This window comes from Diadema setosum, chromosome 20, assembly GCF_964275005.1.
Source record: "Diadema setosum chromosome 20, eeDiaSeto1, whole genome shotgun sequence".
In the NCBI taxonomy this organism is placed as follows: Eukaryota; Metazoa; Echinodermata; class Echinoidea; order Diadematoida; family Diadematidae; genus Diadema; species Diadema setosum.
In genome coordinates this window covers 31188851-31260939 of record NC_092704.1, presented here as the reverse complement: position 1 = coordinate 31260939, position 72089 = coordinate 31188851, and the positions used below count along the sequence as shown (strand labels likewise).

Genomic DNA, 72089 nt, shown 5'->3' with positions numbered 1-72089 from the left:
AGTAGGTCAAATTCCACAAAAACCCCATGATTATGTATGTACATTAGCATATTCATTTATCTTACCCGTACATGTTACATTTAGTTGCCCTGCCAGCCTCTGACGGCATGGGCCAGACAATCACTTGTCCTATCTTGACAAACTGTATATAGGGAAAGTAGGGCAAGTTAGTTTGGGGTGGCCCATGGGGTTTTCGGGGGTGAAACTCGCCAAAATACCCCTAAGGTCATAATTATTGTATGTATTTCAGCATATTCATGTTAATCACTCTTGTTATACGTTTACTTCCCCTGACAGGCCTCTGACGCCATGGGCCACTAGAAACCACTTATCTTTTCTTGACAAACTGAATTTAGGGAATGGAAGGCAGGTTAGTTTTGGGTGGCCCATGGGGTTCTAGTAGGTCAAATTCGACAAAATACCCCTACGATTACTTATGTATTTTAGCATATTAATTTATCTTACCCGTATCCATGACAAACGTTGATGAACCCCCCCCCCCCCCCCCCCCGATGGCGAATATCAAACGAGAAAACAGACGCAGTGATGATTCGCCGTGCGTCCTAGGAATAGGCCCCTAGTACCCCGATCAGACGCCGTGCGAAGCGGAGTCCCCGTCCGACGCGACAGCGACACGGTAGCGTATACAGTAACATGCACGAATAAGTAACTAACTTCAGATAGGGTGTACACTGTAGCGAATATCGAACGAGAAATAAGTGACTAACTTCAGGTGGCGAATATCGAACGAGGAATGAGTAACTAACTTCAGGTGGCGAATATCGAACGAGGAACAAGTAACTAACTTCAGGCCGGTCATCACAACGGTACCGAGAAGCTACACCACCAGTGTTCCCTCGCGAGATCGAGGCCTCTGTCCCATGCCCGGCCCTCCCGACTAGCCCCTGGCCTGCCTCGCGATGTACCGGTGAGCCGTAACCACAGCACAGGGGCTCGTCTGATTGATTATCTATGACTATGAGGGACTAGGAACTTCATGTCCACTGACTGCTGACTGTCTGCCGAAGTTGCAGTTGTATGTATGCCAAAGAAGTCTTTCTCTTGAGTCTACCTTAGAACTTGTCAGTTTACAGATTAGATCTTGGCATTCTCTGCCTAACTTGCCGAAAGATCGGGCTGTCTGGTCGTTGCTGACGTTGGGGTATGTATGGGGATATGTTCAGGGATTAGAGTTCCATGTGTACCCCCCACTGCAAGTGGGAAAAAAGAGTGATCATCAAAGTAATGATTAAATTTAGGTGGCTTTAGGGTTGAATAGGGTTAGAGTTTCGGGTTAGGATTAGGTTAGGGTATCACTAGAAACTCTATGACTTTAATAGCATAGACAAAAAGATCCGTCTATCCGGAGGAGTCTTTTTTTTTTTTTTTTTTAACGTTATGCTCTTTCGTTACGATCTTTCGGTCAAGGTATGACTTTGACCGAAAGATCGGAGCAGAGCGATAACATCAAAAAAAAAAAGACTCCTCTGAACAGACGGATCTTTCTGTAAAGCGTTACGTATGACTGTGCTGAAGTTTGAAGCCTAAAAAGCCCTAACGTATGTTAAGTGAAATAATTTAGCCCCTAATTACCCAGGATTGCTAAATTGATTACCAGTACTAGAACTCTACAAGACTAATACCTGTAAAAGAGCTTAAATCTATTAAACACATGGAGGGTGTGTGCACTATTCAACATTGTGTGTAGGCGAGATCTATCATTACGAGTATTAGATGACACTAATGCATGAATGGGCAGGTACGTATAGCATAAAGTGTCTTCAGAGTGACGCCATTTGTTTTTTTTTGTGTGTGTGTGCTTGATATCCAGATATATTAAATTAGATTTGTTTAATATAATTTCATCCCAGAACTTTGTGTGTTGCATGGCCATGAATGCAGTACCAGGAGCAATGATTTCGCAGAAGATCCCTTCGCTCATGGAAGAGGGGGAGGACGACAACGATGAGGATGGCGCAGACGAGGAGGAGGATGTCTTCTTCACTGAAGCAGACTATGAGATGTACTCTTGGCGGCGAACCCTCGACATCACAGCCATTGTGAGGTGCAAGAGGCATGCAAACAAACCACTGGCAATGACGCAACAGTGAGTGGAATCACATGATTTTGATATCAAATAATGTTTAAAGGGATTGTATAGTTTTGGTAGAGAGCTAACTTCAAGTTTCTGAAACATTTTTGGTGAGATAATGAGAAACCTATGAAATGTGAAAGAGCATGTAATTCCAAGAGGAATTCAATGTTTATTTGATAAGGTAATGGTTTTGAAATGGCTGAGATATCCAAAACAGAGCAATCCTAATGAAAAAGTGGGATTCTCCTTTTAATTGCTTTGTTTTACTTTGTTTTTGGATGTCTCAGGCATTCCAAAACCGATTTTCATCAAATAAACTTCGAATTCCTCTCAGAATGGTATGTTCGGTACTACTGCGTATTTCATAAGTGGTTTCGTGGTATCTCATAAGTTAAAAGCCCAATCCTCACCTCAACCAATACTACAGTTGTATGCCATCCCTTTATAAGTCGTTCGTTCACTGTCATTGTGTCCGTTGCTGATGCAATCAAATTTTCACCCATTACTTTTATCCTTTATTTTATAAGATCCACCTTTGTTTAAATGCAGTATCTCTGAAGGGAGCAATCCCCATGGCATTCATGGCAATGAATATGATGAGTATGTAATAAGGATATTGGTTTCATGTTCTCTTTGCAGACAAGGCATTCATGTGTATTTTCTTAGAAACCGGTACTGTACATACTTAGTAGACCTACTACATTGATACAATAGCAGTTTGTAGCACCACTTCAATATACTGGTACTAGTGGTAGATGATGTTATTAATTTGATGCATGAGGGAAAAAAGGTTTGATTTAATTTACTTAATTTGTCATGACTTTTCTTTAAGAATACCCAGTTCATTTCAACAATAATCCATTATTGTCATAGTGCAAATGTTAAGTTTTGCAGGTTGCACTACAAAATGCGGAAATTTAGTTCATACAGATCAGATGCCACAAGGTCAGAAGTAAAGCTTTGTTTGAGTCTGTCTACTCTCTGAGTGTGTTTTTCTGTTCATGTACATTTTAATAGGAGGGAGAAAATTTCTATGAAAAGCCAAAATGCCCCAAATGTCTCTGTGGAGCAATGGCAACCGGTCAAAGCCACCATCAGCAAGATACCTTCCATAGTCCAAACGGTCAGTCTGAGTTCCCCATTCCCTGACCTGGAGTACCCTGACTTCTCTCGGCTGACCGTTGGCCAGCATCGCAAGTTTCTGGAACTCCAGACCAAGTTTGGAACGAAGGGCATCCGGGTCACAACCTCGCAGGACTCCTTCGAGCATCAACAGTGGCGGGTAAGTCTTGGGTGTCTTCCTTCGTGTTCATTGAAAGCGTTCATGGTGTGACAAGAAGATATCAAATATAAGGATCTGGTCAATTATTGAATTCATCAAGCCCATCATTTCAATGAAATCTCTATCTTTGTTGAAAGCTAGTAACAACATCAGAAAAAGTGAAACACTATTGAACAATGTGATGGCTCAATTTCAGAGATTTTGAACTTAGCAGACTGAGCTATGTAATGATAATGTAAAAAAACACACCAGTATACAAAAGTTTTGTGCATTATGCTATTACTGTCAAGTGATCTTTGAACAAATATTGCCAGCGTGTGCTTATGAAACCATTTCCTGAATGGTTCATTGTAACACTGCTGTCTGTGGAAAGTATTGAGCATGGCAAATCTTGTCAATCACAGAATTAATTTTTGATCATTTTACATTCATTGTTCACTCATATTTTTTTCATACCTTCGTATATGATATTATGTTAGAAACTCTGGCAGTGTGTAAAACCATGCAACACAGATATTTCAAATATTGAACATTGTCAGACAAAACTTTAATGTGAATATGCGCTACATTTAAGATCTCACAATTGAAGAACCAATCATGTAGATCAGAAGTAGGTCATGAGCAGTTTTGAAGTATTTTGTTTGATAATTGCACTCTCCCTTTTTCATGTATAGCAACTTGGAGCCCAGATCTACCAAGATCAGCAGGACTTCAACACATTTGCTGAATTTGCCTCTAGACGGTTTCCTGGAAATTATTTGGTCGTATCTGCAGCAGCTGTGCAGTACATGAGAGTGAGATCGATTGAATTGTTCATCAGCTTATAATTCTTAAATACTTGTAGTTCCATTATGGAAGTTTAGAGAGCTCTGCTAGTTGTAAAAGTGACATCAGACATAATATCTGGAGTAAAAGGATTAAAAAAAAAAGGAGAGAAAAAAAACAGTCACGATCACAAATCACAGATTTAATGTCTCATCAAACCCTATCCACTGTAGACCTCTTATATTTGTGTCTGCTGAGATATACTGTAAAAGTGGACATTTTCGCGGTGTTGAAATTTGTGCGCATTTCGCGCAACCAGAAACTAGCGCGAAAATAAAAGCATGTGAGTATTTTTGCTTGCCATAAGTTCCTGTGCATGATGTCTTGATTCCGCGGAATTAAAAACACGCGAAACTCTTCTTACGCGGCCAAGCGCGAAAAATTAGTCGCACGGAAATAGTCCCACGAAAATATCCACTTTTACAGTATGTAATTGAGGGGCATTCTCTTCTGGGGAATGGGCTTCTGATAACATAATTATTCAGACAGACTACATTTTGTAGTCCCTGTCCTTGAGCTTCAGACTCGATCAATTGTGTTCTGATTCAGGAGATTGAGTTGATCTTCATAAATTGTTCATAGCATTATTTCATAGATATTGAATTTTACACCAAACTTAGAACCCTAACTGTCAGGTTTACCTGTGCAGACTTTATATGATGGAAGCATCTATAGTAGTAGTCCATGCATGTACAATGTACAATCTTCATCGAAGTTGTCTTCCAATATTAGGGAGCTTTAGATTTTGACGCGCGGACGTTTGAGCCGACGCTTGCGCTGGACGTTCTCCTCTCCCTGCGTCGTGTGGAAAAGTAGCTTTAGATTACTAATAGTACGCTGGGACGCAACGTATAAAAAACAAAATCGCGCCCCCATATGATCAGTGCATGAAGAAGCTCTCTCTACGTCGCAAACTGTGCGGACGTGAAAATAGCCCAGTATGCGTAGTGAAAAACTCAGGTGACGCAAGCTAAAAATAGATTAACTTTACGCGCGCTACTGCGCACGCTCAGAACATGTTTTTTTCCTTTGAACGTCCGCGTGTCTAAAATCTAAAGCTCCCTATTATGAAGCTTAAAGGAGACTTCCATATGATTGACAGACTTTTACATTTGAACATCTATGAATTGGCTATACTGTGTACAGAGTTTCAGAACTTAAAGTGATTGGGATAAGGAATAAGAATGTTTTCAAAATTCATAACAAATCACAATGAACAAGGATGATATCATAGCAGCTTCACATAAAAATGCATGATTTGGGGCTCAAGGAAGCAGAACAGAAGAAAGCATGCATAAATTCTACACAGGTGAAGTTGCTAAGCAAGTGGTATTGTATTGGAATATGTGAGCCAGCTATGTCATCATCCTTGTTCAGTGCATTGTGTTTTGGGTTTTTCAGAGTATTGGTTTCTCTGCTCAAGGACCACAATAGATTCCACATATCTATATATTAAGCTGGTGATTTATGTACCACATAATATGAAATTGTATGTTTGAATTATCTGGAATATTTTTTTAAAGCCTTTTATTGACCTTTGACCTTCTTTCATCATGGCTGCAGTATTTCAAAATCAACCTGTAGAACTGTCAAAGCACAATATATCCTATTGCCCAAGTTTGATTGAACACTGCTAAATGCTTCTCAAGTTGGCATGTGAAGTTGGTAGTCATGAATACTGTGGTCTTGGCCACAGATGACATGTTTAATTGTTTATTAATGTACAGATTGTCAATGCTTGTTTAAATCAGCCCAGTGATTGCAGATTGCATTATTCTTGCACTCTTCTGTGGTCAGGAACGCCTGAGGGCTAACCTAGCCCGAGTGGAATCACTCCCCCGGCACTACACCGTACTGCAGACAGCAACGCTTAACCCAGGTGTGCCCCTGCCTTCTGACGCAACGCTGCAGAGAATCGGGGCACCAGTCATCACGGTAAGAAGACCTTGTTATGTCCCATGAAATCTAAAGAGAATGGTGGAAAGGTCTATGTAATACATCAAATCGTCGCCAGTCACACGAACCGACGAATCACTCGATTTTGGGTCAAATTTTCGATTTTGAGATTTTCAATCATTTCGATAGTAGACATTCCATACTACATATTCTGAAATTCTCAGTGTGTAATTCGGTGTAATTTTTACGTAGTTATCACTTTTGTAGAAGTATGTCATTCCATTTGTGAAAATTATTTGTTTTCCCCATAGACGCGTGTGTTAAACAATCAGGCGATTCGACGGTTCGGTGACCGCGCGTACTACATTTGTAGTACGCGCGGTCACCGAACCGACGAATCAGTGCGCATTGACTTGCATGTAGTTTTTGAGATTTAACAGTTCATTGACCGCGCGCACAGTGCGCGTACTATGTAATACATGTGTTGACAATGACAACGCTCAATGTACATGTACATATGGACACACATGGAAAATGACAACGTTCTTTGCAGACCGAAAATACATGCATGCAGCTCTTTGACGATTTCCTGCTTATTTGTTAACAATACAATTCGATAAAAACTTCACAAGTTAGGGCAAGAATTGAAGTCTGATGTACTACAAAAATAACTGGAAATTATAGACATGAAAGTGTAGCAACCATGAGTCAAAAATGGGTTAACTTCAAACGCGATTTTCTCGAATTGTCATTCTTACGCAAACCTGAGGGATTCGTCGGTTCGTGTGACCGGCGACGAAATGTGTGGTTGATAGTGCCTCGTGCAATGTATGCCAACATCATAGCAAGGGGCAGTTTACAGCAGTATGAGAGTAAAAATACACCAAGGGCTATTTGCAGCTACATAGTTACAGTAAGGAAGCAAGGGTAATTATACAAAAGAGTAAGAAGCAATGTACATATGAGTTTATGGTACTGTAAGACCAAGTTGGATTTTGGGTGAGTAGGATGGAGGAGTTGGTGTTTTTCCAAATTTTTGTAGCAGAAAGGTTGTAAATATCTATTTTATTCTCCCATTTTTATGCTCATAAGATTTTTGTCCTTCTGAAGAACAGACACCATCACTCTTAGTTTTTTTCTTCAAAAATCGGTTCCCAAATTTTGTGTATAAAGTATATTCATTGTGAAGGAATCTTGTTAGGTTTTTTTTTTTTTTCTTCTTCTTCTTCTTCTGTCTCATAGGGCAAGGTCCCCAAAGTGACTGTTCCAGAACTGAGTGAGAGCAAGATGTTCTTGAGGAAGACTCTCCCCTCAGGACAGGAGATGGTAAACACTTCAAAGAGTGCTCAGGAGGTAAGTACCTTGAGTCTTGTGATGATTTCAGCATCCCTCCCTCCTCATAGTCCAGAGAGGCATTTCATGAAGCATTTTGTCAGATATTTTTTCTGACAAACTGTTATAAGCTATGGAAATCCTGATATCTGATTGGCTGAGAGCAAATTTGTTTGACAAATTTATCAGACAATGCCCCCTAGATGGCATAGATTTGTGAAGAAACTTCATGAGATGAAATCAGGATGTGTTCTGGAGAGAAAGTAATGGCAACCAGAGCCCTGTTGCACAAAAAGATGCAACCAAACACTAGTCAGAAAATCAAATGCAAGCAAGGTATCAGCCAATTGGAATTACATATTCAGAGACTGATGTTTGATTTTATGACTTCTGTCTTGATCGCAACGTTCATGCAACTATACCCTGGACTGTAGACTGTAGGCCCTATGATGCTGACTTAATCTTGTATGATGATTTTAGCTGTTACTCAGTAAATGGCAGCTTGATATTTGAGCAGTTGCTCTCTGTTTACAACAGACTGGGTAATACTTCTGTCTGGGTTTGCTAGCTTATGTAGCAGGCAGTAGTTTTATTAGGAACCAAAGAAGAGGTGTGAAATGCAAGTTATGCATACTTTTGCCAACATATCTTTGACACTGCATGATAACCTGCCTAAGTTTTTGTTTAGAATGTGTAAGATGAGGTAAAAGATTTCTCTCACATTTTTCTCGAGCAGCAAATAATTCTTGTATGGTAGCCCCATTGAAAACATTTACCTCTTCTCACCACAAATGAGTGGGGATATATTCTCCAGAGCCTTCGGATTCACTGTATTTACCTTGGCTGTATGAGCAATGATTCATATTGTGCGTACATGTGAAGGTCAATATTCATATGTCTTTGCTGTTACATCTTTTGTTGCACACAGGCAACTGAGGAGGATAATGCTCAAAGATTAGCAGAATTCCACGGAGTCGACATCGTCCTGTCGGGGAGCGGTCTTCTCAGCCTCGTTGACAATCACGCGCCCCACTACGAGCAGCAGTGGGAGATTCCTGTGGAGGTCAAAGGTGAATGTGCAAATTGTATGTGCCAGCCTGACTTTGTAGGATTTCTCTGCCGTGTGTCTTATATGACTCCTAAATAGCATATTTTTTCCTCTTAGTTTTGACATGTATTCATGAGGTTACGATATATCAAACAACGGCTGAACAGTGAGTTAAGTTACACAGTGTAAGCATTTTTGTCATCTCCATAACTGGAAAAACAAGCAGACTGAGAATGGGCCAATGAAACATCACAGTTATGTCTCTGTTTAAATATCTTTGAATATATACAATGATGCAGCTTTTACCCCCCCCCCCCCCCAAAAAAAAAAAAAAAAAAAACAACAACAAAAAACAACAACAACAACAACAACACTTTCTTATACATTTGATAATAGTGGAGCTTATACAGAGGGAGACCTATGCATGCATGTTTCTTTTAAGAAAGAAATGGGATAGACTGAACTACTGTTGTACTGCTGGTCATCTTGTACCCTGAATCATGCGTTGATTTTATGTGCAGAACATGTTTGTGTGTATGTGCAAGGCATGTGTGCATATACGAACTCCAAATTATAAATCATGGCTCATACATTAAGTAAATGTAAAGCTTGCGTGCATCATTTCCATTCCAATAATTACTTTGAAAGGAAAGACTTTCCAAGTTCACAGGTTAAGATACTTTCTCTTCTTGTGTATACAGGTGGCTCCCATTATAACAAAGTCCTGGGGACTAGCAGTTTTCTTTTATTATACCAAAATTTTTGTTGCACTTGAACAAGTATTAAGGAAAGAATATAAAGAAATATAAATGATAATTTGGGGACCTGAATTTTTACTTCATTATAGCACAATTTTGTCACAACTGTGTCTGTTATAATGGGAGTGCACTTTATATCATTTCTATTTTGTCCTACAGCTAATGCAGAGTCAACGGCAAAGCAGAAAGTTGTATTTCTTAAGAAGCCGCTGATGAAGCATGCCTACTACCCACATGAAGCTAATGCCATCTACCACAAATTTGCACTGAAGCGGATCTTGGTGAGTGAGACACGGGACAGGTATGGTCGGACATCAGACGGGAGGGGCGAGCAGGAGGACGATTCTGCCGCGACGCACGGTGACGACGAGTTTGGGGACTCGTCCCTGTGGGACCTAGAGACGTTTGGAACTGACGTCCAAACCACCAAGATGGAGGATAGAAGTGAAGAGGAAGCAGATGAGCTTGTGGTGGACCAACCAGCGGACAGAGAGCTTTGTAGTGATCCTCTTGTGTCTGTTAGTGAAGACTACGTCAAGGGTGAAGTGAAAGCTGTCAGTCCCAGTCTTGATAATGTGCCTAATCCTTCCGATGTGACTAACGTCACTGTGTGTGATGCCGAGTCAGATGCTGGCATACCCGTTAAGATCCAGAGTGGTGTACAGGATGAAGAACTGAGGACAACTAGTGAGAAAACAGATGCTGTTGGAGATGAGAGATCATCACCACCATTGGAAGCACTTGATGCCAAAGGCAGCAACGGATTCAGTCAAAAAGGAATTGAGCCAAACCCAGGGATGGACTCTGGTTGTGCAGGGGATGTACTGGACATCGCCAGACCTCTTGAAGCCATTGCACACGATTGTGACTCCAAAGTAATGGATGATGTTGTCGTGGATAATGTCGCCATGGATACCAACCAAGGTGAGCTGGAGCAAGGGAATGAGGACCAGGTATTGGCTACACCCACTCCAGGAAGGAAGACTGTGGCTAGAACGCACACTTTGAGTGAGTGCAGTAGTGATGATGAGAATAGACTGTGCATCGTGACTGATGATGACAGACACGTGAGTGATGCGGACGTGGTAGGGAAGAGAGAAATCAAGGAAACAGCAGAGAAGTGCCCTTCAGAGGATGAACAGATGGCGAGTACACCAACAAAACCAATTGAACAAACTGTTCTAGAGCACAACAGTGACGATCATGCAAATATCGAAGGTACAGATCTTAAAGAATCTGATCTTGACACAGTGGGAGACGAGGATGTCACAGATGAAAAAACTGGCATGGATGATGGTGGGGAAAGAGAGGAGAAAAAGGAGGAACATCCGGCTGGAAGGATGGCAACGAGAAGGAGTGCTCGCATCAGAAACCAGAGCTCAAGTGAAGAGAAGTCTAATGCTGACCCTCCTGAACCAGCAACAAAGAAGCGACTTAGAAAAAAGATGCTTCCGAAGGAAGATGTTGAGATGAAGGATGATGAGGGATCTCGTGGTCCCAGGAAGAGAGGAAGACGGAGAAAGGTTAGGGATAATGATGAAGATGAGATGAAGGATGAAAAGACAGAAAGCAAAGAATCAAAAAAGGATGTGTCTTCAGATGGACATACAGATGAAGGTAATGTGAACCAGAAGGCTGGGAATGCCAAATCTGCGGGACATGGTGAGGAAGGAACAAAAGAAGCCAACTCAAGTGTTGCAAGTGCAAAGACTGAAATGACAGTTGCACAAAGCGGTGACAGTGATAGAAGCAAAAATCCTGATTTAGGAGCAGACGAGGGTGCACCGGTGCCCCCAACTGGGAACGGCCAGAAAGAGCGTTCTCAGAGATTACAGGCAAAGCGTGCAAGATTGCTGACAAAGACCGGTCCAACCAAGACTTCCCCTCCCGAAAAACAGACTAAGAAGCGGCCCATTGCCACCAGAGGGAGTGGTCCCATGGAGTCCACCATCGACGAAATCATGCGACTCCAGGAGAAGATGCTGACTAGCAAGCAGTCTGCCACGCCCGCTCAATCTCACGTCGAGGACCCACATCATGGGGATGGTCCGGCTCAAGGCCAGAGCAGTTGTGGCCAGGGGGGAAGTGGCCCGCAGATACCGTTGACAGGTTCGCAGGTGGCTGGGATAGAGCTGCGAGAACCGGCAGAGGGGAACTGCGCGTACAGCTTGTGGAAGTTTGGCAGACTGAGGCTGCTGATCAAGAACAGGGTCCATGGACTGGTGACCACCGGACTTGAGACTGAGAACAAGGTTAGGGAATGGATTTGCATACTCCTGTCGTCATCTTTGTGCATTTTATTATTCATGTACAAATCTTGAATAAAGGAATAGTTCAGAATTGTCTTTAGGAAAAAGAAGATTAGGCATTCTCAGATCTCATTGCAGAAGAGAGGGCAGTTTGATGTGCTGTATACGCTGTTATTTTCACATATAGATACTTTTGCAAATGAGGAGGTCTCTGACATTTTGCGAGATATTGCTTTCGTGAATTGAAACCGAGGCTATCGTAAGTTTACTACTTCCCTAGTGCATGGCAACATTTTTGCGTGTTGTTAAATTCGCAGTCCAACAGTGATTTGAGAAATTCACAAAAATCAAACCCTCGCAAAAAAATAACAGCTTATACAGCATATTCTCATACCTACCTTTCTATTATTGAACTTGACTGTTAAAGATCCAGTAGAATAAGGAGGACTTCTGTCGTAGGACTACTGTTTCACTGGCGATTTCATTGATATTGGAGCAGTTTTTTAAACGCTTGGCATTCAAATTTTACAGGCAGTTGCAACATATAACTACACCTTATTTTCTATTTTCTATTTTATTTTCTATTTTTTAAATCAGTTTGTTAGCTTTAATTTCAAGATTTAGGGTTGCGTGCATTACTGTAGTAAGCTGTACTTCTCGTTTTTCTTAGGTTTTATTTACTAGAGCAGATGTCTTTGAGGAAACGATATTTAGCTGGTATCCCAGATATTTGGTTGCTTGCAATACTTTTTACTAGTTTTGTTTGGATGTTTGGTCTCTGGTAGGAGCAGGTGACGAGCGTGGTCTCCAAGATGGAGCGCCAGGCAGAGTTGGGCTTTGAGATGCAGACCGCCAGTGACCTGACCCGCATCTGGCTGAACATGTACCTTCACCCGGGTTCAAAGGTCATCAGAGGTCAGTTATGGGCTGGTTGGGGGGGGGGGGGGGGTGGGGGGAGATGTCATTTTAATAGGTCATACAAATTGAAATGAAATCGAAAACACAAATTTCAAGGTGAAAAGCTTGTGTCACAGGGTGAAGGGAAACATTGAAGGGGTGATAGCAGAGTGAAGATTTTGTTTGTGGTTTCAGACAAATGGTGAGAGTAAACAAGTATGTGTTAGTTTTAGAAAGGGAGTCGGCAGTCTCTGACAACTGCAGCGTTGGAATGGTGAAATGAATATTTCTGATTATGTTGTGCCTTTGCTATATTGTTTCAAACTTTGTTTGCATAAGATCACTCTACTAATTAAAGCCAGCAGGGCCATTGTCACAAAGATGTTTTTTTTTAAGTTTTTAGTTTTTAATTTTGAACATTAAAATTGCATGAGACAGTAAAAACTAAAAGAAAAAATGTTTGACACTTATATTATTCAGAGGGCTATAAACAGAAATGCAACATTAAAATTAAACTTTATGATCCTAATTTATTTTATTGATAACATATATTTACTTGGGTGATTTGATGATTTTGCAGCAAGTGGTTGCATTTCAAGACAATCATCTAAGGACTCATTGGTTTATTTGATATGGAAAAATAAACCTTATAGAAAATGTTCAAGAGTAACTCTTATTGGTGACCATGCTATCAATATTTAAAATCATTCTGTTATACGCTTAGATTACTCAAATATAGGTAAACCACTCTGAAAAAAAGAGAAAATTCAGAAAAAGAGCACATACTGTGCAAACTACTAGCAAAAGCAATGTGTGACAATTGATGAGTAAAGTTTTGGTCTATGTTAAAGTTTGTACGTAAGAAGATGCTTCCTCTATGATTGTTGTGCAGCCAAGGGAAACCTGTGTCATGATTCCCACTATAATTTTTCCAACAAATGGGGATAAATAGAATGAAAAACTGATGAAAAAAAAAAGAGAAAAAAAGCAACCCATTATTGATCCGTACTTGTTTTGTTTCCATTGGACTTTCCAGGCAGGATCGATGCCAAGACCTCTCAGATCCTCAGCTGGGAATCATTGGACAGTGCGGCTGTCATCAACTCACAACAAACCATCACGTGAGGAAGCATATTTAAATTTGGATGATTTCTAAAGGTTTTCTTTGAATGCATCCTTTAAAGGTAATGTGTTTTCATCATGGGATCATTTTTTTTTTCTTAACTTTGTATTCAGAGAGTCAAATTGCCAGACAGGGAGCTTTTGTTGTTTATGTCAATGAAGGACAATTTGTCAATTTGTTGTAATATGTGAAATTATTGAATTTTTTGAATGGTCACTCCCATGTCTCCAGTCCCAGTATGTGTCTGAAGATGTTGTACCACGTGCTGCTGAAGCTGGCAGCTTTACCTCCCGGGAGGTACCTCCTGCGGCACAGACCGGGTGACGCCCACGTCTGCATCTACCAGTGCATGGAGCAAGCCGCCAAAAATGTCAGGTGAGCCCCAGCAAAGGCCCATCTTAACATCAGGCAAAATCCAGCCATAACTGGACATGCTTGAGAAACATAATAAACTCAATAATCAACGATAACTCAACAATAATAAACAACTCAAAATAATATGATGTGAACCTTAGGACTTGTTGAATTGTGAAGTCGGAACATGAGCCAAAAGTATTCTGCCAGGTAATACAGTTCGACCTCGATTATCCAGCCATGTCGGGACCGGGGCTCATCCGGATAAGTGAATTGGCCGGATATGGGAGACACAATGTTAATGTATATAGCTGCCATCCAAGCTGCCGTCCCAGTGCACTGGCATCTAGGCAGGTAGCGTACCCCGCAATGGTGGTGTAATCTATGCTACCCTGCGCAAAATAGTAGTCCCTTACTTTTATGATGATAATGTGGTGTGAATTTATGTTAGTTCTGTTGGGAATATTGTAGGTAAATCGTGTGAGTTTCGTAGAAATTTTAATTGAGTTAAAGTCACTGTTTTTTCTCAATTTTTGGATGAAAAAAAAAAAGTCCTTCACTGCGTGAACGCGTCCGGATAATAGAGATTTCCGGATAAAAGGAGGCCGGAAAATCGAGGTCGAACTGTAGTTAGCCTGCTGTATTCATTAGAGGGCAAAAATAACCCCAAACTGAAAAAGGAAAAAAAAAAGAAATTCATAGATAAATGCATACATCAATGTCTTTATCTTTATCACTATTAATCTGCACTTAGAAGTATCAACAAAAATTATCCAGTTCAAAGGATTTTTCTGTCATAACAGTGATTTATGATGTGTGAGATCTTAGGCATTTATGTTCCAATCTGCAAGCTTTGTTGATAAAAGTTTACATGTCATTGTTGTGCTGCTCTTTTCTTTGTTTCCCCCAGATCATCTTACGACCTTCTCGCTGCACACCAAGCCAGTAAACTGTTGGAAGCACCACCTCCCACCCTTCCCTGGGTCCCGCTGGACTGCAATGCACCCTACCCGGCCAGCAGGTGGAGGGGCCGTGTGCCCCTCACTTTCCCTCCGCGTCCCCCTGCCTTGAAAAAACGTATGTTGCAATAGTCAGTGCGTGGCCACTTCTTAGTCATATTCTTATTGTGCAGTCTGCTCAGTCCCCAAACATTTGGGTCATCCTAGTATCCAAATTTTCCTAAAGAATTAATTTGACCATGTCTTAGCGCTGTTATGCCTTGAGTGTATGCTATGCTTTTGAAGGTGTTGTGGCCGAGTGGATAAGAGCACTCATCTCCGAATCACATGAGCGTGGTTTGGGTTTGTGGGTTCGAGCCCATGCAAAGCCAGACACATTTGCCCTTCAGCAAGGCACTTTGTTCACATTGCTGCTCTCCACCCAGGAGTACTATGTATAATGGGTACCCGGTCAGTTGAGAATGCTTACGTTGGTTGATCAGCATGTGTGCACCTGTAAAATGATGACTGGCTGGAATGCTCCCCAGGGAGTGGAGAGTGAGCACTGCCAGTGCTGGTTGGAAATAATGTATCCAGTGACTGGGGTAATAGTAGTCTGTAAAGCACACTGAACTTCGTAAGTCTGAAATGTGCTATGTAAAACAAGCTATAATTAGTATTATTACCCACTTTCGTGTCATGGCATTCAATGGTTTCTGTATGTTTCAAATGTTCATTGTTTCTGTGCAGAACCCACACAGCAGGGAGGAAAGCACAAGAAGAAGAAGAAGAAGAAGAAGAAGGCTACCCCAGCAAACGGCTGACACGGAGGGGATCAAAGAGTGCAGGACCAGACATTGAAACACAGTCTGACCACCCGTCCCCACAGAAACGAAGACCTCCAGAGCCCATTGTACTAGGAACGACTGGCTTCTACGGAAACAGAACAACTCGTCCTCTCAAGAGACTTTTGTAGGAGTCTGCATTTGTGGTTCATGTCATATTGCTGTATAAAATCTGTTTATTGTATAAGTTATACAAATTCCCAAGAACCTTTTCGTGATTGCATTTGCATGAAAATGATCTTGTTTCCCCAAGTAATGTAAAACTTAGAAGAAGCTTTGATACTTCTAAGAATCTGAGTGCAACATGTGGCTGCAATGGAATTGGCCCTTCTCTGAGGAAAGTATGCTCATAGAATGTGTGGTGCTCAAAGGGTTAAGATTGTCAGTCTGTCAAGATAGATGGCATTACAGTTAAATATCATGGACAGTCTGCAGACTGATTTATTTTATTTATTTATTAATTTTTTTTTTTTTTTTTTTTTGGGGGGGGGGGGGGCAGATTTGAACGAAACTTCCCTTATCACTTCATTGGGTGTGTTGCATTATGCATTGTACATAATGCAGTAGTCAAATATGATGCACGTGTAGAACACTGATGGACCAAGCTTGTTCCAGAGGAAACGTTTGCAAAATTTCCTGCATGATAATGATGGAGATGGGGTTCATATATGCCAGGAGGATAATTCATTGTAGGCATAAGATGAACTGATATGAACAACTTTCTGTGCTGGAAGTTCAGTTCACTGCTCCTGAAATCTTTATTTATTTATTAATTTGTCTATTTTTAATTCTTCTGGTATATTTGCAATAGTGCATTATGAAAGGATTATTTCATTGAAGTATGTGTAAAGCAACTTCAATTGTCCCTGGCCCAGGGACATGTCCCAGGGACATGCAGTATATGTGACATTAATAATGGTCTATCGTAGCAAAATGTCAAAGGAGCAATGTTCTGTGTTTTTATGCACCGTGATTGAGAATAATTTGAATAAGTGACAAAAATATCTCTTACAAATTTTCAAGATTAACATCATATGAAAGAGAAGTATATTGCTTTTTATGTGAGAAATAAACTGAATATTTTGCAGTTTTTATTTTGGCAAATTATGCAAGTCAGGCGCCATTTGTGAATGTAAAAACACACAAAAACATTAACTGTGATCCCTATATGATTGTCACGTGTCATGCATACATACATAATTCTCCATTCTGTACTGTACTCTACACGTGAATTTAAACACTTGTGAAATTGTCAGGAAGTCCCGTTTCATGAAAAATTAGACTTGCTAAATATATGGCGCATACAGTATTACCAAGCATACTTGTGTTCATGATAGATTACAGTAACATTCTGTGCTGCAAGTTTCTGTAATGGCTGACAGAGTACTGTTTATAGAATATCGCAGTTCATAAATAATAGAATAAAGTTCACTGACTCTGTGTAAGATTGTTGCATGCCACAAAAGTTCCTCTATATCTAACCATAATGAAAATCTGTCAAGAAACAGAAAAATGTAATTTAATTTCACCATTGGGTAGATGTATCAGAGGGTTTGAAATTAGTATCCCTAACTTTATGTAAATATTGCAATCTGCATGCAGTGTGCAATTGACTAGGATGCAAGTACCATCTTTTGTCCTAAATATGGCACAGTTAAACTAGAACAAACATACCGGCTGTATTTGCAAAGAGGACACTTTCCCACATCAGTCTCATCCATTGGAACCAACCATGTTTGGACTGGACTTTTCCACGCTATAGCTGAAAAAGGACCGTCTTTAGCTCAATTTCAGTGACCCTTTGCCTCAAGGAATTTTCTAAATTTTTAATCAGTACATCTATGCCTCATGTAGCTAACATTGGCAAAGTGATAAGCTCCACAATCCACGTTGGCTTTCAGTTTTTAAAATCATGTTAACAAGATCTGTAGTGTCCGACTTGAACATAAGATTATGCATCGGGCAACGTCTAAGTTGGAGGCATGATACAATCTATCAAGAAATGATGATGAATTAATAAGAAATGTTCAATCTCGTGTGGTTTATATATCATCAATTAATAAATGGTCTCACTTCTTTAACTCTTGATGAGTGGTGATCTGTTTTTCATGTTGCTTCACTAAATATCACTCTATTTTACCACAACTTTGTTTACTACAAACAAAACAGTGACACTCTAAACTCTCATGATAACAAAACAGTGACACTCCAAACTCTCATGATATACATGATCGATTTATTTCACATTCGTTACAAAATAATAAATAGAGGCAACATCTTTTAAGAAATTGCAAATGCTGTTTGAGACAAAATACATACTTTTTTGAAAGAATTGTTACTAGATTTACCACCACATCTGAAATTTATACACACACTTACAATCGCGTTGGGACTGGAAATGAATAGATCATACTGGTGGGAAGTACTATGGGGTGTCGAGCAAAACTCGGGCTGTCGTAACTGTCCACTGTCATTCAAATTGACCAATCAGAATGGACTACACACAAACATGTGATTGAATTTTATATTGACAGAATGCTAAGGTTAAATTAAACACCAATCGGAAGGCCCATGGCAAACATAATGAGGATAAGTTTAATGTACAACTGTAGTTTGATCATCAGAATGGGACTAAAGTAAAATATTATAGTTATGTTTAGTAAGGTAAGATTATGTACGTTATGGGATAATCTATGATGGTATATGTAAAGCACTTAGAAACTCTGTAGTAAGCGTGGTAAAAATGTTTTTTTATTATTAATATTATCATTACTATTACACATTCACATTCATGAAATTCTTCCATCGAGAGGTTTTCATTGCAACTGACTGACAAATTGCCCTGCATCGACGTAAATGAGCACCGAATTGATCAGTGTTTCAGTAGTAGCCATGATAAAAACCCAACACCAAAACCAACACTTGCTGTCAGGTGGAAGCTCAGTGGTCTAGTGGAGATGACGCCTGTCCGGTGATCAGGAGGTCGTAGGTTCGAATCCTGCTCGAGTATGTATGTCAATGATTTTTTATCATGGCTACTACTAAAACACTGATCAATTCAGTCTTATTTATGTCGATGTAGGGCAATTTGTCAATCAGTTGCTATTATACACATGTTCTCTTCTTCTTCCTTTTTTTTTCTTTTAACACACTATATATTGCACACAAATTCATAGTGTTTAGATGACGCTCCCACTGTCGTGGAAATGCTAGACTTGGTAGCCAGCCCCTTGTTCACCTGAGGGCTAAATGACCAAAACGGTGATTGGCCAACTCCAATAGTGTGGTCCTGTTTCCGCAAGAAATAGTATTGCCACACAGCAAGCATGATGACCTTTGAACCTGTCAGTCTCTCTGTCTTTATGTACCTGTCTTATAACTCATAATTTTAAAGGAAAGATACATCATTTATCAGTGCCCATGAAACCTTCATTTGTATAGTGTCATGTGGTTTCGGACACACAATTAAGGCAGAACCTCTCTGCCGCATCATATGAGTATGGCGTTTTCTTCAAAACAAACACACAAGACATCTTAATTGTGACCTTTTGTACATTGACAAACTGCTGAAACTGTAATTTTATCTCATTTTCAATTTCCCCGCATCAACTTAATCTGGTTCTATGTTCAAGGACGGTTCAAGTTTCCTGGCTCTGAACTTTAATATGAATTTTTACTCCCTTGGACTACACAGTAGGTGTAAATTCTATGTATTACACAGCCATACGAGGCCTATAAAATGACCACTACTTGAAGGGGCGAATTATGGCCCATAGTTGGTCCACTTTTGTGGTCCTCTACATTTAATGGTCACATTGCACTTCAAGTGTAAGACATCCAGTACACATGTAACATATTTTTAGGATCCATATTTTATGAATACTTATCCCTTCCACCTAAGACAAAGTAGAAGAGTCAGTGAAAAAATATATATATATTTACAGGGCATACTTATGCAATATACAACACCACACACAATGCGGGGGCAAATGCTTTTGTGCGGGCAATGCTTTTTTTGCAACCAACTCGGTTAGAGAAAGGATTTGAACCCTGATAAAACACCAGCATTTTCAATCACATGGAGCAAGAAAAATACAAACTGAAATGCACTGAAAATGACTACAAAATAATACAGAAAGAGATGCTTTTTCACATAACTAGCTCCTGCTGGACAAAAAAGGTTCTTGAGACTCCACCAGTTTGACTGGTAGTGAATACAGCTAATAACAAACCCATTACCCATGAATAATTCTCGGAGAACAAAATAGCTTAAATACATATAGATGGGTGTTGAGTCATATACAGTAAGCACACTTCACCCCCAGGAGTGGGATATATCACACACAGGCCAGGCAGAGACAAGAAATTATACATGTACCTTGTAGAGGAAATGAAGTATGCAACAAGTCAAAAATAATCATATATAGTTCTATACACATTGCAGGCATAATTTCCCCAAAACAACCAGCACAACAGTACGTCTCTAAATAAAGTAATCACATTTGCTTTCTCTGGTGGTTCACATGAGGTATTTCAGAGACAAAAGCTCAACAAAAACATGCTCACAAATGGAAAGAAATAACCGCAATGCAATTCCATCCTATGGAACAATGCACTAACAACAACGAAGCAAAAATGATAAAGAAAGCCAAACACGGCTGGGAAGCAGGTGTGGGGGGAACAAGGTTTGTGCAAATGATACATTGGGTGAGCGAGGTATAATTCATCATTAGCACCCCCCACTGAAGGTGTACATTGCACCCTTCTTCCTCTCCACTGGGGGTGGGGGGATGGCATAGCTTCTCATTCCATTGCTACAACTACAACTCCTCAGTCCTGACTAGAAAAGCCCCATTCTCTTTCTGTAACATTTCTGCTAAGATTTCTGTCAAAAATCGACTTGAGACTTGATTTCTGTTTGATTTCATATTTTCCCCATTTGGCATGGCAAAACGATGTCAAAATCTTTTGAGTTGCATTGTCAGAGGTGACCTTAATTTCCCCATTTTTTCTTGCCTATTGAATCATATTGGGTGCAAACCAGAACACTGCCTCCTCTGTCACAAGTCATCGCGTTTGCTGGGCTAGTTATCATCTTCTCCTCGTCTCGGGTAAATAAAACCAAAAATCCTCTTCAAGAATCTTGTAAAGAGGAGGTGTGGACTTCCTGCTACATGATACTGTATACGCCATATACAGTCAACCTCGCGTAAGTCGACATAATCGGGACTGAGCAAAACACGTCGACTTACGCGAATGTCGACTTACGCGTAAGTCGACATTTTGTCGACTTATAAATGAAAATTAATTTCCTCTGTACAGAGTAAGATTTGGATCACGATGCGGATCGCTACCCATATCTTACTCCTTTTGCCGCCAAAACATGCCTAGAACATGAGTAACAATAATGTTTTAGTTCATGCATAAATCTTGCGCGGGTTAGTAACAACGCACAATTCCCAAATCTCTAGAGAGATTTTGAGAGAGCGGGATCGGAAACCTAGGCCCGTTTCTAGACACTTAACGTTTTAAACTTGATTTGAAATATCAAAGGCAAATTCCCCAAAATTGCATTAAACTTTGTGATTTAAATTCAAGTGCGTTGCTGGGAAGATATGCGTGTGATTTCGCATGATTCTGTCGAGATTATTTTTCAGTGCCGACTGAGTTGAAATAATGGGATGTGTGATTTTCCTTCCCTAAGTCGCCATATTTGTTCTGCTTAAATTTGTATTGCCATACTCTGAAAATGAATTGTTCTCGCGCTCCGATTCGCAACATTACCGCTCTGTACGGGGGCCTGTCTGAAATAAAAAGAAGAAGAAAAGTTTGTTCATCCGAAAACGACATTTTTCGGACTACTATAACCTTCGTAAAAACAAACCTCTTACCATTGTCGGACTAATTTAACTTTGGACTGAGATTTAAAACTTCGGCATAGCGAACTTTAACACTAATTCGTTATCATTGTTTTCATTGACATTTTGTGAAGCAGCATGCGTTTTGGTAGTTTGAAACGTGTAAATGTTGCGATGTCTTTCCCCTGCAAGTGCAGACTAAGTTCGGTCACGGCGAAAGTTCCGTTACGAAATAAAAAATAATGCGAGCCTTTTCAACAATAAGCACTTCCGTACATTTTTATGCGTTTAAACGCAGTTTCTAGTTTCGGACAAGAACCGCAAGTCTTTTCTGCAACGCTCTTGCGTTTTAAAAACAGCGTTGCTTGTGAATTGACGGACTTGCATTTGATTTTTAGAGTTGCGTTTAAACGCAATTGAGTTTAGATTTCATACAATTTTCTAGTTTTGTGTTATTATCAAACGCAAGTCTTTTCAGCGTGCCATGTGATTTGATGGACTTGTATTTGATTTTCAGAATTGCGTTTAATTTTTAATTTTGCTTACGATAAGTCTTTTAAACAATAACACACTTCCGTAGATGTTTAGAGATGCGTTTAAACGAAATTTCTTATAGTTTCGTACAAAAACCGCAAGTCTTCTCTGCAACGCTCTTACGTTTGAATACAGCGTTACGTGATTTGATGGACTTGCATTAGATTTTTAGAGTTGCGTTTAATTTGTAATTTTGTTTACGAAATTTGTAAAAATGATGCAAGTCTTTTAAACAATAACACACTTCCGTAGATGTTTAGAGATGCGTTTAAACAGTTTCTTATTGTTTCGTACAAAAACCGCAAGTCTTCTCTGCAACGCACTTGCGTTTAAATACAGCGTTACGTGTGATATGATGGACTTGCATTTGATTTTTAGAGTTGCGTTTAAACGCAATTGTTTTAAAAAAAGTTTCCTACAATTTTCTAGTTTCGTACGATTATCAAACGCAAGTCTTTCAGCGTTCCGTGCGATTTGATGGACTTGCATATGATTTTTAGTGTTGCGTTTAAATGCAATTGAGTTTAAGTTTCCAACAATTTTCTAGTTTCGTGTGATTATCAAACGTAAGTCTTTTCAGCGTGCCAGGTGATTTGATGGACTTGCATTTGATTTTCAGAGTTGCGTTTAATTTTTGATTTTGCTGACGAAATGAAAAAAGTAATGCAATGCAAGTCTTTTCAACAATAACGCACTTCCGTAGATATAGAGATTTATTTAAACGCAGTTTCTTGTTTCGTATACAAAAACCGCAAGTCTTCTCTGCAACGCTCTTGCGTTTAAATACAATAGTTGCGTGTGATTTGATGGACTTGCATTTGATTTTTAGAGTTGCGTTTAAACGCAATTGAGTTTCAGGTTCGCAACAATTATTTTCTAGTTTCATACGATTATCAAACGCAAGTCTTTTCAGCAACGCACTTGCGTTTAAATGCAAAAGTTGCGTGTGATTTAATACACCTGCATTTGATTTTTTGAGTTGCATTATTCAATTAGTCGCATTGTAATAAATCTTTTTAGAAAGGGCCCTGGTTTTAATACCGCTTCGGAATAATCAACGTTAGAGTATTCATGCTTACAAAAACACCTATTTCATATTAGGATAATGAATACCTACTGGGACATAATGGTGTACAAAATTGTGCGTTTTGAGAAAAACGAGAGGGAGAAAAGGGGTAAAGTGAACTGTCTTGGGTACTACATGTAATGCTCCAGTGTAAATGAGTGTATGTCCTTTCTATATTCTGGCATACAAGACAATGGACGCATGGCGCGAACGCTACCGCGCTGTACACTAGCGAATTACCGAGTAGAAACGCAGCGAATCGGAGCAGGAAAACAATTCTTTTTCAGAGAATGGCGATAATTTTGAGCAAAAAATTATGTCGACTTAGACGAGGGAATTAACACGTACTTCAGCTCAGTTGGCACTGAAAAATCAGGTCGACTTACGCGAGTTGTCGACTTATAAATGTCGACTAAGACAAGGAAATTTTTAAGGAATAACAAAGGCAAAAATCGGGACTTTTTTATTGTGTCGACTTAAGCGAGTTGTCGACTTATGCGATGTCGACTTAGGCGAGGTCTACTGTATTTAGCATGTCTAAATTTTCGCGAACTGGGACTTCCTGCCGATTTCGGCGAGTGGTTAAATTCCCGACCATGGAGTCCTGTACTGTCCTGTACGAGTCCGTCACATTCATATCAGGGATCAAAGTCATTATTTTCGCTTGTCTTTAATTTCATGAATAGCACCTGACTCGCGGAATTCACAGAAAAAAAAAACTCGCAAAATATTCGGCGTATACAGGATTGGCATTGGTAGCACTCTTATCACAACCTTAGAAGTGATATGGAGTTGACCTTGAAAAACTGAACGTCATGAGACCGAGGAGAAAAAAAGAGCTTTCAATCAAGCAATGTTTTTAAGCATCCTCAAAAGAGGCTCTGAATCATCCTCGAGAAAGGTTGCCCGAGATGCTCTACTGTAAAAGTGGAAATCCTTGTAAGAATAAGTTTTCAAGTTCATTCGGGTAAAATGAATTTTGCATTTTTCGTTGAATTCCATACAACCAAAGAGATAAGATATTATTATATAGTACAAGCAAAAATATTTGCTAACTTTCATTTTTGCGCTAGTTTCATGCTACTTGGAGTGTGCAAAAATTTCCGCTTTTACAGTATCTCAAAATACAGAGCTGAATGTGTATGCACTTTAATTCATGCATAAAGCCTAACAGCAACAGACTCTTATGATTCATTGCACCACTCAATACCCACCTAGCTGTGACCTGCACAGCCTTTTCATTGTCACTCTGGTTGTTTCGTTTAAGAAATGGTCATGAACATAATCTCATGAAAGGACGGCACCACAACGGGCAAAGGCAACTATGATAAAATATGGATAGAAGTGGTCAACAGTTCGTCTTAAGATGTCTGCATCGAGTGACGACACATTAAACGTCACACAGCTAGCACACTCTGGACATCATTCAAAGTATGTATGGTTTGACAATGGTTGCAATAAATTGGTTTTAAATACCAGGATCGTGATGAATTAATACTGATTCATATAAAAATCTCCCAAAGGATAGCTTCAATGGGCACTCTGCCGAGTCAAATTCCTGAATGGCTGACAAAGTCCCTGGGGATGGATTTACTGCTGAAATGGGTTGAAGACTAGTCCCGAGTATACTCGGGCAGGAGCCTATGGGAAATGCACGTTGTAGCAAAATCAGTCCGTCCTCAACGGGTTAATGACTACACACAAGCACACTTGGCTGAAGACAAGGCAAAACTTCACAAATGTAATGCGAATGTCAAAAATACTTAAAATGGATGTGTCCCTGTTGCTTTGTACTGGACTATCAATCAAATATTAAGGATTTTATTTCAACCTTTCAAGGAAAGTCTATACACAACTTTCCCTCACTCTTTTTGTGTTGGGTATTTAACGGCAATCGCTCTTCATGTCCAAATTGACCAAACTGAAAAGAGCAATGCTAAACGAATGGAACAGTGAAAATTTCATTCAATTAAGGCGAAGAGTAAAAACATAGCATTGTCATGCTTTTGTTTCTCGAGTTGGGTTTGCACCAGAATTGCTACATATTTCTGAAATGGACGTAACAGATGGTCAAATGTGAAATAACTGAGAGAGACATCTTCAACTGTCTCCGATTCCAATGAAATTCATTTTTCTAGTGCTTTAAATGACCCAAATTTGAGCAGCAATCAAGGCGCCTAAACCGATGAGATATAAGCCGTTAAATTCATGCAATCTTGAACGACTCCGACATGTCACATAATCTTTATGTCAGCCACAACTGCACTGCAATCAGTTGCAAGTGGCTGCCATCACTGTTTCACAAGCGTGCTGGCATAAAAATCGTCACTTCCATTTTTGAAATGGATTCAGATGGAATGAATAATGTCCTCTGCATCACACAAACAAAGTATTAAAATAGTTAAGCCAATTTTATTTTTGATAGGGAAGCTTTGATTGCTGAATCTTTGAATCTCTTACCACCTTTTTTTTCCCCCTCATGATTTTCAAAAAAAAAAAAAACACCTTAATAGGAGATTCGTGGGATGACACCATAGTTTCCCTCATCATCATAGCACAAAATATTCTGATTAAATATATTCTTTTCTTTTTTTCTGTAGAAAACATGTAAACTTGCAACTACATCTGACACTTATGAGAAATTGTCCGATTTTTCATAGAAACTTTCACTGAAATAACTCCACTTTTTAGAGCCAATTTGGAGATGGCTTGGATTTCCCTTTAAACCCTTTCTGTGCTTTGAATGCTGCATGGCACAGAAATCCCCATAGCATTGTACACACTGTCCAAAGTCCCCAGTAGAGAAAGGGTTAGCCACCATATAGAAAATCACTTAGTGAAGAGATATTGGAAGGCGCATCAAGATTTTGAGTTCACTACTGCGGGAGATTCCTCTTCCTCCTCCTCCTCTTCGTCTTTCTCCATGATAACATTCCGCTTGCTGCTACCACCACATGCCCCGCCCCCCTCCTCCTCCTCGTCCAGCAGGAAGCGGTAGAAGAGCCCGCTGTCATGGAAGTGGTGCTCCTGGTGGGTGTGTTCCAGCAGCTGGCCCAGCAGGAGGCGGGTCCCGTACGCCGTGGCCTCGCTCCGCCCCTCCGCCAGCCCCACCTCCAGCAGCCAGTCCACCAGGTCGGAGCCCCGAAAGACGTTCCTGTACGTCCTCAGGTGGTATCTGTTCATATAAGAGTGAATACAGAATGGAACATAATATACACAACATCTGAAAAGCATAGACGGTGTATGTGCACAAAAACCTACTTCAGTGGAATCTCATCATGATGTCAGATATAACAAAATCCTCTAATACAACAAGGTGATTCTGCAGGATTCAACTCTAAATATTTATTAATCATTTATCATGTATCTATTTCACATTCATCTATTCTATATTGATCTATTTAGCTTTTATCTATTCATATAGAGAGAGAAACCTTGTAATTATGGTTTGAAGGTCCTCATTATAATGTGGCTTCCTAGAAGCAGAATGTGCTTGTAGCTTTTTGATATGATACACAAGCAGCACAAAAGCTGATCTGAAGAAACACTTTAATGGAAGAAGTTTGAAACATATGACGACTGGTACATCTTTGGTCTTTTATAAAGAAGCACAAGTGTGAAGTTATATTCTGAGCGCTGAATCTTGTTCAGTAAAGTTCATCCTTTACAAGAATCATCAGCCATTTTTGCATGGTGTAAACTGAAGTATTTATGCTCTTATCAGCAAGGAAAAATAGCCTACATTGATAAAATGACACACAGACAGATAAAAAACATAATACCAAAGTCTTTTAAATGATAGTTCTGCCTGACACAAAATGCCCGTGAAGATATGACTCATGATGTTCTTTGGCAGCTACTTTATACGGTCCACTCTCATTATAATTTCATCTATTCCCACTTTTGCTCTATTATGACTATTATTGACTATCATTGACTATTATTGACTATTATGACTTGCCTACCAGTTAAAATATATATGTATTTTTTTAATGCTAATTTCTTTTTGTGCATCTGCACTCATTTTTAAACTGTCCATCTGTAATAAGTTCGGCACTTACTTTAAGTCTGTCACTATAGCATCTTGGCACCGTGCCATGTGATGGGTCTTGAACTGTTCACACGTCATCATGACCTCTGGGCTGAGGTCGTTGCGTCGGGGCAACCGCACTTTCTCCGTGCCGTAGATGACCCTTCTGAACCTGGCGCAGAATGATAATTTGAGGAAAGAGAAGGGTTAGAGTTTGCATGTGTGGTAATCTGCATACTGCAGGGCATATTTGTACTAACCGCTTGAAACAGAACACAGAGCCACACCGCCACAAATTCTTTGCAGTCTTTCCATGGAATGACAATTTTCTTGGTGTGTGCAGTGTAAGGCACTTTCAGCATGCAGAAACACAGTGTGCTGTCATTACACTGTGGCATCACAGTAACACTGGGAGAATCTGTACACAGTGTGACAAGCTCACCACACTGTGGCCATGCAAGACACGAACAAGCAAACTTTTGACATGCCAATCACACATATGAAGTTTGAATTTTGACACAAAACTGTGTAATAGTGCAAACACTGTTTTCATGTAGTGCTACACGGTGTAACACACACACACACTACAGCAACAGATCTAATCACAGTGTGTGTGTGTGTGTTTGCATGACACTAAGGAGCTTTCTATTGCAGGACAGTAGGGCATACTGGATGAAGAGTTAACCCACCATCTCTTTCTCGCTCCGCCCTGATTTGTTGGCTGTTTTGATTTCTAAGGACAGGGATACATGCATCCACCGTATTGTGTAAGCGCCTAGCTGCCACACGTACATGTGCTGTACCCGAAGATACTTAAGCGACCCTGTCTACAGACCAAACCCTATTTCCACTCAAAACAGTCCTGCAAATTATCCAGAGAGAGCTATATTTGGCTTTGTTCATGTGTGCTAACTACCATTCCCTTTCCCTACCATTCTAAAATCAAAAGCTCACTTTTGTTCAAACTGGGAGAAGTAAACTAGTGTAACAAGACAATTACAGTGTAAACACTTCATTTTCCATGCAATTTCTAAAGTATGGTGTATTGCCTTTTCTTTGGTCAACTGCTTTAATAAAGCCAACCCTGCTAACTACGAAAGAAAAACATAAAAATTAAATATATACATCCTTTTTGGTCTACACTAACTGCTTATCAAGTTAGTGCAATATTGCTGGATTCATTTCACTTCATATTCTAAATGGAAAAATCAGAACATGAAATATTGTGCAGTCAAAAGCAATGGCAAAAACGAATTGAAATATCAATGTGGCATGTAACATTTTTTTTTTTCAAATCTGTTTACGCAGAACTGAAAACTTCTTCATACAAGAATGCAGCAGAAAACTCAATTGAATCCTCAACTGTTTAACAATGTTTCTGACTAAAATAAAAATCTAAGATGAATGGTTCTACTTGCTACCTGCATCTCTGATATTGTGGGAATATGAGCTATGGGAAAAAAAGGAGGAAAATGTTGTGGCTGACAATAATCCATTGATGTCCTCAGATGGCCAGACTCTGTGAATAATAGGATGTACCTACTGAATCTTTCACATAAAAGTGTTAGCAAAAGCCATTTTAGAACTGTTTAGTAGCCCTACCATATTTGTTCCTAGATAGCTTAATGGTGATAGCAACAATTCCATGTTCAACTGTTTGTTTGTTTGTTTGTTTGTTTGTTTGTTTTTGGTCTGTTAATTTGAATATGATTACATAGACCAGTCAGCAAGTTTCACATTTTTATTCATTTTCTTATTTATTCATTTGTTTTTTTACTCTACAAACATACGTTTGTCAGGGTTTCTTTAATATCAAACTCATACATATAGACTCGCTGCTTTATTTCACACAAATAAAGGCTTCTACTGGTAAATCATTTGATTATACTTTTACACAGTTCTGTTCCCATTCTGCATGCTGCTGGACACCACACAAATCAGAACATGATAAGGTATGATACTAACAAAGTCATCCCCATTCTCAATTCACGATGCACAAACCAAAAATCCCCTCAAACAAAGTGAAATAAAACATAACCCAAGACAAATTAAAGAAATCCCATGGTGACATATGTTGTAGCAACCTTTGCACACAAGGCCAATTCAGGTTTTGCAGGGACGCGACATTCATAGGTCTAGGGTAATTACCCCTAGGCAATTACCCTGGACCCTTCCCCTGGCTCTAATCCTAATCCTAATCCTGAACCTAATCCTAACCCTAACCCAAACTCTAAACCCTAATCCTAAACAGCTATAAAATGAGTCCTCATTCCACTGGCAAAATTACAGAGGCTGCATGATGCAGTTATCTGTAAAAGTGGAAATTTTCGCACATTTTGCGCAACCAGATGCTCGCTCGAAAATAAAAACACCCGTATACTTTTGCATGTCAAATGTTCCAGTAGTTATGTTGTGCTTTCTACAGAATTAAAAAAACACACAAAATTCATCTTAACCAGCAAGCGCGAAAAATTACTCACACGAAAGTGTCCCCTTTTACAGTACCACTTTAATGTCACTGTCACAAGGTATAAAACAGTTGTATTTATCGGTATATAGGTGTATCATACTTTGTCGCACGGTACTATGAAATAGCAATATATAAACTTTCTAATCTACAGATAGGCCTGTGCATTGTACATGGATGGTGCTTTAAAAAAAAAATAGCAAAAAAAAAAGATAATAATACAAATAATCTTTTAAAAGTCCTTGATTACAGTGATTGCCACAGGCAAGCTGGGATACAGTGTATTGAAGAGTTTGACATAGTACTGGTTATACAAAGTGTCACACAGAGTATTGTAAATACTTCAGGCAATTTTCAGCAGTCCACAAAAGTAAGTGCACAGAGAAGCATAATGATTATATATACATAAATTTAAAAAAACAAAACAAAAAGAAACATTGCAAGCAGCAAAGCAAGCCAATTCAGGGTAATATGGAGGACAATTCAAGCAACACTGCATTCATCACAGCCAGGCATAGCTTTTTAACAGTTAGTTCGACTTGGATGTAGAGGCAACAATTATACAGACAGAGGGCTTGGTTTTCTTTCAACCAAGAAACAGCCTTGTGTCTTCATTGGCACAGCACAGCTCTGTGCTCACTCATAACTGATGAAAAGCACAAAGGCATGACTTCGACTGGGCAAAGTTCAGGCAGAAATTGATGGGACACTGATCTAAGGAATTTGGTTACCAGGAAGAGGGATTCTTATTCATTTCTCTCTCTAGCCGCTGAAATAAGCCTGATGTTCCATTTGTGTGCATGTGTGTGTGTGTGTGTGTGTGGGGGGGGGGGGGGATAGTGTGTACAAAAATGAGTGTGTACCTCTGCCTGGCTCATATCATCCCTATAACCACCCTACTGCACAATCCAATCACCATCAATTCAGAAAGTTATTTTGTCTGAAATTGTGTCAAATTCACTGCTTCCTTCAATGACCCGAGGTCAACGTTATGCAAAGTTCTTGGTGCTTAGGGGTCAGACACCATTTGCAAAGAGAAATTGTGGAAATCCTTGGTTTGTTATGCCCCTCATATTAACAGGTGTACACACACTAACGGAAAGACTGTGACTGTAGGAAATGCATGGCAACTTGCTTACCACTGCTTCTCGTCATTTCAAAAAGTATTCATAATAGCTGTCAAGAAAGGGGTCTGGTTTTGCAGACACCCATCTTATGTGCATACACACTTACAGGTTTGTGGAACCATGACGATATTGTACATGTGTAAAGTTGTATCTAATACGGAGTTGGGGAACACGCACACGCATCCTGTGAAGTTTCTTGGAGCAGCACGGTGTGGTTTTTCCAGTTCACACAAGCCATTAGCAGGTAGGTTTTTGTTGTTTTTGTTGTTTTTGGTTGTTGTTGTTGTTTGTTTTTTTAATGATGAACTGGGATAGTACAGTGCTATTGCAAAAAAAAAAAAATTTCACATATGAGGTATTTATTGGCATGTACAAGTATGAGACGTACAGCATCACCTAGTGTTTGTTAAAGGGCTTTGCTTCGACTGGGTGGTGTAAATCCAGTATCATTTAAAATACTGGAATGTAACAATACAGCCAATAAATGCTTGTGAGTATGTAATACATGTTGATAATTCAACTGTATGATGCTATCTACCCGTTTCAAGACATGATTGCCGCTCTCTTTTGCTCTTGCCATTACAAATTATCTTTGATGTCAATGTAAGCTAAAAATGATGCAGAAGCAGTAAGCATGATATCATTCTAGTGATGCTTTGCAGATAAGTCTTTCCAAACGAACACAAAAAGCAAATAATAATTGAAATAATGACCATATAAAAAGCAAAATAAATGTAACCACAGCTATATAAAATGTATATTTGTATGATCTTCCAATTGGCCACATAAAAAAAAAATAATAACATTAAATGATGGCTCGCAGAGAATGTCAAATTCTGGTAAATGCAGTATAGCGATTTGAGGCAATACCTTTTTTTACACGGTTTTTTACAAAGTCTGGCCCTATCTCCCGAAGAAGGGATAGTTGTGATGAGAGAAAAGAGATAAAATTAGCCAATCACAAATGCATAAGACACAGGAAGAAAAAGTGTTAGTAAAATCAAAACAAACACAACCATCTTAATAAGAAAAGAAATGCATAAATTTTAGGAGCTTATAATTCATATACAGTTGAACCTCTCTTATCCGGCCTCCCTTTATCCGGATCTCTCTATTATACGGATGCAATCTCGCCGTGATTTTTTTTTTTTTTTTTAATAATTACGGGAGGAAAGGGGGATTTCCAACTCCTTGAGAACTCCTACACAAACACACATGAATTACATATTACTTCCAACATTAACATACACCTCTATTTTGGGGTCTGTTACCGAGTGTAACAATGAAAAGGTTGCAGTATACACATTACTACATGTGGTACTACAATGGGCTACATCAGTACATGTGTATGTATATGTACATGTATAAAGCATTGAGTCTCCCGTATCCGGCCAAATCCCTTATCCGGATGAGCCCCGGTCCCGACTTGTCCGGATACGAGAGGTTCAACTGTATCATATTATGATACTGTACGTGTTATCTGTTACATCATGCTGTACTAGTCACAGTAAATTCAAGGTCAGAATCTACAAAAGTTTGTTCTGGTAGGCACATGCCTCATGTTGCCAGTAGTGGAAAGAACATTCCAAATAACATTATGTAATTTTAAGGCTTTTAAGGAAATAAAGAAAAAGAAGCACATCACAACTCAAACTTGAGACAGTGCATCACTGCTCATTATACAATATCTGAAATACGTGCAAATATAACACTGTGCAGATACTTAAATGACACTCTCAAAAGGAAATAAAAATGGTTAAAAAGTTGTTATCAAATTCTTTGGGACCAGAAGGATGCTGGCAACATCCGTCTTTCCCCTTCTTTATCAGACCATTGATTGAAATATTCTATCGTCCCTGGGGTGAAAATGAAGAAATATTGTTTTAGCATTACATTTAGAATTCTAATGTTTTAAAACTCACATCAGTATTTTTGATAGTCAAAATGAGTTACTGTAAAAGTGGAAATTTTCACGCATTTCGGGCATCCACAAGCTAGCGCGAAAATAAGAGCACGCGAATATTTTTGCATGACATATGTTCTAGAAGTTAGTGTCCTTATTCTGTGGGATTAAAAACACGCAAAATTCATCTTACCCGTCCGAGCACAAAAAAATTACTCACGTGAAAACATCCACTTTTACAGTGCAAGGTTTTGGAACATATGCCAATTGAGATATGAGGTCTTGTCACGCAAAGGATGATGCACTGCTTGTCTACCATGCTCATTACGGAGTTTTAAGAAAGGGAAGAATCTCAAGAGACGTTGCACTTACATTCTGACGACGGGCATGATGACGTTCTCCGTGTCGAAACCGAAGACGGCGAGGGCAAAGAATCCCTGACCGAAGTTGAGGATGCAGTCCAGGAAGGAGAGTTCCAAGAAGATCCCTGACTGGGTGGACCCTAGGAGCTTCCAAAGGCACAGGGACAAGGCCTGTAGGGACACGGATCAATGCAACAAGATTCAGGGTCACTGCACTGGTGTCATAAACACTTTCTGTGCCAGGGACTTTGGACAGTGTGTACGACATTACAGGGTTTTCTGTGTGAATCGGCACTCAAAACATACTGAGGGTTAAAGGGGCAGAGGAGTATGAATGAAGTATATTGATCCCATATCTAGAGAAAGGCTTATAAGTAGGCATCCTCACAAAGAATCATCCTCAGTTTGCACTTTATATTGTAATCAGTTCCCTATGGGAACCTGGTGGCCATTGTATTAAGTCTATGGGGATTGGGGAATTCAGCATGGAATGGGTTAAGCCCCTCTTGCAGCAAGTACGCTAAACTCTGGATAACAAAACATACATAAACTGTTGGGAAGAGCTTATCTGAACTTCTATATTATTGTAGATATTTGGATGCAAAATCTAGAATACAGACACATAGAGTTACATAACACATTATTTAAAAAAAAAATCATATGAGGGGAAAGCTTTTACAAATTTCTTTGATGATTTCAGAAGAGTTCTCTTGTACTTTGGGTAAAAAATACTTGAACCCTAAACCTTGACGAGATAATTCTCTAAAGCAGCTCTTTCCACACTAAACTGGGATGGGATGTGCTGTAACAGCAGGTGATGGTGCAGTTAACAAGGGAGAGTTCATATTAACAATACTATAAACAATATCTGCCCCTTTAATGAATATTTTGACTCACCACAATCATGGAGAGAACCATGAGATAGAGGAGGACGAGATGGCGTCCCAGCTGGTGATTCTTGGCTTCATCCAGGGCCACCACATCCTCCTCTTCCTGCTGGCTGATCTCCTGCAGGTTGCGGTGCAGCAGCATGCGCCGGCACTCGTTGGACCGGTAGTGGGAGCAGTTGAAGCGGGCAGGGCACATCTGCCGCCGGATGGCCACGTTCAGGTTGGGCAGGTCCTCGATGTCGGTCAGCGGGGAGGACGAGGAGGGGGTGTCCGACGACGTGGAGGAACCCTCGCCGAAATCCCCACCGCGCAAAGAATCTGTTAGAGATGGGGACATTGAATATGGAGATGGGTCATTACCTCTGCAAAGGGGGTTATGATTTTGATGTCATTGGTTTGTTTGTTGTCTGAATGTTTGCAAAATAAGTAAAAAGTTTTAAACGGATTTGAATGGAATTTTCAGGATAAGCTGATAATGACACAAGGAATAGATGACTAAACTTTGGTAGTGATCCACATCATTGTCTGGATCCAGGAATTTTCTTGAATTTTTTGAAGGATTATCACTGGGAACACGGGCCAACAAAAAAAGGAATTCAAGCTGCATGTATTTGAGGCACATATACGAGCACTGAGCGCACACTTTGGGCACAGCGAGAAGCTCATGTAGAGACCATGAAAGGATTCTGTATCATTGTGTGTCGAGAAATAGACCCATTTTTAGCATATTATGTGCATATGGGTGGTAATGAGCTGCTTGGCAGAGAGAGGTCTGCACTCTCCAAGTGCTTCTCGAGCATCTAAATATGACAGCTAGCGAGGCTCTCACATGATGCTTTGCTCTCTGGATCATGAAATAAAAGAAAGCGAGTCCATTTCATGGACCAAGTGATTCCACACATCAGTCCATAAAGTATTTTCTGTTTGCTCTCTTGCAAGAATATTTTTTGCCTGCTGCAAGTCTTCAGGCATCCTAGCACATCATCATTCTACCAGGCTCTACTCATGAGGAAATGACAGCATTGTAGACATTCAGTCATTTTGTGTCTTGTTGACTGCACTCTGGCCCCTTAAGCCACTAATCAAGTAAATCAAACTACAACCCACCCCCTGCGATGAACTACATCTGCCATGGATGCCTTTTTTTTTTCTTCCCTTCCATGCTAATCATTTCGGTATAGCAAAATAAGGGTTACTTGAGTGTGTCCAATTTATCTCTCACTCACCTTTTTCGCCTTTTTCAATGAGATTCTTTTCAAGGCTGACACTGGTGTGGCCCTCCGGCTCGCTGTCTGCCGAGTCGTACCCCGGGATGGACTGATACTCTTCCCGTCGGAAGCGGTCTCGACGTTGCAGCGCGAAGAGGAACACGACGGTCAGGGCGACGTTGAGACTCAAGACCACAACACTGGCAATCAACTGCGGTCAGTGGGAGGAAGAACAGGAGGAGACAAGGTTAAAGAATGCATCCTTTTTGGCTTTTTGCAACCACCATAGAAAGTGGATTGCCCTCTCACATGCTTGCTTCTCTCATGCATCATAATGGGTGTGGTGTAGTCAAGAGGATTGCCCATTCCACACTCAATATCAAAGGTCCACAGTTCAAGCCCTTCCTCTATGCTTGTTTACTTGAGCAAGACAACTTATTCACAACACACTTCTATATGTTGGTGTAAAAAGGGATATCCAATAAGGAATTTATAGGAATAGGAAATATCACTGCCTACCACACTATAATCTATTTGCCGTAACATACAACACCTTGAGTATCAGTGTATCTATTTTTCTTCACATAATACACGTAAGCAGTCTTTTATACATATCATATAGAATCTGTCCCGAGAATGGTGGTCATATTCTTGAGATGGCAAAGAGAACACACAACTTTAACTCTGGACCTTGGTAAACTTCAGGCTGCAACCTATCCATGTTTTAGAGAGGAGAAAGCAGGTCATGCTGAAAAATTACTGACATTCTTGACAGGATATTTACTGGAGCAACTGACAAGTACATGTCAATACTATTGGAAAGCAACTCTACAGGAATTCCGTTTGTGCTTCTATTGCTAGTACACTTTTCAGGATGAATGGGGAATCAGCATTAGTAACCTCTCAGAGTGAAATAAGATGGTTTTTCCCAAAGCCCTGTTTTATCACCAAAGCCATATTTTGGGGGGTGAAGGTAAAAGAGAGAAAAGTTCCTGAGATCTACCCAGTCTTTAATTCTGCAAGCATTTGGGGGATTGTCTCACAAAACTGAAAAGTCGCACTAACCTGAGGCTTCTCAATCTCATACAAGACGTCCACATCATCATGGTGCAGTGGGATGACGGTCAATAGGATCCCTGTGATGACAAGAGGGGCACTGTAAGGAGAGGAACAGCAAATCAGATATATTAATTAACCCTTGATGTGTCACACTAATTTTCTGTCCATAGGCAATGTGTGTGAAATTTGTGTGCTTTTGAGTTGTTGGCACAGAGAGGGTTTAATAATTCTTGCATCAAGTTTTTTTTTTTGTTTTGTTTTTGGGGGGTATTTTTTTTTTTGTTTTGTTTTTGGGGGGTATTTTTTTTTTTTTTTTTTTTTAATTGCAACTGATTGACATATTGGGATTCATCATCATAAATAAACACCTATTATTCAGCATTTCAGTAGCGGCCATAGTAAGAAATCATGATTAACACAGTACCTCCTGCCATAAGGGATCAAAACCATCACTGTCTATCGGGCGGAAGCTTAGTTATTTAGTGGATATGACACCTGTCTATCATTGTTTAAAGGTTGTGAATTTGTATCACACTCAAGTATGCACGCCCATAATTTCTTTTTTTTTTTTTATCATGGCTACTAAATCAAACACTGAATAATTGGTGTTTATTTACATCAATGAAAGGCGATCTGTCAATTGGTTGCGATAAACCAGATACAATTAGCCATCAACTGTTCCACTTTGCACATGAGCAGAAAAGGGTCATTTGTGTAAATAGGCAGGTTGGTTTTTAAATTCACTACGTTAAGCATCAGTGCTGTAATGATTATTAGGGGCGAGGCGGAAGCTTACCCCCATCCGTAGATGTAGAAGAAGAATCTGTTGCGGACGACAAAGCAGGTGCTGCGATAGCGCAGCAGAAAGAGCGCCAGCGCCACCATGGATGTCCAGCAGCGGGACCCAAAGATCCCCACCATGAGAAAGATGAAGTGCACGACCCGCCCCCAGTAGGCTGTGATGTGGACGGAGTGACAGATGATCACACTGAGAGCTCCAACGCCCTGCGGATTGGACACAAAGACAGTCTTCTATTTAATGTAGAACTTGAACACATTTCTTGCACATTCACTGAATATCATGTGTGTGTGGGGGGGGGGGATGGGAGTTTGGGAGGGGGTAGTTTTAACCGTATCAGGGTAATTACCCCCTGATTAAATACTGGTTAGTGATAAGGTTAGAGTAAAGGTTAGAGGTTAGGGTTAGGTTTAGGGTTAGAATTTGGGTTAGGGTTAGGTTATAGGTTCAGGATTTAGGATCTTGGTTAGGGTAAGGGGAAGGGTCTGGGATAATTGCGGTAATTGCCTGGGGGTAAATTGCCCTACATCTAGTTTTAACATGTGGTCTGAATGTAGCATGCAAGCGATCAATATCACATATGACATGAATACTGAATCTAAATTTTGTGAAATGAGACCTGTGCCAGTCTCATTCGAGTGGTTAACTTTGCAATCGAAAGAACACAGACACTGAATGGAAATGAGTATTATCCCTGTCCAAGGATCAAATTTAGCATAACCCTGTCCTTCAGAAAATTTTCACTACATTTGTGTTACAAGAGGTAATAAATTGGCACGTTATCAATACTGCATATATTAGTCAACTCACAAAGTTCTTGTATCATTTGTGATGTCATTGGTTTAGAGAACCAGAAAGGTGTTGGCAATACACGGAGTCTATGCAGTTTATACCCTTCTGGCTATAAACTGAGGATGTCATCACTAAGAATGGGATACGAAACTTGTGACTCATACCTCACTCATGCTTATTTATCACATGTATACACAACCATCTGACTCTCTATTCTGAAGATCTTACAGTCCCTGTACACAGTGCCCCAAGAAAATGACCTGAAGAATAGCAACTGAGAGTAACAATTGAAGGCATGGAAATAGCCTGCCACAGAGTAGTAAGTGTAAGTGGGTGAAGAAATTCTCACCTGAGCAATGATGAGGTTGGTTGTGAACTGGTGGGGTAGGTGGGACAGTTTCTTCCTCAGCACAAATATGATGAACACCCAAACCTGCCAATGCAACAAAGACATTGAACGCATTAGTCTGGAGCAATACTCAAGATCAATATCAATGTGAAATGTGTAAAGCAAAGCACAGTTTGTATTAAACTGATGTTGAGCACAACTAACAGGACATGACATACGGCAGTTTATGATTTGACAGTTTCAATGTACAGCACCCGAGTAAAATAATGCTTTTTTAGGCATTTATATCAAGTATTTGACACTGATGAAGCTAATGGAAAAGTTTGCAGTCTCAGAGAAATGCCACTAATACCACTCATTCAATGGCAATTCCGAAATGTACCGGTATTGAATTTTTATCATCCTGTCTCAGATCATGCTTCAATCATTATCTTTGCAAGCTTTGATGGAGAAGTTTGTGATGCATAGGGGAAGGGATCATTTGTTTTGTAAAAGCAAAGGTATTGAAGTTGTTCTCCAAACATCTACACACTACTGCTATTGATAAGAATAAAAGATCAGGGGCTGAACATATCGATGTTTCTAAAATCTGTCGTCTAAGCTGAGTTGAATTTGAGTTTATCATGTGACTGCTAAAGAAGCCCACAGAGTGCATGCAATCAAATTACCCAGAGAACAATGACTGTACATCCCTTCCAAAGGAATGGGCAATGAGGACAGCATCCTTTGGTACTACTGCTATTGCTCAGGGACTTGAACCAGGGACCTCTGGTTTAAGAGTCTCATCTACTGAACCACCACAGCTCCTCTGTAGGAATTGACAAGGATCAATGCTTGCAATGAACACTTTAACCCTATTCTAACTGGGGGGGGGGGGGGGGGGGGGTCAAATTGACCCTCCCCTCAACGTTTCGCGCCACGATTTCGCAACGCGCACAGATTTTGCCGCGTCGTTTCACGACTTTTTTCATTGAAGTCTCCCGTATATTTTGAGACCAAATTTGCGACGTCCGGGTACACCGTTTTGAAGTTACGTAATGTTTTGCATATGCATGTCAACCAAAAAACAGCTCAAATTCATGATATCGTGTGCAAATCCAATGCAAATTGCGTTTTTTGGTTAACCCTAAAAAGACTGGGCTATTTTGGTAGCTCGAAAGACTGGGGGGGGGGGGGGGGGGCCTAAAGGGCCCCCCCTGAAGATCTCGGCCGTGGATCGCGCGATCGCCGCGGAAATTTGCACAATGGTAGTGTGCGATGTAATCTACAAGATCGTATATCTAAATTTTCCAAAATAGTCTTCTTTTGTTTTATTTTGATTAATTATGCTAATTTATGCGAGAAATCAGACTTTTTTATCTAAATCAGTAAATAAAGCTCCAAAAGTGCTCATTTTTGGTCTAGATATTCTTTGTAGCACTCTTAGCAAATGTACTTGAAAAAAAATTCGGTATCAAAATTAATTTCTTATTTATTTTATTGTTTTATGAATTTCTTATGTATTTCTTTGTTTTTTTGACCTTTTGTTTTTGTTGTTTTTTTCAGCAAAATTTGTGGCAGACCCTTTTTGAAGCATAATACTACTAAAACAATTTTGATTTTAGCCATTGAGAGTAAAAATAAGCATATTTATATGAACCATGTGATAAAACTCAATTTGTATTGACTTTGTACACAAAATCGCATTTTTGAGCCATTTTCGGTCTCACGTGCATGTACAAAAAGTTATGTAACTTCAGAACTGTACCCCCGGGCGTCACAAATTTGGTGTCAAAATGTGCGGGAAACTCGAAAGAAAAAAGTCACAGAGCATCGCGGCGAGAGCATTGCGTGTTGCTGAGTAATCGCGCGAAATGTCGAGAGGGGGGCCTTTTAGGCCCCCCCCCAGTCTTTTTAGGGTTAAATTGATATAAATTAGATTATTTCAACTTTTAACCATTGAAATTAATCAATTCTAGTGTAGATAAGCCTGAAAAAGTGCCTGCAACAAATTTTGGCAAAAAAACAATAGAAAACAAAAGGTCGAAAAAACAATAAAATACATAAGAAATTAACAAAACAATAAAAAACAAAAGAAATTGATTTCGATTGTGCTAATTTTTTTCAAGAAAATTGTTTGATGTGTCTTGAGGAATTCTGACACAAAAATTTAGCAATCCTCCAGTCTTTTTAATGGAGTTATAGGTGAAAATATGATTTCATGCACAAATTTGCATAATCAATTTATTAAAAATAGAAAGGCAATATTTTTCTATTGTATGACCATGTTATGTTGTAGTTTACATCCAGCTCTATCTTCAGGCAAAATTTCGCGGCGATTGCACGATCGGCGGCCGAGATCTGAAGGGGGGGTCAAATTGACCCCCCCTCAGTAAAAACTTGGTCTCAAATAGCCCAGTTAGAATAGGGTTAAGTTGCCAATTTGAGGATGGAAGAAGATCTTGGATATGGGGATGACTATCACTGCATTTGATTCCTCACAGGAGGAGGAGATCAGTTAAACAGAGTAAGGGCTGACTTACAGCTGACGCTAGACCGATACAGCTGACGTTGAATGCCCCATTGTCCAGGGCGTCGTGATACTGGTTCTCTGTTGCCATGGGGATCATCACCATGGTAGCAGTGATGAACATGAAGGGGGCGGAGACAAAGGTGCAGTAAACCATGGTGGGGGCAATCTAACAAAAAGAAAGTAATAAGAGGAAAATTCATACAGGAGGTACAAGGAATAAGAATCAGAAGTTCCTCACAAGAAAGTGGCAGATCCAATATGATTTATTTGGTATGCAACGTATTGTAGCATGAACAAATATCAATACTTGTAGCCGTTCTGTGATACCAAAATCAAATTTGAGAGGCTTAATCTGCTTGCATAACATCACTAGCAAACTCTATTCACCACAAGGATGGACTTTTTCGAAAAAAATCTCACAGCATGGCTGTATATTTTGGTTGCATAAAACTATGTGAAATATGTTACTGACCGGTATAAAGTCAATCTTATATCTGGGCTTATGCAGAATACTACAATGGACCTAGAGCACTTTGCTGCCAGTATAATAGCAAGTTTTGAATCCAACACGTATCAATTACATACATGCTTTGACATTTCTGAAATCTGGAGTTTCCTAAATCTATTGGACAGATTTATTCACAAATCTTTTATTCTGAGCCTTTTATGGCTAAATCAAAAAAAGAAAAAAGAAAAAAGAATCAAACACAAGCTATAATTTGCACAAGAAAGAGAGAAAAAAAAAGAAGATTTTCATCCTTTTACAAAGATGTCTACCAGAAAATACATGATTTGAAACTCCACCTAAATGTGCGATTAAATGAAGTTTTGCGACTGATTGACAAATTGCCCTACATCAACATGAATAAGCACTGAATTGATCAGTGTTTTTTAGTAGTAGCCATGATAAAAATCATGGGTGAACATACTCAAGCAGGATTCAAACCTATGACCTCTTTGTCTTTGAAGCTTTCTATTGCAAAAAAAAAAAAGAATTTGCAAGACAATCTTCCCATGGTTATAGCTCCCCTACTCACCATTTGGAGGGATTCCTGGTAGTGGGTGGCGTACAGGAAAACAGTGGGGGCGGTGGGGAGGGAGCCATACAAGAAACCGAACGAGGCATAGGTCTCCGTCAGTGTCTCATTGCCCTGCCCTGGGTCAATCACGTACACCAGCTGGTTGACTACCAGTGGTAACAGCAACCTGTGGAATGTCACGATAAAAGAGTCACTTTGTCACTGCACTTTGCGGTCTGAATATCAAAAAAACAAAAACAAAAACAAAAAACAAAAAAAAAACAACAAAAAGAACATGACAAAAAACACAAAAGAAAATTCATACATTAACAAAATTTAAAAGCAGCAGATAATCATATGCTACAAATGAATCACTACCAAAACCATAATTACCCTATCTGCACTACAGATTGTAAATGTCAATATTTTTAGAGTGATCAATTTTTTGCCCTGAGCAGCTAATAAACATATTCATACGTTCTTGGTTTCGCTCTGCTCCAGTGTTTACCTGACTGATTTCTTCCAATTCACACACACAAAAAAGTGATGTGATATGGCATTTCCTGGTGTAGAAATTGATTTGCTGCCCGATCAATTCGAATGTGCAGTCTGCACGGAAACTGCTGCAGACACAAAAATTGCTCAAACGAATACTACTAATAGTACCTGGGCACACATACGCACACACACACACACACACACACACTCGTAATACAAGGGGAGGCATCACTGACATAGCACATGATTCTAACTGTGCAGATAAAAACAGCAGGATATTTTTGCAAGTTATAGAATTCTCGCTATTGCCAATGACGTAAAAAGTACCCGGATATTGACTTAAGCGTCATTTACGGTGCATTATGGGATAGTTCGGAAGCCAAGTCACTTCCGTTCGTACATGTGCGATACGCGAATGCTCTTTACATACATACAGGTCATAGCTATATAGCCGGCCGACTGTATTCTTGCATGTACTTACTGTTTCCTCGACTTGAATTTTAGCGTTTATATGATTTGAAATTTCTCCATTCTAGAAGAATTGTTGTAAATACGACTATGGGTCATTACTGCGAAGCTGCCATGTGTTGGTTGCACAACAATAAACAAACAAATCTACAGAAATATCCCTGGCTCGGGTACTGGTGCCTACTAGTATCCGTGGCCGGCGCGGCGCTATGTAGGTACACGTACGCGCACGCTAGCACTTTGCAAAATATGCCCCGCACCGGAAGTGCCCGAGTCCCAGAAATGCACTAAATCTTGACGAAAAAGCTACATCCGGGTACTTTTTTGCGTATTGGTGATAGTGAGAATTCACGCCTGCCATACGCAGCATGAAATACGTAGAAATTAATGAAGTGCAAAATTTTTACATGTTTACAGTACAGATGCTTACAGTTTGGAGGCAATGAGCAGGGCCGGTGGAAGGAGGGCCATACCGCTCTGCTGGCGCACCTTCCCCACCATGTTAATACCAAGGAGAAAGAGGGCCGTGGCACCGAATGAACTCTCCAGGGTGGTGAGGATGCCCTCCAGGAACACCGGCAGCCGCTGCGAGAGGGCAAAGTTGAAGATGATGCCGATCGGCACGGTGATAAAGATGGGGTTGGTGAGGAGACCCTTCAGGATAACCCTGCGGGAGAATAAAGAGATAAAATTTTTTTCTTTCTCATGTGACAATCATAAATGAGATACAGGTATATATTAAAAACAAGCATACTTTAGTTCTGACTTTGTACAAATCTTTTGATCTTTCTTTCATAAGCATAATTGAATTTTTAATCTCTAAGGAACCATTCCATTGTATTTCACTAATACATACAAAATCATATCTATGCCATTTACCTCAGAAGATGGTAGAAACCGAATCAAATGTAAGTAAATATGCAAAGCTAATCCTCCCCCTAAAGCAAAATAAAAAATAATCATAATCATAAGGCATGAGTTTTTAATACCATCACATGAATTCCTTATCTGTCCATATATGATTATGCACTACAAGCATCACACGCAGCGTGGCAGTTATATAAATCATAAATCCTGTCATATGAAATCAGTTCAGACTTTGGAGTCAGCAGTTCAGTAGTCCTCCTCAGTAAATGGGTATCAGGCAACACAAATCAAACAATAGAAGCTTGTACTGATAACCTGATAAGTTGTTACAGTCTTTCATAGAATTCACTTCATGAGCAAAATACATTGAGAAATTTCATATTACTACCTAAATGTAAAGAGTCTTACACTTTCAAATGCAGATTTGATTCGATTGCAGAACAAAGTCAATCACAGGATTTCATTTTCTTGGGGGGGGGGGGGGGCCGGCAAGTGAATAATTTGTAGATGAACTCTACAGAGGGCCCTCTTCACTGTGTATCTAAAAAGCGTATCAGGGAAATGACCCCCCGAGGGCTATTATCCCCTGGCTAAATACTTGTTAGTGGTAGGTCAGAGCAAAGATTAGGGTTAGAGTTAGGTTTAGGGTTAGGGTTAGGATTAGGTTCAGGATTAGGATTACGGCCAGGGGAAGGTTCTGGGGTACCTGCCCAGGAGGTAATCGCCCTAGACCCCTAAAAAGAGGTATGGCCACTCACCAGGCGATGTAGGCCTTGTGCCTCCTGTGCTCACTGCTGGTAGACTTGTTGGCCTCCAGTGAAAGAAACCCCCAGGGGTTGATGAACATGAGGTTGACAGGAGCAAGGATGTAGATATACTGCATGATCTGGGGATAGCTGTTCTCATACAGTGCCTTGACTATGGGAGGAGGAGATAAAGATATGGACATACAATTTATACAGCTGTACATTTCATCACACATTGTGGCATACCATCTTGCTTTCTTCATATTGGAATTGGACTCCGCAGATGAATCGTAGAGAATATAAAAATTGAAAACAGTTTATCAAAAGGTAATGATGCTCGAATGAACTGTATTGTGCATTCTACAACTATAAAAACAGTCTCCTACAATACTAAGTGAGATATGCTGACCATTGCGGTAGAAACAAACCATCTACACGTTAGAAGTCAAGCATATTTTGCAACAACATCTTAGATGCAATGATTATGTTCATTAAAAACCCACTGAGGATGAGCTGGTTTTAATTGAACATGCATTTCCCATAGACAACTGCCCGAGTACACTTGGGACTCTAGTCTTCAATGGGTTAAACACTATTCCTAATAACACAATCACCATTGTCAATGTCTGTATACTCAAATGGAGAATAAGGTAGTCACTTACAAAACATGTATACCATACAGTTCATCATGTATGACTGTTGCAATTGAAAGACAAGTGAGCACACAAGACAGAATTGGGGATCTGTCTGAGGTTTGTATCTTACAGTATGTAGGTCTTTGAATTATATCTATTTTTGCTACCAGCATTTGGTAGCAAAACTTGCATCTAGTCAGCACACCTTTAGTCCAAAAAACTTATATAATACAGTGTACATTTATTCATATGATGGGCCAACATCACGTTTCCATTGGTCAAATGTCTACCTACAAATTATTCAGTAGGACTCTTGAGCCTGTTAGAAGCTCTTCCGGCTTATGAATAATTATCGTATTTGCAGATTTCAAAAGTTCCTAACACTGTCATGCTTCTCAGCTGCAGCTCTATTTGCTTGCAACTGTCTGTACTAGCAATAGTGTGAGTGCCTTGAAAAGAAAACTAAAAAAACTAACATGACTAATAGTGAACTTGGAATGGACCAACATTAACCCGCGGAGGATGGGCTGATTTTGCTACAACACGCATTTCCCATAGACATCTGCCCGAATATACTCGGGATTTGTTCTCAACAGGTTAATCATTCTTGCTAAACACTCACCAATTGGATATCCCAGTGCGAAGTCGTTGCTCTGCGTGGCGAAAATACCAAAGAGCCCCGCCTTTCCAAGACCGGCCCATCCACTCACCAACAGCGTCCCCACATACACCACAACAAACACTATGGCCTTGCCTATGAGGACACTGGACCAGAACAGCCAGTTCACCTATGCAAATAATGCAACAACAATAAAAGGATCATTTTACAGCTGACAGAACTTGTAACATTGTTGTGTTGGAAAGGGCCAAAAGAAAACAACATTAGGTAGATCAGAGGAAATCAACTGCTGTGCACAGTAGACTGTGATGCCTCTGCCTCCTAAACTCAAATTTTTCAGAATGCTTCATGATTTCCCCAGCATGAATTTCACTTTCATTCATTCATTTTTTTTTTTGTTGTTGTTGCTATTTTAGTACTGTCACCTCTAATCTTTACTCAAAATAAACTGAGTGCTTTTTCCATCTTTGTGGAGCAATACACATTGTATGAATGTACCAAATGTGCCAAATTTCATCAAGGCATCCCAAGACTTACACTAGACTTCCTATACATAAGCAGCACAAAAAATTATCATCATTTGACAATCAACATGGAAACAGACAAGTAAACTTTAATCTGAATAATGATAATGCCTTTAATGCACTTGAAATGGAGGCACACAACGTTTTCAAATGTGTATCATTCTAGGCAATATGAAACTTAGGAAACTGCACTTCCTATAGTTTCCTCACTGACATCCGTTAATTGTACAGGCAAACAAATCTCCTCAGGTATTACTGATACCGGAAAAGAGGAAATAACCCACCCCACCAGCATGCTGATTGCAACTTGATATCAGATATAGCTTAATCGGTTTAACAAGGAAAGAAAGAAAACACCTCAATTCCCTCCACCACACCTCATTTTCCTAGGTAAATACTTTCATAAAATGCAGACTGGCCTTGATGTTACAATAGCTAGCAGACAGATAGGGCTGGCGAGTGTATCATAATGTAAAATACAAAACAAGGTCCTACGAAGGGCGACACACAATATTAATAACAGCTGGCTTCCCCCCAAGAATATAATGCTAGGCCCAGGCATGGATATATGGAAATTATTCTTACATCAGTGCACATTTTTGCATAATAAGTGATAATATAATTCCTTGAAAGGATGACCTCTTGCAATCCCCATGATGCATAGTTTGAGATCAGGTAAAAATAAATACAAGGGACTTCAAATCAAAACAGAAGTATTGAGGAAAGGACCATTATACTTTTTTACATCTTGAAAACACATCTAAGAAAACGAAAGAACAATATTGAAAGTACCCACAGTAGACGATGAAAAACATGCCGCATGCAACATGCTTTACTAGGTCTTACGTGAATGTCCAAGGTAAACCAAAGGTCATTGTTTTGGTTACATTGTAAAATGTATGGTATTTGGTCAATACTGGTACATGTATTAGACACTTGCTCCATTTGTCCTAGTTTGTACAAATATATTGTGGTGTGTATTGGTCATTTCTTTACCCACCAGAAAGATACTCAGCTAACAGCAAAATCTCCCCGCAATTTCATAACTCCAAAGACAAACAGAGAAAATATTATTGTGATGTTACACTAAAATCAATGTAAAGACAGCCAACTCCTACATTTTCATGAGGTTGGACAATAGATCATATTCAGGGTACTAATCCCTTAGTCAACATGACAATTTCAATATACATTGTAAAGCCAATATGGAACAGGTTAACTGTAAACTTGATTTTTTATGGCACAGAGATATATCAGATGTGCTATTTCACATAGATTTGGGTCACCGGTCTAGACAAATTTTGCAAGATTTAGAAGTCTATCTGAAGTGTCTGTGCATATGAATTCATATGACCTGTGGTGTGACATGGTTTGCAATAATCCTTTGGGTCTCTCAGCTGAGAAACATAGAGCTTACGCTGATTCTTCTAGGTGGAACTACACATGGAATAATCGCATGGCCCCTCTAGCTCCTTTCAATGTGCGTACATACAGTACAACTATGTATGTGCATCTTGTGAGTTGACCACAGTCAGCAGCCATGCCTTGTCAAACCTACCTCACTGAAGTCCAGGATGACCAAGGATTTGAAGAGCATCGCCGGAAGGGCGAAGTAGGTAACATAGTGACCCAGCCCCTTGGACTGCGAGGGGCAGACGATCCCGCTGCGGCCAGCGACGTACCCCAGCAGGATGATGGCGAAACATTCTACGAGGGCGGGAATGAGGTTGTGGAATGCGGCCACCGTAGAGTTCTGCGATCCCGAGATGTCACTATCGTTTGCCGAGACGTCCACATTTGACACAGTCACTCCAGGATTTGGGAGAGCAGCAGATAAATCTATCCCTGACATTCTGCTGTCCTTTAATCAGGTTTCTTTGAAATTAAAAGAGATGCTGACTTCTGCGTGGTTGGTAAATCAATTCCATATGTTGGCCTGCAATAGAGGAGGAAAAAAACAAACAAACAAAGAAACCCAACATGAGACACATTATAAACTAGATGGAGCTCAATTTAGGTATCAATTATGTCACACATAAATCCCTAAATACATACACCAATCTACATGATTCAACACAATCAAATTGAATAGACTGACCTCACTGAAATTAAACAGGGTGAAAACTTACACGGCTGAATTGCAAATTTGTAAAAACAGCAAACTATAATGCAAATAAGACACAGCACAAACAATAAACTGCACAAATCATGAAATGAGAAAGGAACAAAACTCTCACATCGGACTTCACAAGCAGTACAGTAATTCCTATACTGCAAGAGTGGCATTTAACGTGTGCACAGCAGGAGTGGTCAGCGAGAAGTTCAGAACACCCTCTAACTCAATTCATCTACTCACACCTTTCCTCTGCAACTATACTCTACAGTTGTAAGCCAGAGCTAATCACTGGAGTAGAACCACATTACATAATACTATCGCGAGACACATGTACCTCCACGCTTTGGCTCAAAGTCAACAGAGATTTTACACAACAGAACCAAATCACTCCACGCTACACTCATTGCTAAACCACTGAAAAAAAACAACAAAAAACTGTAAAGTAAACAAAGACCACAGGTCTGTGACTCCTTTTTTTTTTAAGTTCTCTTTGGTAATGGAGTGCGTTCGGGAACAGCCTTCAGAAGTGCCCTTGTTGTATAAGACATGATAACACGGTGTATCTATTGTTCATCATAAAACACACACACAAACTCGGAAGAGTCAGAGTTATGAAAGGTGAGGCTTTTCTTGTTTATGTTTTATGTTAATTGTTTAAAGACAATTTCACAACACAGTGCTTTCCTATTAAACATAAAGTGTGTGCACATACCCATAAGATATTGATCAGCCTTTTTAGGTGCATGGTTTTCATTGTAACTTCAGTCAACTTTATGCTGTCCAGCGGCTACAAACACACACTGTCACTCAGGAAGTTGAGCTTTCATTTGTCTAATATAGTCTTTCTTTTTCACGAAAAACAAACAAACATTCACATCACAAATTATACAAAACCCCCTGAGTTGGTTGCAAGGCAAATATCACAATGCAATGTGCTGTGCAACACCCGCATACACACACACACAAACACACTTGCGTACACATGCAAAGCAAGCCAATGGCCCTAAAAACATGTATTATAGGGCTATATATTACATATGTCAATCAGAGTGCACATGTTAAATCTCCAAAGAAACTGCCTGAACATGATTGTAGATAACAAATGCATATTATGTTAGCAAAAAAAAAAAGGAAAAAAAAGAAAAAAAAAGGAAAAAAAAGAAAAAAAGGTGAACATTAATTACACTATATTCCATCACCGGTTGTGTGGTAATTTAAAAGGAATGTCATATTAAATCAATCAATAACCGTATACCACTTTGGTTTGCTGTCAAGCTATGACATGGTGACAGACACACATACAATTTGTACATTGCAGACACAGAATCTGGGTGATGTCATTAAAGGACAAGTTCACCTTCATAAACATAAGGATTGAGAGAATGTAGCAATATTAGTAGAACACATCATTGAAAGTTTGAGGAAAATCAGACAATCCATTCAAAAGTTATGAATTTTTGAAGTTTTTGTGCAGTAACCGCTGGATGAGAAGACTACTGCAGTGTATGAATAACTAAGATGTCACATGCGTACAACAATATAAGGAAAATATAAAGAGAATTCCAGAAAATTCCATCTTTTGAAAAAAGTACACATTCCCCTGACTCGTTACCGACAAATGTTATGGGTAATATTATTCCCCCTGCCTTTAGAAAGAGGCAAGTCAAGTGCTCTTTTATTATGCGAAAAAAGTGAAAATATGTTGAATTTTCTTTTACATTTTCATTATACTGTTGTACGCATATGACTCACAAGCTGTAGTAGTCTCCTCATCCAGCGGTTCCAACACAAACATTTTAAAAATTCATAACTTTTGCATCGATTGTCCAATTTTTCTCAAACTTTCACTGATGTGTTCTACTAATATTGCTGCATTCTCTTAATCCTTATGTTAATGTTCAAAGGTGAACTTGTCCTTTAACATCCAAACCAGACTTGTCGTACACAGTGAGACATCCGATCATGTGATACTTTCAGTGATGATGATTCAACATTATCTCTAATCATTATGGAGCGGATGGTGAACAACAATGGTGGGTCTTTGAATACTGGTGCCGAAGAACAACACAATTTGCATGCACGTTCACACACACACACACACACACACACACACACACTTTTTTTTGTTTTTCCTTGATATTTATTGATTTCATTCAAATCATTTGTGAATCAACCCATTCTGGGTGTAACATGAACAAAAACAATCACGAAAAAATTTCACGAGAAAATATTGACATAATTATATGCCAAACATAGATGGCCATTTATTACCTCCACCAAGGGAGGAGGTTACATACTTATGTTTTCATTACCGTTGGTTTGTTCGTTCATTTGTTAGTTAGTTTGTCCGTGTGCAAAATAACTCAAAAAGTAGTTAACGGATTTGGATGAAACTTGCAGGAAAGGTTTAGAATGATACAAGTAACAGATGATTAAATTTTGGTAGTGATCCAAGAATTTTTGGGGAATTTATGAAGGATTTGTGATATTTTGGCAGGTAGGGTCAATGAACTTGGGAGTTCAGGCTGCGCGTACTTGTGGTTTGCAAGCGCGCACTAAGGTGCGTGCTCTAGTTTCTGCTAGTTTGTTCGTTCGTGTGCAAAATAACTCAAAACTAGAGCACGCACGCAGCTGAGGGTTCATGACGTAACAAAGGCTTCTATATTGGGAAATCGGGCAACTTTCAGCACATACATGGGTGGAAATCACTGATAGGATCTCTGAAGAACAAGAAAAGTGGTGGAAATGAGCTGCCTGCTTGGCGGAGGTCTGCACTCTCAGAGTGCTTTTCTAGTTTGAATACATATTGAATCATCCGTATTCACTTTAATACAACAGCATACACACACACACACAAAATACATTAAATACAAATCTAGCATGAAATCATTTACAAAAACCCAACCAGCCCTTCCCCTCCCAACCAAGACAGATCTTCATCTATCCAAAATATTTAATCCTACCAATACCAATATCACACACACACACACACACACACACACGCACACACACACATACATAATTGCAATACAAACTCTCAAGCTACACGTACAATGTACGTTCATCCCAGATGGGACTATATGGTGTTTGTCAGCACTGATACTGATCTTGTTACGTCATTTCTTAATCTCGTCCGTATGTAAAGTATTGTAAACTCTTCACTGCCAATTTCTGTACAACAATAGCAACACTCACAGGCAAGGTGAGCAGATATGATATGTTCTTGCTTGCTCGACTAGATTATTTTGTTTTAAAAAACTTTCAGTTTAGAAGGGAAGGTAGCAAAGCACTCACTAGTATCAAGTACCCAGTAAATACATTTGTAGCAAATGGTACCAGTACCTTTACAATGAAAAAATGAAGTGAAAGTTGATGTAAATCACAAACACTGAGACACACTGTAAATCTATGTTTGAAGCTTGTAGTCCCATGCATATGATAAAGCACAAAACACAAATTCAGTCTAGTAGAAATTGTTTCGCCTCTGATTGGCAGGGAATTTCCAAATAGGACAGCTCCCAAATTGTAAATGTATCGGTGAGCCTATTAAAATCAACTGGTTTGGTTTGTTACTTTCAGTTTAGGACAGATTGCATGTGATCCCTGGTATCATCAGAGCACGTTCGAGCTACATATTGTACCTACATGTATTGTCTCACACATGTGTACCTTTGAAATATAAATATAATGTGAGAATATACACAATACATGTTTACATATTTTCAAAGCAATCAGTTAATTCCAGATGTGTGCAGTCTCACACAAATTGCCCCTTGAAATGCATCTATCAGCTTGGCAGCAAGGTGAATCAGTGAATACACATTCTTTACATTGTGCATGTACAATGTACTGTATGAGCTGAAATTTTTTGCGGTGGTTTTATTTTCGTGAATTTTGCGAATTGCCTTTGAACCGCGAAAATAACAACGCGTGAATAACTAAGTTCAGTTAGACCCTCGCAACCGTGAAATTAACAACATGCGAAAACGTCTTCCAAGTAGCAATTCGCGAAAATATCTGTACGCGAAAATTTCAGCTCATACAGTACTACGTATCTTTGATTATTGCCCACAGAGCACCAAGCCCACTGTGCATGCATTTGCTATTCACTGATCTACAATAATAACAGTTTGGTAACAATGTGATATCTTTTTGCACAGTGATTGGAATGTTGGAATAACTCAAGCCTTTGAATTTAATACAATTTGCCTCAGGGCAAATGAGTAGATGGGCTACATGGTGTAGCTGTGAGTTGAGTTGTATGTTGGGAATACAGTAATACACAATTTCTGTGAAAACACAAGTGTACTACCAGGGCTCGACCTTAGCGGGAGCCCGGGGACCATTGGCTCCCCAGAATCGCTACGGGCTCCCTAGAAATGTATGAAAAAAGCCCGGCTGGCTCCTCAAGTTTTTTTGCCGTATAGCCTCACGTTTCAACACAGAATTTAGTTTATGTACCGTACACACTCACACTATCATTTAATTGACGAGCGCGAGCGGCCCCGGAGCGCGCAGCGAGCCCTGCAATAGACTATGCGCACACGCAATTCGCTGCTTGCGTACTGTGTACACCGAACGGAACTTCGCGCGCCTGAATCCCTGTCGCCTACGGACCCTGGATGTCTACATCGATCGCCGTGGTATGTATCCCTATGTGTGTGGCCGGCTGGGGAGCGTGAGTAAGCTACACACTACTGTAGCCAGCTGAAGCAGTACCTTATTTCGTTTTGAGTCGGGGTAGAAGCGCTCCGTTGTGCAATATCTGCTTCTTTTTTCTCTACTTCTTCCGCTTTTCCCTTGCCTCCCAAGTACGAAATGATTTTTAGAGTGTTGTGTGTGTTTTTTGTAACGTTATTGCATCATTTTTCTGCAAGGAAGAGGTGAGTTTCTGTTCGTGTATTGATATGATGTGCACTGCAGTATGTGCAGGTGAAAAGCGTTTGAGCTTTATTTCCCGCGAGTATCGTGGAAACTCGATGTATTTCTAGGCCTGTTGAAGGAGATCTCATATAACAGAATACTTATAGCAAACTATTTTCCGGTCAAAATGAATTAATTTCTTTTGTTTTGTATCGTTTCTTGACGATCCCAAGGATCTCGTCGCAATACCGAGTTTCCAATGTGTATAAATTTTCGCGTAGCTTTTGGTGCTGCAAACTTTTGCTAGGGCCTTATCCTACTACTAAACATATTGTTCCATTTCTGTTGTTTCTCACACCTCGTTTGGTACGATTTCTTCCATTTTATATCACTTTATCCGTTCTCTTTATACTTTGAAATATTTAAACATAATTCTTTCAAGTGTCTTGCACTGTTATTTTCGTAACGGCGATTTCTCCGATTTGCAGCAATACTTTTTCGAATCGAAGCGACGTGTGTTGTCTTTTCTAAATATTTGTGTTGTTGGGTGGTGTTGATACGTTGTACTAGTATTTGTTATTTATTTTCCTCGGTGTTTATCTCGAGGGACTAGACTATGCATGTTTCTTAATGTTGATAGGAAAAGGCTAAAATGATCTGCGTGATGTCTAATGGTGATGAAAACTATGCTGGTATAAAAAGACGGCTTACTGTGAATGCTGAGCGTACGTGCCTTTCGTTTTATTTTACTTTCCTCTTATTCTTCTTTCCCCCTTCACACTCATCTTCCCCCTCCAACGAATGATTAAAAAAAGAAATTACATACACCTCACAACAAAAAGATCCACGATCTACCAACCTTCGTAAAGTTAAATCTAAATGTTCGATATCAGCAAAGAATACGGGGAAAGCACGAATGACAATAAATTAGAGCGAAGAGATTGTGAAATACTGAATACATGCAGTCTCTGCGGTTCGAAGAAACTTGACACCCACCCATCTCCCCTTGTGGAAATTTCCACTAAAGCAGGTGCCACACCCAGGTGCGTGCCAGACGAAAGAATGCGCGCGCTGGAATAAACAGCGTGTAAATATCCTGGAAATATCGATCGAAGAACCAGCTCATTAGTTGAATTAAAGGAATCATTGCAAAGATATCGTGATTCTATAATATTTCTTTTGGCATATAGTAGGAAACATCAAACAGTCGACAGTCGAATATAGTGTACTTAATCGAATATCTTATGTTCCCTGAAAAATGAAAAAAAAGGATCGATTAATCAGTCAATTTAAAAGGCGATTACAGAAATACTTAAAAGGTCTCGTATGCCCAGACAAATTCACTACGAGTAGGTCCAATGAGATGCAGTCATCACCTGGTTAGACAGAAAAATCATGACAATTGACAATTTCAGTTCATGCTCATCATAACTGCTTATTATTTTTCAAAGTTTTGGCTATCAGCATTCGTTCGTAGGTCTTCTTTGTTTGTTTTGTATGTTTTTCCTCATGAAAGACGTATGACTTCTTCGTGTCGAATGTAAACTGCATGTTTACCGTAAACAAGCCATTCAGCTCAGCTATGGCGCGTTCGATCCATCGAACTTGCAGTAACCTCTTAGGCTGGAGCACATGGCGCATTCCTTTAAACTTGAAAGTGAAACCACGTGTTTGCACAGTGGCGCAACCACACAAAGCGCGGAATTTTGCGATCATCGTTATAGCAGACTTTCCGATTCCAGTCAGGGTAAAAGAAATTGGAATAAGTTCGGAAAATACTGCTGTTTAAAATCCAGTACAATGAAAAATCCTGAAAACAAGGCATGATTATGTTTTATAGTAAACAATAGTTGGAAACACCGAACAGAGTTTTGCATTCGCTCACACAGAAGCTTTCTTGAGAAGATGATAGCATTCCCCCTCCCCTGCTAGATAGTGGAAGCTTCCATAACCAGCCCAACAAGTTTCTGGAGGTACATACATGTGCTTGTACACATGCATTGCGAGAAAGCAATCAATCAACGCTGAACATTGCATAGTTTGGATTCTTTATCGTGCTGGTGACCAGCTCGATACTTCGGCATGTGTCGTAATTTTATGTTTAGAGTCTGTAAGCCTTATAAGTCGACGAGTTTAATTCAAAATAGCAAAAAGAGAGAGATGGAAAAAAATACGAATTCTGGTGGAAAAATACGGATTTTTTAGCTGCTGAGTACGGATTTGTGCTTCCAAAGCTTGGCAGCTCTGCTGATCAATCAACATGATTGTGGCGAGACATGAATGTTTCTAAACCTAGACCTTGCAGCTAAAAAAAAGAAGAACCGAGAAAGAAAGACAATATGAACAGACCAGGGTAAGAAATTACAGAAGGGAATGGGAGAGAGACCACACAAAACACCTACTGTACACACACACACACACACACGCAGGTGCATGGCAGGCACAGGCACACACACACACACACACGCACACACACATTTTGACTGTGCTAAAACCCGTTAGAGACTAAGAACAAGGTATCTCAGGCTTCTGTCTATGGAGAAATGCGTGTTATATCTAAATGAAATCTTCTCCACCAGGTTAATACATGTAATAGACCTCTACTGCTGATTATGACTGAGGAAAACGTGGCTCCCTAAAACTCAATTTGGCTCCCTAAAAAGGTCCCTGAGGAACCCGGCTGGCTTCCTAGAAAAAAAAGTTAAGGTCAAGCCCTGTGTACATTTAGACAGGGCTGCACACTAACCATTCTTTCTACTGGTCCAACCTGTACAATGTAGTTAAAGGTCCAGTTGGGAGCAGTGATTTAAAAAATATACAAAATATCACATTTGATGCATATGTGTATGTCTGTTGTATCACAAAACATTCTACCATATAAAATTTTTGCAATAAAGCCTAAAATATTAGGAGATATTGGTATTTTCCCCATCAAACCATAACTGTACACAGTTTAGTCTGGAAACATTTTTATTATAACTATTGTTCACATTTTGTGTATTTCAAAATACTCAACATCAACTATATGCATTCAAATTTTTACAGTGGTTGCTTCTATCTGTAACTCACATTTTAGAACTATTTTAAAGCACTAATGCTGAGTTTTTGTTTCATTTGCAAATATTAAAGTCAAGGTTGACATGTACAAACTACTTGTACATGTAGTTGCTGATACAAATACATCAGTATACACTATACATGTACACGTACATTCAAGCCAACAATACATAAATTACGTAATCAGGTCTTGTATATTGTGAAAGGTTACAAAGGTTGCACATTGTTGGGGTAAGTCCTGTATGTTTGGAATTTGAGTCATGTTGGCAATCTGATACCCCAGCACAGTAGATGAGGTCTAGAGTTCTTGGGCTTGTAAAAATCATACTCGAGTGCAACAATCCTGTGCATTACCAAAGGTACATTGTACATGATTTTGTGTGAGTAATGCCTAAAATATCATCTCTGGTAAATATGCTCTCTAAAAACAATTAGTAATTAATGCTTTATACAGTTGTAGCTTCAAGGAGAGAGAGAAAAATGAAAATAAAAGAGAGTAACGTCACAAGTATGAAAGTGAAAGGACTTGCTGAATTAATGGATTGTCCAATATCTTATCGCACACTCCAAACCTCTTGCCAAAGGAATTGCACAATATGAAACACACTTTAAGTATTACAAGTGTCATATTTTGTAACAACTTCTGAGACAAATACCGGTGCGTGCACCCCCTTTAAGTTTGTAAAGGCGCCCCCTCTTTACAGAATTCCTGGATCTACTCCTGTACAATGTACTATACATGATGGAACATAAGGATGGAGTGGTCAGAAGATATAGATCTTTTAAATTTTATTTTATCACTGCATTTATCATTTGGAACTTTACACTGTGATGCTACCAAGATCATTCTAAGACTAAACAAACAATGTTACTGTCCTCATAGTAGCAAATTATATCATTTACTGATCCCATATCAACAGTCACAGCACAGCACTGCAGGGAAATGGTCACTACAGGGAAATGGGGGCCAGGGGAGGGGGAAGGAGTGGTCAGAATTTACCTGAATCTTGACCTATGCACAATAAGTCAATGACTTGTACTAGGACTATTCAAAGGATCCAATCCTGAGCCTGAGAAGTTCAATGCGATGTATCCACGGGATGGTCACTGGAAATTATACATTAAATCTATTGTTCTTCTATTTCCAGTGATCACTGAGCTCAGACTTGAAGGCATTAACTCATACCCCTTTCATAAACTCAATAATGCGGATAATATCCGCATCATTTGGTCGTAAAATCGGAGCGGGGGAAGAATAATCCGCTTTTTTTCGACCCTTCTATTATCCTTATAATAGCAGCATCGGGACCAGATTTGGAGTTTATGAACGCAAACCCAAATAATGCGGATAATTGCCGGGGTGCGGTCAAACGTCATCTGTCTTTCCCGCAGGAGGGACGTGTGCAGTCACCATGACGATTATCCGCCTTTTTCAGGACGGGCGCTCGTAAAAATAATGCGGATAATTTTCAGAGTTTGTGAACGCATTTTTTATTGAAATGTCCGCATTTAATATTCTTAGGCGGATAATTGGAGGATGAGTTTATGAAAGGGGTATCAGATCAATGTTGCCTTGACAGTATCTCACAAAGGCTATTCAAAGAATTCACTGCTCTCTAGCTGAAAGAGTTTAACCTCTCACTAGTGTTGGAAAATTGAGCAAAGAAAATGGGATTCCATTGGGATTCGAGCCCGAGACCTCCGGATTGCTTGCCTGGTGCTCTGACATGTTCCTAGGCTAAACTTCAACAAAGGTTACATTATGTGACTGCATGTGTTGAACATTGATAACAGAGAGAACAGCTGGATATCAAAATCTTCCATGCGGGATGTCATGCAAAATTTTGAAGACTTGAATCATATCTGCACATTTTCACACGTCTATACTCGAAGGATGGAATCCCCAAAGACTTAAATCTCTCAGAATATGACAATGATTCAACTTCTGATACTAACTTGGTTGCTCTCCTCTGAACAGATTCAAGCATTTTTTTAATCACTCTTTGTGAGACATTACAAAATTGAATCAATTCATCTTGACTTACTTTTAATTCCGGGATTGGAATTCTTTGTACCGGTATTTGTTCATTCCAGACACAAAAACAATGGGTCTTGTGAGGGTAATTACATTTGTACCCCCTAGGCAATTACCCCGGACCCTTCCCCAGGCCCTATAAATCCTTAATTCCTAATCCTAACCCTACAATAACATGTAAACCTAACCCTAATCTTTACTATAACCTTATCACTAAACAGTATTTAGGGGGGGGGGGGGGCTAATTGCCCACTGGGGGGTAATTGCCCGGATATGAAAAACAATCAATACTGCCTTACACAAGTTACAGTAAAGACAGACACTTCCTTAGTCAAGTGAGTTAAAGTCGTTTAGAAAATCAGACAAAGACAAAGTACTTTACTTGCTTTGGTAGCGACCATGATGTACATGAAAATTCAGAAGAGTAAATTTGAGGTTAGGAGAAAAATACAACCCATCCTATGGCCCTACAAACCTTTTCCTCTTTGACTATCTCAAATACTAACATTGTTAGGCAACCTCCAGATTATCATTCTCATCATCCGAATGCAAATGCATCTGGTATTGATGCCGAGGGTTTTTACGACCATTAAAGTTAGATGGTGCACAAACATGACTGTTTCCACGACCAAATTTGAGCTGCCATATCCGTGTGTGCCTAGACAGAAAACTATTCGAGGAATGACTACAAAGGTACAATTTATAGGGACTTCTATCACCATAATCACGTTAGATAGACAACATCAAAAATCAATCCTGAGAAATAGCAGAACACACACAGAACGACGATAAATCTTTATACCATTGGTATTCTTACCTCACTTGACCTTTATTTCTCACCGGCCACACCCTGGGACTGATAATAACATGATTCTGAAGGTCAGACTTTCCAAATAGATCTAGGGTCTAACTAGTTACGGTTAAAAGTAACGATTCTGACTGCCTTTCTGTTTACTTAATGGCACTTAAATGCAGGCGCGATGCAGGCATAGGCAGCGACCATCAGACCATGGAATCTTGCCTTGATGACATGTGTACTGGTGAATCGCACACGGTTTCACATAACACTCCACTGGTGATGGCGGCTATGGCATGATATGCACCGATGATATGGCGTGGGCCTGTCGTCGACGCGTCGTGCACATGAGAGAATTTTTACGAAACAGCATTTCCCAACCTCTCTGGCGCCCTCTCTCGAAACCACCTAGCGAAACTGTATTACTGTACTCGGCCTATTGAGCACGTGTGTTTACACTCAGTTCCTCCCGAGCTCAAAGGCAGAGTATTACATGTATACATACACTGTACGCTAGTTTTTTTTTAGAGTGCTTTCTGTATACGGTCCGATACGGGAAAAGACGCCGCGCTCGACCCGGTGCTCATACGCTCAACGAACAACTCTCTTACCCTCTCAGCTCAGACCCACGACCCGTAGCCTACTCGGCCCGGCCCGCCCAGGTTTAGCATGGTTGGTAAGACCCAGTCTGTATTCAAATCTTTTGCTGACCTCGTTTCCTACACATTTGCGATAGACCCCTACACATACTAAATCACTGTAAATGAAATGCCATGTCATGATTGTGACTTGAGTTATTGTATGATTTGCCTAAGCCATGCTATTGTTACTTACGACGTAAGTTACGTTAATGTAGGGCCTATCAAGGTAAAAAAAAAAAAGGTGTGGTTAAACAGACTGACGTTCGTGACTCCTCAGATCCTGAGTCGTCCACTCGTACTCGTAGCAGAGGTAAGATTAGAAAAGCAAGTGAAGTGTCGACTGTATAAGATTATATGGAGAGAATAGTAGTGTAGGGATGGCAGTTTGTCTCCTGACATGTAAAGAGTGGCAATTATGCCATGCCGGTTGTCCTATCCCAGGGGCTCCATATAGTAGAGGAGCGCCCTGGGGTTAAGGTTGTCTACCTGTTCAGTGTTGTACATGTATCCATGCAGCCACAAGTGAACTACCGTACCATCACAGACCTTATCACTATTCATCTCTCCATACAATCACAGAGCAATTAGAGGCGTCCATACAGAGTGAGCACCCTTATGGCCTTGTAGGACCTACCTATAACTCAACTGTTAGCTACTTATTCTATAGCTAGTATAAGCTCTTGATTACCATTCATTCTCGATCATTTTGCATGTTGTTAGGGTACCCTAGTCCCTAGATTGATAAGCATTTTTTTAGCTCACTTGAGCCAAAGGCTCAAGTGAGCTATTGCGATCGCCCTCCGTCCGGCGTCCGTCGTCCGTCGTGTGTAAACTTTTTACATTTTTATCTTCTTCTTGAAAACCCCAAGACCAATTTTCATCAAACTTAGCAGGTAGCATCCCTAGGGGGTTAGGAACTCAATTTGTTAAAATGGGCACCATGCCCCACCCAGGGGGCCCCCAGGGGGGCCCAAACTCCCCAAAATTAAGGAATCTGTAAAAATCTTCTTCTCTAGAACCAGAAGTGATAGAGCTAAGTTACATTGATGACTGTAGTTTCAAGTTTGTTCATGACAGAATCAGGGGTGCCCCCCTCGGGACCCAGGGGAGGGGGGTGGGGAGGGGTCCTAATAGGGCCTAAATTGTACATTTTCATCATCTTCTTGAGAACCCCATGACCCATTTTCACCAAACTTGGCAAGTAGCATCCCTAGGGGGTTAGGATCTCAATTTGTTAAAATGGGCACCATGCCCCACCCAGGGGGTCCCCAGGGGGGCCCAAACCCCCCGAAATGAAGGAATCTTTAAAAATCGTCTCTAGAATCAGAAGTTATAGAGCTAAGATAATACTATGAGTGAGTACATTAATGACTGTAGTTTCAAGTTTGTTCATAGCAGATCCAGGGGTGCCCCTCTTGGGGGCGGGGGGTTGGGAAGGTCCAAAGGGGGGCCTGAATTGTACATTTTCATCTTCTTCCTAAAAACCTTATGATGGATTTTCATCAAACTTGGCAGGTAGCATCCCTAGGGGGTCAGGATCTCAATTTATCAAAATGGGCACCATGCCCCGCCCAGAGGGCCCCAGGGGGCCCCAATCCCCCCAAATTAAGGGATCTTAAAAAAATTTGGGCCCTTATTGTACATTTTCATCTTCTACTTGAGAATGCGTGGTCAAATTTTAGTAGAGCTGTGAATAATTTAGATTAGTGACTGCGTGAAAGGTGAACTTGCGATACTCAGGTGAGCGCTAGACCCGCGGGTCTCTTGTTTGTTTTTTTGTCTTTTACCACCTGTATGACTGTAACAGCCTGACAGAAGGGAAAAACCAAATCAGACTGAGACTTATTTTGATATAAAATGCTTCAGCATGGGTATATTGATTGTATACTGTAGATGAGGCAAATTGGTATGGTAAAAAAAACAGCTTGACAAAAACAGCAGTGCAAGTAACCCTCACCATAATGTCTCTGCATTATTCATCCTGTACACGTAGGAGTGCAAGATATCCTCACCATGGCGTTGCTATGACGATGGAAGGTCATGACTCATCATGGAATGCAAATGCCTGCCGTTCTTTTTGGGGATTCTGTCAGGGGCCCTGTTTGCTGTTAGCTTCGTGCAGTACCAGGGCTACTCCAACCCCACTCCAACATCCTTCTTGGACTATGCCGAGGGGGGTACCAGTTTCTACTTTGTCTCCTTGCGGGGGAGGAATGAGATCTCACAGGCGCGGGATAATGTCGACGGAGGTGATGCTCGTCGGAGCGTTGAGGATATTCTTGACATGAGGAGGCGGGAGGTTGATGAGGATGTTCCACAAGAGGAAACAGGACACCGGTTACTTGACGAGAGTGGCTCAGAAAGGAGAGTTAAAAGAGAACCCAAACAAGGTGTATTGGATGGGGCTGTGCAAACACTGGATAAGGAGCTCCTTGCATCTGCAGATTTTGATCCACTTCAAAATGCAAATTTGCTGAGAAGCAAGGCAAAAATCATGTGTCTGGTCACTCTGGAGCAGAGTACCGCATCTCGCTTTGGCAAACCCGTACAGAACACGTGGCTGAGACACTGCAACGGAATACTAGTGATGAGCAATGTACCACAGAGTGGGGGGAGCACAGTTGTCAATGTGGGCATAAAAGGGGGCGAGAGCTACAGGTGGTCCCGCACCAGACTCTCTCTCAAACATGTCCACGATAAGTTCCTCAATCACTACGACTGGTTCCTCAAGGTACCGCCGGATGGCTTCGCAGTGCTGGAAAACCTCCGTTACCTCGTGCTGAGGTATCGAGCCAGTGTAAACGGTTACATGGGACACGTATTCAAGGGACCCAAAGGCGGCGGCTCCGTGATCATCCTGAGCCGGGAGGCACTGAAACTCATACGCCCTCACCTGGACTCCTGCACCCCGAGCTACTTTGGTGGGGCAGACGACGGAGAAGTCCTGGAGACTTGCTTCAGGAGTCTTGACGTCATTGCATCCATGGATGGGCGGGACTCTGCAGGACGGTATCGTTCCCAGATGAGGGTCCCCAAACTGAACCTCCCCTATGGTGCCACTGGTCGCCGCGAGTGGAAGTGGAGGGACATCATTCATCCTGAGCTTAAGGTACCTCAGCCATGACCTCTAGATCCCTCTAATATTATTCCTGCTGAGACTACACATGTGTATTAAAAGTATTGTTAGAGAATTTTGAAGGTAAATCTCAAATAAACTGAGTTCAAAGCTTTGCAAGTTCATTCTTTTTTTCCTCATTTCTGATATGTATCAGAATTTTTTGCTTCATGTGTGTATGGCAATAACAAATTCACATTCTAAATGAAAGGACTATGACAGGGAGGGGTTTTGTACTTTGTATAAGTATCTCCTTAAAACTGTGTAGGAGCTGTGTAATAAAAGAAAACTGGTTACCACTGACATTTTACATGCAAGTATCTGAATGCACAATTTAAGTGTGCAAAGTTGACAAAAGCGTTTTTTTTTTTCCATTGATGCTTGTATCGTATGCAAAATGAATAAGAATTGATAAACAAAAAGGAATAAGTAAAGGGCATGTAAATGATGTGTTCCATGACATTTGCTGTGACACTTGCTCCCTTAAAAATATCTGCACACTATCATAAGCCAAACATAAATTCAACCCATAAACATAACCCTAACCCAACTCCAAATCCTCACATCAAACTAAAGCTAAAAACATTTCACAACCCTGGCCCTAACTCTATCCCTAAGTCCTTGGAAAAACTAAGACCGGAGCAATTGTTGCAGGAGCAAATGTGGTGTCATTGTACAATATTGTAGCTGCGTTGATGCATTAACAGTGAGTGTTTTTCCTACTCTCTTCCACAGGTGCCAGAGTGTTGCAGGGACTACACTGTTGCCTTCCATCATGTGGATCCCACAGAGTTGTACCTCCTGGAGTTCATGGTCTACCACATGCGCCCCTTTGGGATCGGTCACTACAACTGCAGCAGATCATCAACCCCAGTCAGCTGACACTGGTCAAAGGGAAACAGAAATTCCCTTAGACTTAAATTGTCTTTGATGCTATGCATGATAAAGTCAGTTTTCAGATAAGGGCTATGCTACACAGTATGTGCTGTTCATAATTAGGGTTGCTTCCATTTGGCTTGTTGATGCCTACAGGGCCGGCGGAGCGTTTTCAAAAGTGTGTGTAGGGGGGGGGGGGCACTTCCAGGATTCATTAGCTAACAAGAAAAACAAAAGAAAACAGAAAAGGTCCTCAGCTCATCTCTCCCTTTCCACTTCCAGGTTTGTTGAGCCGACAAGCAAAAAAAGAAAGAAAAGAAAAAAAAAAACGGTCGTCAGCTCATCTCTCCCCATCCACTTCTGGATTTCTTCACCTGACAAGAAAAAAAAAAAGAAAAAAAGGTCTTCAGCTCATCTTTCTCCATCCACTTCCGGGTTCTCCAGCTGACAAGCAAAAAAAAAAAAAGATCTTCAGCGGAAAAACATAACCTTACCGCACTCACACTTCAAGATCTCTGTCTATTTCTTTTTAGTGTCACTTATGTACTTCCGGGTTAAAAAAAAAAGTGGGGGGGCCAAAAGTGATGACACCTTATGTATTCCTTTGTATAGTGCACAAAAAGTGGGGGGGGGGGGGGGCCTTATCCCCCCTGGCCTGCCCCCACGAAAATTTCAACTCCGAGAAAATTTCCACTTTTACAGTAACAGTCGGATTTCTTTTAATAATTGTCTTTTTCTCAGTGTGTGGAAGGTTGCCGGAAGATCCTGTGACTTCAGATCTAAAAATGTTTGTACAAATACTCAGTGATACTCTACATTTGCTACCATTGTGATAGATTTCGGCATTGGTATCAAAACTACAGTTCATTACACAGCTTGGTGTACATGCAGTTCTAGTTTCCAAGTTTTGTAAGTGTAAGATTGTTTCTTTTAAAAGTGAAGATGACAGCACTTCTGCCGTTACATTGAAGGATTATCACAGTGATATTATGTTGAAAAGAGACATAGCAAAAAGGCTACCACAGTTCTCTAATATTCCCAGAAATGTGTAGGCTGGGTATTCATCCCATTATTCAGTTTTTGTTCTTTATTCAGGGTAATATCTTTAGTACGTTAAAAAAATGCTTTACAAGAGAGCCCTGTATCGCATAAATCGATCAAAATACAGCTCACAATTCAAGAAATAATGATTAATAAATTTAAAACAAACTTTTAATATGGAAATGCTTGAAAGGAGAGAAAGAGAATCATGGGCATACATGTACATATACTGGAGCAGGATTCGAACTTGCGACCTCTTGATCTCTGGGCAGGCGTCTTTTCTACTAGACCACCAAGCTTTCACCCGACACCCAGTGCTGGTGTTATCCTTATAGCAGGTACTACTAAAACACTGATCAATTAAGTGCGTATTAATATCAATGTAGGGGTGCATTTGAGCGCACTCCTAATGCGAACCGTACCATACCGTACCTGCGCCAGAGGAGCGCTTGAACGCTCCTAAAGTGTACCATACTGTACTGTACCAAGCCAAAAAGCCAAAAGTGGACCACTTCCCGATGTGCTCCAAGAGCGTACGAAAAGCGTACGAAAAGTTCGTTGTAAAGCGTGCGCATATCATGCGCATACGTCACAATGCAAAGACATTATTCTCTTTGCTTGGGACAGCTGTAAGTAGTTCAAGCGCCAGGTGGATGACAAAATGCGTGACATTTTCTAAAAATAACTCGTGAGGTACCGGTACGCTTTCTCGACAGAGCGCTTGAACACTTCAAATCTGGCACAGTTCAGTATGGTGCAGACGCTTTGGTTCAGTTCGCTCTGGTTCGCTTTAGAGCGCGAGAACGCACCCTAGGACAATTTGTCAATCAGTTGCAATGAAAACAACTCGACGGAAGAATTTCATGAATTTGAATAATCTGTAATGATTGTTAATGCTGCCATAGAGCTTCCATTTTCGAATTGTGTTATTATTGTCATTATTATCATTAATAATACAGGAATATCTAACATTGTAAACACTCTACTCTAGGCATTCATTTCAAGATCAACTTTGTTCTTAGTGGTGTGTGTGCTTTCCTGTCTAAAATGACAACAAACTGAAATAAATTTACTATGAAATGAAGAAGCAGATCATAATCAAATGAGTGGTTTAGCGGCACATGACCAGGCATTTATTCTGCCTATCACCAAATTTTACTATTGACTGGTTTTTAGAAAAGTATGATTACTGGTCGTTAGCACTTTCACATTGCAATGCTGACTGGGTGAGATTTCATTGTTATATTAACATGTGAAAATGGTTGCTGCAGAATTTTGAAATGCCTACATTTGAAATTCTTTCAACAAGGATCTGCATCAAAACAAATCACATCATTTTGCTCTGGCTTAAATTACGTGCACTTGGTACCTTCGAAACAGTCCAAATACTCTTGGCGATTGCCTTGGGCATGTTAGACTGTTCCAAAGATACTTTGTATGGGTAATTAGTACCACTGCCCTCACTGATGTGTATTATCTGTAAAATAATTTTTACTGACTTCTGCTAGAGGAGAATTACTGATGGATGGCCTTGAAGCAAGGAAATGGATTTATGTGTGCAATACCAGAAATGGTTGAACTATGATCATTTCTCAAGTGTTTGATGTTTGAGGGTTATTTGGGTTTGAATTAAAAAAAAAAGATCTTACAGTCTTAAACTAGACTATGGTTATCAAAGTTACGTACACTCTTTCAGCACCCATTGGACGTAAGCTGGCAATCAAGCACTGTTTGTTGGTTCTATGTGTATGTTTTTGTTTTTAGTATTCAAGAGGGTTGCGTGGAGCCATTACATGTATTATATTTGAACAGGGTATGGAATTCTTTTAGAGTGCTTTATCTGTCAGTATGTGTGAAAGTTTTCTTTCTTATTTTTGCCGTACATTGAAGTTCTCAATACATTGCTGTTTTACAGTGAATTCACTTCATAGTATCACTCTATCACAGTGATTCCGCTTCATATTTTATTTCCTGATATTCATAAGTGATAAATTCCTAAAGTGATTTACTTTCAACTGAGCCATGGCCTAGAAAGTAGAATCTCTGCGTAACATCTGCTAACAAAAATGAGGAAAAAAATACATACACCAGCTGGCAAATGCATGACCTCCATTCATGAATAGTATTGATATAATATGCTTGTTACCAGTGATTGCATATCGAAGCGTTGAATGTCGGCAGTATGGGAGGAAGGAAGTAAAAACATATGTATTTAACAGAAAACGTACATCAATTGGGAAAGCAATATAGTATTTTGTCTATTTTAGGTCAAGGGGAGGTGGCAGTTGTTGTTATTTATCATTATTTGAAGAGTTCCTTTTCCAAAAGGTGCTAAATCCATTTTTGATGGCCAGGAGAAAAACCAGATTTTCTATTGTAGTATTCTCATGCAATGACCTTAAGACCTGTGGTAATACCCCATTTTAGGATAAAGAAAATGTGCCTTTAAGAAATATTGTGTCCGCATTGATTTTTAAAGAATTAATATTTTTCTGGATTTTTGGATTTAGCACCTTTTGCAACAAAACTTAGCATGGTGATGTACAGCAAGCAAATATTGTTTTAGTCATTTGTAACTTTGTGTATTTTTCTGGGATGATTTGTTATACCCCCGCCAAACGAAGTTTGAAGGGGGTATATAGGAATCAGCGGACAGTCGGGCGGTCGGTCGGGCGGTCGGTACGTTGCAAATCTTGCGTTGCGAACTACTTCCTCAGTTTTCAACCGATTCCCATAAAACTTGGCACAGATGTGTGCCTTGGGTTGTAGATGTGCAAGACGTATTTTTTGACAGTACCCAAAAGTACGTTGCCATGGTAACGGCATATTATGGGCAAAAATGGGTACAAATCTTGCGTCGCGAACTCCTCCCACAGTTTTTGATCAATTTTTATGAAATTAGGTACAGATATTCATCTGAATATGTTAATGTGCAAGACACATATTTCTGCAGTGGCAAAAAGTGCATTGCTATGGTAACGGCATGTTATTGGTAAAATATAGGGCAAAATGCTTCATGGCAAAACTGCTTCATCAGTGTTCTTCCAATTCTCATGGAATTCATATTGAATGTTTGTCTTAAGATATAGGTCAGCATGACACATTTCTTGACAGTGACAAAAAGTATGTTGCCATGGTAACAGCTCACATATTATGAGCCAAAATGATGGAAAATTTTGTGTTGCAAACTACTTCCTCAGTTTTTGCCCAATTTCCATGAAACTTGGTACAGATGTGTGCCTTTGGTTGTAGATGTGCAAGACGCATTTTTTGACAGTACCCGAAAGTACGTTGCCATGGTAACGGCATATTAATGGCAGAAGATCAAGGAAAGATCTTGCGGATTTAACTACTTCCTCAGTTTTTTGACCAAAGCTTATGAAATGTGGCACACACCTTGATCTTGGTGGGAAGATGTGCAAGACATATTTTTCGGACGTGTCGGAAGCTGCGTTGCCATGGTAACGGCATATAAATGGCAGAAGATCAAGGAAAGATCTTGCGGATTGAACTACTTCCTCTGTATTCGACTGAAGCTCATGAAATGTGGCACACACATTGGTCTTGGTGGGAAGATGTGCAAGACATATTTTTTGGACGTGTCGGAAGCTGCGTTGCCATGGTACTGGCATATTAATGGCGGAAGATCAAGGAAAGATCTTGTGGAGTGAACTACTTCCTCAGTTTTTGACAAAAGCTTATGAAATGTGGCACACACAATAGTCTTGGTGGGAAGATGTGCAAGACATATTTTTCAGACGTGTCGGAAGCTGCGTTGCCATGGTAACGGCATTTAAATGGCAGAAGATCAAGGAAAGATCATTCCTTGGGTAAGACTGTCGTCACGGGGCGGGGGTATTAATCGCCTTCAGTGATATTTCTAGTTATCTCTACACATTCTCCTCCTGTACCCTCCGTCTCTCCAAAGAATGTGCATTTATAGAAATGAAACATTTCACAGCCAATAATTGAGTGATACAGGGCCGGGAGCGTTTTCAAAAGTGTGGGGCCCCACTTCCGGGTTTCATGAGCTAACGAGCAAAAAAAAAAAAAAAAAGGTCCCCAGATCATCTTTCCCCTTCCATTTCCGGGTTCATAACGGTTCAGCTGACAAGTAAGATCTCTATCTATTTCTTTTTAGTGCCACTTACGTACTCCCCGGTTAAAAATAGTGGGAGGAGGGCCCAAATCGATGACAGCTTATGTATTCTTTTGTGTGGTGCACAAAAAAGTGTGGGGGCCCGGGCCCCCATGGCCCCCATGGTTCCGCCGGCCATGTGATAGTGGGTCATCTGGAAAGCTACACAGGCAGGAAAGCTGGCCAGCCTGGCATTACTCTGGGGGTTAAAGTGTCGTCAAGCATACATCTGGATTTCTGATTGGATCGTGCTGGATTTAGCACCTTTTTGGAACAAAACAACAGTGGTTTTAGCACCTTTTGGAACAAAACCATTTTTAATTGCTTGATTTCTCAATTTTCTCACAAGAATTTCAATTTTTGAAGAGGTTACTGTGTAGGACAGCTAAAGATGAATACATTTCTGTCAAAAAGTCCAATCTGATGGAAAATGGATTTAGCACCTTTTGGATAGGAATTGTTTATTTGTTTGGTTGAGGTTGAGGGGGAAGAAGTATCATCGCTCTTCATGTTTGTTTGTATGTTAATGTTAGAAAGTATGTCTTGCTTTTACAACTGAATGCTAAAGTACTGTACTTGGCAATGTTGCAAGATTTTTAGTCTCTAGGAAGACACCACAAGGTGTGCGCAGGTCTCTGAGACAGTGATATTACATTGTATATTGTAATGGCTGTGCAAACATTTTTTTTTTTTTTTTAAGGGCAGAAATGAACTGAAATACTATTACAAAGTCCAACTTCACTTATCTGGCCATCGTTTTTCCTGATCTCTCTGTTATCCAGATGTGGAATGGCACACAATTGTCTTTGCATTTTTAGCATGAAACTTTACTGAAATTATAAAGCAACTATTCTCTTGCAAATAAGAGGAAATGAGCAAGTTAGTACATGAGTGTCGACCACTATGTTATGATGTATTTTGAAACCAACCACAACTCTTTTGCAAGAAGAAACAAAGACCAAGCAGAAGGTGTATTTCGACTCGTGTTTCATTTCATTTCCACTTTTCATTTTCCAGTATTTCACTTATATGAAACATTATTTGACATATAAAGAATGCAAATATCGTGTACAGTGTAAATCATCACAGTAAATAGGAGTTAACTGTGCCTTAATTATACACCAACCCATGTACAACTTGCATAAAAGTGTTGTGGTTGAGCAGGGAGGTGGGAAGGGAATCCCATCTCCCTGGGTTGAGCAAGCATATCTCACTTCTCTACAATGTCACTGTTTGTACTGTATATCTAGTCTGGTTTCCTGACCCTTAGCCAACTGTACTGCCTTTCACAAAAATTCTCAGCGGCAACGAAGTCGCTGCCTTTGTCGAAGGCAAACGTTTGAAGGACCATCCAGCTGATCTTGCTACTTCGTACGTCGTTAGAGGGCGTTAATATTCTGGGAAGGAAACAATAGTAGTATGAGCAGACGGTCTGGAAGCCAGACTACTACTTATCCAGATGGGCGCTGCTCCCTGCCAATACACAGTATCAATACTATTGTCATTTTCAGATTTTTTTTTTTTTTTTGTGCATGGCCTGATTAACCAAACCACACAGTGATAAAGGGATGTATGTGAATCTTCTGCATAATCATGCATTTCGATATTGACAATACTCGTAAACTAATTGTAAACTTGCATGAAAATATTTTCAATACCAAGGATTGGATTGCATCATGAAATTGCTTCATGTTGGATAGATGACTAGTTTTGCATGAATTTAGTTTGTTCAGAAATGAAGCTTGACATGTCTATGCTTTCAAATGGAATTTGGTACAATTATCCTCTCGTGTAATACTCATGTATCCTGTGTGCTCAAATTGTAGTATTGAATGTGACCTGAGCTGAAATATATTTTACATGTGTATTGGTTCTGGAAATATTATATAAATAGTATGACAGTCATTCAACTTTATATACAGCTGTTTGTCGTGTTTCTGGTGATTTTGCATGTTTATATTACTTGAATTCTCATTTCTACACTTGCAGTACTAAAGGGGAGACAATGCATTAAAAGAATTATTTATATTGGAGCACCCAATATGTATATGTACATTTTTATGTATACCTAATTTTGAATGCATTCTAGTACAATGTAGATGATGATATGTACGACAAATGCGTAATTAGCCCAAGTGCAGTTGGATTTCACTGGGGTCGAGGGCCAGGGTGAAATAGAATTTCAATAGGGCTAATTATGCATGTTGGTTGTGTGTGTGGAAGGGGGGGGGGGGCTGGTAGATTGGGGACCAAGGGTAAATCATTTCTCCCCCCCCCCCCCAAAAAAAAAAAAAAAAAAAAAAAAAACTTCTGGGAGGAACCCTGCAGGTTGGGGGTTGGTCATTTTTTCAATCATTGTTTCATTATTTGTGTGTGTGTGTGTGTGTGTGTGTGTGTGTGTGTGTGTGTGTGTGTGTGTGTGTGTGTGTGTGTGTGGCTTTCCTAAATGAGGGGGCTGCAGCTCCCACTAACCCCTACCCTCAGTTTCGCTTCCCCTGGAGTGTATGTGGGCTAGAAAGTGCATGAATGAGAACGTAGGTATTATTAAGTTTACTGATATCATTGAATTGTGAAGACTAGATATAACATAATATGCCCTATTTCCCGTGCAAGAATCAAAAAGTACACAAGTAATTCCCGAGCACGAATTACATTGTGTTGATATTAATAAAATCAGTAAAGGTCACGTGGCATAGATGCAACAATTACATCTTGTACAGAGCGTATCAAAAAAAAAAAAAAAGGTAATCCAACTTTGGAGGGCTACCATTTCATGATTGTCAGCTATGGAAAGCTCAATTTGGTTGTGAGGAAAGATGAACTCTTCCTCTTTCCATTGATACCTAATTATGCTGAAAAATGTCATGCATGACAGAGCACATGAACTTTAAAGACAACAATGATAAATTACACTTTTTCCAAGTTTGAGTGTTATCGTGAAGGAACTATGCATGTGTCATTGAATGGATGGGTTCTCTCCAACAAAAGTGGTAACATTAACAGGCCAGCCTGCATAAATGCAGGTACATGTGTTTAGGGTAAGTGTTTAGGGTTTCTTCTAACATTTTATGGTTCATAACATTTTACATGGCCACCTGCCCAGTAACTTGGTCACTCCTGCTAAGGCAAACCCACAAAGTCCATTTTTCCCTGCCCACATTCAACACGTAGCTCGCAGCGCCAAACCAAGTCTTGAATGTGAAGAGAGAAAATGGATAATGGTTCAGCCTTTGCGGGAGTGACCAAGTTACCAACAACGGTGGCCATATTAAAGATCATGGACCATAAAAGGTTAGAAGAAGCCCTTAACACAAATCTGCAGTCATGCAGGCTGGCCTGTTAATGTTACCACTTTCATTGAGAGATCCCATCCATTCAGTGAGATATGCATCGTTCCTTAACGATAACACTCAAACTTGGAAAAAGTGTAATTTATC

The 72089-nt window shown here is 40.0% G+C and overlaps 3 protein-coding genes across 4 annotated transcripts; 2 read left to right on the top strand and 1 right to left on the bottom strand.

Moving 5' to 3' along the window:
- Window positions 1–1914: 1914 nt before the first annotated feature.
- Window positions 1915–16007, top strand: LOC140243606 (uncharacterized). Its single transcript, XM_072323271.1, has 12 exons — window positions 1915–2107; window positions 3113–3377; window positions 4052–4171; window positions 6000–6137; window positions 7341–7451; window positions 8359–8500; window positions 9396–11488; window positions 12271–12400; window positions 13419–13503; window positions 13737–13880; window positions 14770–14936; window positions 15548–16007. Exons 1-12 carry the CDS (start codon window positions 1941–1943, stop codon window positions 15619–15621), a joined length of 3636 nt encoding a protein of 1211 aa, XP_072179372.1. The 5' UTR covers window positions 1915–1940; the 3' UTR covers window positions 15622–16007.
- Window positions 16008–25825: 9818 nt separating this feature from the next.
- Window positions 25826–47893, bottom strand: LOC140243721 (lysosomal cholesterol signaling protein-like). The gene is made up of 14 exons (XM_072323386.1): window positions 47533–47893; window positions 45454–45619; window positions 44209–44368; window positions 43014–43250; window positions 41636–41804; window positions 40609–40764; window positions 38087–38170; window positions 36943–37151; window positions 36153–36243; window positions 35106–35298; window positions 33887–34197; window positions 33000–33160; window positions 27162–27302; window positions 25826–26275 (listed from the first exon to the last, which is right to left on the bottom strand). Exons 1-14 carry the CDS (start codon window positions 47824–47826, stop codon window positions 25960–25962), a joined length of 2688 nt encoding a protein of 895 aa, XP_072179487.1. The 5' UTR covers window positions 47827–47893; the 3' UTR covers window positions 25826–25959.
- An 11513-nt stretch (window positions 47894–59406) lies between these two features.
- Window positions 59407–64747, top strand: LOC140243772 (glycoprotein-N-acetylgalactosamine 3-beta-galactosyltransferase 1-like). Of its 2 annotated transcripts, none has more exons than XM_072323442.1 (3): window positions 59407–59517; window positions 61476–62591; window positions 63333–64747. In XM_072323442.1, the coding sequence occupies exons 2-3, from the start codon at window positions 61533–61535 to the stop codon at window positions 63477–63479; spliced, it is 1206 nt and encodes a 401-aa protein (XP_072179543.1). In that variant the 5' UTR covers window positions 59407–59517; window positions 61476–61532; the 3' UTR covers window positions 63480–64747. The 2 variants fall into 2 exon arrangements, with proteins under 2 accessions (XP_072179543.1, XP_072179544.1); XM_072323443.1 differs by having other exon boundaries at window positions 59492–59513.
- Window positions 64748–72089: the final 7342 nt, after the last annotated feature.

Bases quoted from the DNA above. Each gene is read 5' to 3' on its own strand.
- LOC140243721 (XM_072323386.1), bottom strand. From the start codon at position 47,826: ATGTCAGGGATAGATTTATCTGCTGCTCTCCCAAATCCTGGAGTGACT. The intron at 43,251-44,208 runs GTGAGTGGCCAT...ATTCTCCCGCAG, and splicing joins CACAAGGCCTACATCGCCTG to GGTTATCCTGAAGGGTCTCC. The intron at 40,765-41,635 runs GTGAGTAGGGGA...TCTTTTTGTTAG, and splicing joins ACCAGGAATCCCTCCAAATG to ATTGCCCCCACCATGGTTTA.
- LOC140243772 (XM_072323442.1), top strand. From the start codon at position 61,533: ATGGAATGCAAATGCCTGCCGTTCTTTTTGGGGATTCTGTCAGGGGCC. The intron at 62,592-63,332 runs GTACCTCAGCCA...TCTCTTCCACAG, and splicing joins TCATTCATCCTGAGCTTAAG to GTGCCAGAGTGTTGCAGGGA.
- LOC140243606 (XM_072323271.1), top strand. From the start codon at position 1,941: ATGGAAGAGGGGGAGGACGACAACGATGAGGATGGCGCAGACGAGGAG. The intron at 7,452-8,358 runs GTAAGTACCTTG...TGTTGCACACAG, and splicing joins CTTCAAAGAGTGCTCAGGAG to GCAACTGAGGAGGATAATGC. The intron at 13,881-14,769 runs GTGAGCCCCAGC...TGTTTCCCCCAG, and splicing joins CAAGCCGCCAAAAATGTCAG to ATCATCTTACGACCTTCTCG.